The sequence below is a fragment of the Oncorhynchus gorbuscha genome, linkage group LG11 (assembly GCF_021184085.1).
Source record: "Oncorhynchus gorbuscha isolate QuinsamMale2020 ecotype Even-year linkage group LG11, OgorEven_v1.0, whole genome shotgun sequence".
NCBI lineage: Eukaryota > Metazoa > Chordata > Actinopteri > Salmoniformes > Salmonidae > Oncorhynchus > Oncorhynchus gorbuscha.
In genome coordinates, this window is record NC_060183.1 from 38328117 (window position 1) to 38400205 (window position 72089).

The 72089-nt window shown below is 45.1% G+C and overlaps 2 protein-coding genes and 1 pseudogene across 3 annotated transcripts; 1 reads left to right on the forward strand and 2 right to left on the reverse strand.

Annotated features, from left to right (window-relative positions):
* Window positions 1–16217: 16217 nt before the first annotated feature.
* Window positions 16218–25305, reverse strand: LOC124048595 (annotated as a pseudogene).
* A 921-nt stretch (window positions 25306–26226) lies between these two features.
* On the forward strand, window positions 26227–28724 carry LOC124047773 (PR domain zinc finger protein 8-like). Its single transcript, XM_046368082.1, has 4 exons — window positions 26227–26360; window positions 26498–26695; window positions 26866–27091; window positions 27307–28724. Exons 1-4 carry the CDS (start codon window positions 26358–26360, stop codon window positions 28497–28499), a joined length of 1620 nt encoding a protein of 539 aa, XP_046224038.1. The 5' UTR covers window positions 26227–26357; the 3' UTR covers window positions 28500–28724.
* A 159-nt stretch (window positions 28725–28883) lies between these two features.
* Window positions 28884–38991, reverse strand: LOC124048596 (ras-GEF domain-containing family member 1B-B-like). 2 transcript variants are annotated; one of them, XM_046369544.1, is made up of 12 exons: window positions 38657–38991; window positions 35570–35767; window positions 34989–35111; window positions 34111–34248; window positions 32761–32976; window positions 32465–32539; window positions 31292–31384; window positions 31008–31110; window positions 30602–30873; window positions 30235–30358; window positions 29837–29909; window positions 28884–29683 (listed from the first exon to the last, which is right to left on the reverse strand). In XM_046369544.1, exons 1-12 carry the CDS (start codon window positions 38666–38668, stop codon window positions 29653–29655), a joined length of 1458 nt encoding a protein of 485 aa, XP_046225500.1. In that variant the 5' UTR covers window positions 38669–38991; the 3' UTR covers window positions 28884–29652. The 2 variants fall into 2 exon arrangements, with proteins under 2 accessions (XP_046225500.1, XP_046225501.1); XM_046369545.1 differs by lacking the exon at window positions 38657–38991 and adding an exon at window positions 37535–37716.
* Window positions 38992–72089: the final 33098 nt, after the last annotated feature.

A 72089-nucleotide genomic window follows, 5' to 3' on the forward strand; every position in this document is an offset into this window, starting at 1 on the left:
ACACCAGTGGTGAGAGCGCGTGGTGAGGAGACAGATTCTCGCCACGCCACCTGGTAGGAGCGACCTGTCAGGTAGGACGCAATCCAAGCGTGGGCCGCGCCGGAGATGCCCAACTCGGAGAGGGTGGAGAGGAGGATCTGATGGTTCACAGTATCGAAGGCAGCCGATAGATCTAGAAGGATGAGAGCAGAGGAGAGAGAGTTAGCTTTAGCAGTGCGGAGCGCCTCCGTGATACAGAGGAGAGCAGTCTCAGTTGAATGACTAGTCTTGAAACCTGACTGATTTGGATCAAGAAGGTCATTCAGAGAGAGATAGCGGGAGAGCTGGCCAAGGACGGCACGTTCAAGAGTTTTGGAGAGAAAAGAAAGAAGGGATACTGGTCTGTAATTGTTGACATCGGAGGGATCGAGTGTAGGTTTTTTCAGAAGGGGTGCAACTCTCGCTCTCTTGAAGACGGAAGGGACGTAGCCAACGGTCAGGGATGAGTTGATGAGCGAGGTGAGGTAAGGGAGAAGGTCTCCGGAAATGGTCTGGAGAAGAGAGGAGGGGATAGGGTCAAGCGGGCAGGTTGTTGGGCGGCCGGCCGTCACAAGACGCGAGATTTCATCTGGAGAGAGAGGGGAGAAAGAGGTCAGAGCACAGGGTAGGGCAGTGTGAGCAGAACCAGCGGTGTCGTTTGACTTAGCAAATGAGGATCGGATGTCGTCGACCTTCTTTTCAAAATGGTTGACGAAGTCATCTGCAGAGAGGGAGGAGGGGGGGAGGGGGCGGAGGATTCAGGAGGGAGGAGAAGGTGGCAAAGAGCTTCCTAGGGTTAGAGGCAGATGCTTGGAATTTAGCGTGGTAGAAAGTGGCTTTAGCAGCAGAGACAGAGGAGGAAAATGTAGAGAGGAGGGAGTGAAAGGATGCCAGGTCCGCAGGGAGGCGAGTTTTCCTCCATTTCCGCTCGGCTGCCCGGAGCCCTGTTCTGTGAGCTCGCAATGAGTCATCGAGCCACGGAGCGGGAGGGGAGGACCGAGCCGGCCTGGAGGATAGGGGACATAGAGAGTCAAGGGATGCAGAGAGGGAGGAGAGGAGGGTTGAGGAGGCAGAATCAGGAGATAGGTGGGAGAAGGTTTGAGCGGAGGGAAGAGATGATAGGATGGAAGAGGAGAGAGTAGCGGGGGAGAGAGAGCGAAGGTTGGGACGGCGCGATACCATCCGAGTAGGGGCAGTGTGGGAGGTGTTGGATGAGAGCGAGAGGGAAAAGGATACAAGGCAGTGGTCGGAGACTTGGAGGGGAGTTGCAGTGAGGTTAGTGGAAGAACAGCATCTAGTAAAGATGAGGTCGAGCGTATTGCCTGCCTTGTGAGTAGGGGGGAAGGTGAGAGGGTGAGGTCAAAAGAGGAGAGGAGTGGAAAGAAGGAGGCAGAGAGGAAAGAGTCAAAGGTAGACGTGGGGAGGTTAAAGTCGCCCAGAACTGTGAGAGGTGAGCCGTCCTCAGGAAAGGAGCTTATCAAGGCATCAAGCTCATTGATGAACTCTCCGAGGGAACCTGGAGGGCGATAAATGATAAGGATGTTAAGCTTGAAAGGGCTAGTAACTGTGACAGCATGGAATTCAAAGGAGGCGATAGACAGATGGGTAAGGGGAGAAAGAGAGAATGACCACTTGGGAGAGATGAGGATCCCGGTGCCACCACCCCGCTGACCAGACGCTCTCGGGGTGTGCGAGAACACGTGGGCGGACGAAGAGAGAGCAGTAGGAGTAGCAGTGTTGTCTGTGGTGATCCATGTTTCCGTCAGTGCCAAGAAGTCGAGGGACTGGAGGGAGGCATAGGCTGAGATGAACTCTGCCTTGTTGACCGCAGATTGGCAGTTCCAGAGGCTACCGGAGACCTGGAACTCCACGTGGGTCGTGCGCGCTGGGACCACCAGAGTAGGGTGGCCGCGGCCACGCGGTGTGGAGCGTTTGTATGGTCTGTGCAGAGAGGAGAGAACAGGGATAAACAGACACATAGTTGACAGGCTACAGAAGAGGCTACGCTAATGCAAAGGAGATTGGAATGACAAGTGGACTACACGTCTCGAATGTTCAGAAAGTTAAGCTACGTAGCAAGAATCTTATTGACTAAAATGATTAAAATGATACAGTACTGCTGAAGTAGGCCAGCTGGCAGTGGGTGCGTTGTTGACACTACACTAATCAAGTCGTTCCGTTGAGTGTAATAGTTTCTGCAGTGTTGCTATTCGGGGGCTAGCAGGCTAGCTAGCAGTGTTGTTTACGTTACGTTGCGTTAAAAGAACGACAATAGATGGCTAGCGAACCTAGAAAATCGCTCTAGACTACCCAATTATCTTTGATACAAAGACGGCTAAGTAGCTAGCTACGATCAAACAAATCAAACCGTTGTACTGTAATGAAATGAAGTGAAAAAGTGATACAACCTGTGAATGCGACCGGGTAGTTGAGTTCTATACAGAAGACGTTGGCTAGCGTTGGCTAGCTGTTGGCTAGCTGTTGGCTAGCTAGCAGAGTTGGCTTTACAATAGTGCATCTAAATCTTTTAAGGGGGGGGGGTGAGAAGGATTACTTTATCCTATCCTAGGTATTCCTTAAAGAGGTGGGGTTTCAGGTGTCTCCGGAAGGTGGTGATTGACTCCGCTGTCCTGGCGTCGTGAGGGAGTTTGTTCCACCATTGGGGGGCCAGAACAGCAAACAGTTTTGACTGGGCTGAGCGGGAACTGTATTTCCTCAGTGGTAGGAGGCGAGCAGGCCAGAGGTGGATGAACGCAGTGCCCTTGTTTGGGTGTAGGGCCTGATCAGAGCCTGGAGGTACTGAGGTGCCGTTCCATTTACATTACATTACTGTGAGCGTACCAAGTAATTAGGCGTCACTCTAAAGTGGGAAGGTGGAATAAACGAGTCAGGAGTAGGTTTTTCTGATTGAACACGGTTCTCTATTGAGGGTATTTTGTCAACAAAAACATTAACATAATCAATGAAAAATCTTCCAAGGAAAAATCACATCTTCTTCTCCAGATGAAACAAGAACACAATAGGATAATCTTTAAACTACAACAAACATAAATCACGGGTTTGTCACCGTCTTCGTGGTTCTTTCAGCACAGCTTCTCTCTCTCGGTGGCCATCTTCCAGAGATAGTTTTCTCCTTTCTCTGCTGGTTCCATTCTCTCTTTTATAGGGGAAGGAGAGTATCTCATTAGTACCGTCAGCTGTGCTTAATTGACTCTGGTTACCTTGTCTCCCATGCTTTGTTGGGCTACTATCCATGAGCCCAGCCTGCCCTCTAGTGGTCCTTCCACATACCTTCCCCCCCTGGACCGAACCGGAGGGTCGGGCGCCAGACGCACCGTCTTGGTCGCGTCGGGACAGCGCGTCTGCATTCCCGTTCCTCGATCCGGCCCTGTGGATGACATGGAAAGAGAACGGTTGTAAAGACAAAAACCATCTGGCTATTCTGTTGTTATTGTTTCTCTTACCAGCCATCCACGTGAGGGGCGCATGGTCAGTAACTAATGCAAACCTCCGACCCAGTAGGTAGTACCGGAGATAATCGAGGGCCCACTTGATGGCTAAGGCCTCTTTCTCTACGGTCGCATACCTCTGGTCCCGATCGCTGAGTTTCCTACTAATGAAGAGAATCGGCTTCTCTGCTTCACCTTCACCCTGAGCTAGTACGGCCCCGAGCCCTGTATCCGAGGTGTCGACCTGCACAATGAACTCTTGTGAGAAGTCCGGAGCCTGTAGAACGGGATCAGAACACAGGCCATCTTTTAACAATTGAAAGGCCTCTTCCGCCTCGTCTTTCCACTCTACCTGGTTTGGCAGGTTTTTCCTGATGAGGTTTGTGAGGGGGTTGGCAATGGTTGCATATCCCGGGATAAAACGGTGATAATATCCTGTTATCCCTAAGAAGGCCCGAACGTCTCGCTTGGTCCGGGGTCGAGGCCAGTTACGAATTGCCCTGGTCTTCTCTGCCTGCGGGCGTATTTTCCCATTCCCTACGGTATACCCCAGGTATTCCACTTCGGACAGGCCCAGGCAGCATTTACTTGGATTGGCTGTCAACCCTGTGGCTTCCAAACTCACGAGCACTGCCCGTAATCGCAGGAGGTGACTATCCCAGTCCTCGCTGTGGATGACCACATCGTCTATGTACGCCGCTGCATACTCTTGATGGGGCCGTAGAATGGCATCCATGAGGCGTTGGAAGGTTGCAGCGGCTCCGTGCAGTCCGAAGGGCATCCTCACATACTGGAAAAGCCCCTCTGGGGTGGCGAAGGCAGTCTTTGGGCGATCCTCCGGAGCCACCGGCACTTGCCAATATCCCTTCGTCAAATCCAGGGTAGTGATGAACTTGGCCTTTCCTAAGCGCTCCAAGAGTTCATCCACGCGGGGCATGGGGTACGCATCGAATGTAGAGATGGCATTCACGCCCCTAAAGTCGTTGCAGAGTCTCATACTACCATCGGCTTTGGGGACCAGGACTATGGGACTGGACCACTCGCTCGTCGAGGGCTCGATCACGCCCATCCTCAACATCCTCACCTCTTTCTTAGCGATGACTCGGCGAGCCTCAGGAATCCTGTAAGGGCAGATATGCACTTTCTTGCCGGGTTCAGTGTGGATGTGGTGGAACAGGACATCTGTTTGTCCTGGGAATGGAGAGAATATTCGACCAAAGTTCATAATCAGCTTGTCTAGCTGTCTTGACTGCTCCGGTAGGAGAGTTTGGCCACGGCGCACCTGTGGTAGAGCCTCTTTTTTTTCTTTGCCCTCCAGGGCCATCAAAGCAACCTCCTCCTCTCGTCCATGGTACGTCTTCAGCAGGTTTATGTGATAGAGTTGGACCTTCTTCCTCCTGTCAGGTTGCTTGATGAGGTAATTGACCGGTGAGACCCTTTTCATTACCTCGTAGGGCCCCCTCCACTGCGCCAGCAAGCGATGTTCGGCCGTGGGCACAAGCACCATCACTTTCTCTCCCACGGTGAACTCACAGGGGGTCGCAGATTTATCATAGGCCCGGCCTTGGGTCCTTTGGGCCTTCTCCATATGCTCCTTGACTATGGGCCACACTGCTGACAGGCGGTCTCTCATCAGGGTAACGTGTTCTATTGTGGATCGAAAGGGGCATGGTTGGGTCTCCCAGGTCTCCTTGGCTAAGTCGAGGATTCCTCGACAGGGTCTGCCATAGAGCAATTCAAATGGAGAGAATCCAGTGGATGCCTGAGGTACTTCTCGCAGTGCAAACATTAAGTGTGGGAGAAGCATGTCCCAGTTTTTCCCGTCTCGGGACACCACTCTTCTCAACATGCTTTTAATTGTTTTGTTCAAGCGTTCACACAACCCATCTGTTTGAGGGTGGAATATGCTTGTACGTATCTGTTGAACCTGATATAACCGACACAAGTCCTTCATCAACCGGGACATGAACGGGGTTCCTTGATCGGTTAAGATCGTCTTGGGAAGGCCCACATGAGAGAACATCAGGAATAACTCCTTGGCAATTCCCTTTGACGACATGTTACGCAGGGGTATGGCCTCCGGGAACTTGGTAGCATAATCTATAACCACTAGGATGTACTCGTGTCCTCTGGCGGATTTTGGGAGGGGTCCTACGAGGTCCATAGCTATGCGTTCAAAGGGAGTCTCTATGATGGGGAGAGGAATCAAAGGTTTACGTAGGTGTGGCCGTGGGGCTGTACGTTGACATTGATCACACGTCTTACAATACCTGGCCACATCTCGGGTGACACGGGGCCAATAGAATCTCTGCATGATTCTGTCAATAGTCTTGTCTCGTGCCAGGTTTCCTCCTAGGACGTGGGAATGGGCTAACTGTAGAACTGTATCCCTGTATGGTCTAGGCACCATTAGTAATTCCTGGTTTTCCCCCCTTCGTCGTACGACCCAGTATAAGAGACCCCGCCTGATTGCATAGTAAGGAAGAGGGGCTCACCTGATCCGTCGACGTTCCTCCCGTCGATCACCTTCACCTTCCTCATGGCCTCCCTTAGGTCTGGGTCTCTATGCTGCGAGGTGCCGAACTGTCCCTTTAATTCCTGGGGCAGGTCAACCTCAGTAGAGGGATGTGGAGGTTGTTCCACATCCCCATCAGGGGAGACCGAGGAGAATCCCTTCCATGTTCCCTCCTCGGATGGAGCTTCAAATATATCCCTTAGTGCCTGGTTGCTCCTTCCTTCCTGCGTTGTGTATAACCCTTCACAGGTGTCTTCATCGGTGGTTTCCTGGAATATCTGTCGTAAACGTTGGGTCGCTATTTCTTCCTCTGCAGTAGAGGACGAGGACGCGGCTACGTCTCCTTGTAGTACTACTACCTCGGGCTTGGAGATTCTCTTCTTTCCTGTCCCCCTTCTTCCCGTGCATAACGTCATCTGCCGAAGCTCCTTATATAGGGGACAGTCTCTCCCGATCAATAATGGCACCTTCAGCTGGGGCACTTTCCCTGCCCTGACTGTACACCTTCCTTTTGGAGTGAGAATAGGCAGATTCACAGTGGGGTAATAGTGGGTGTCTCCATGGATACAGGATACGGCTACTTTGTCTGGTAGCAGTGTTGCGGAGGTCACCATCCGCTCCTCTACTAACGTAACCATACTTCCCGAGTCGAGAATAGCTACCACATCTTGTCCTTCAACTCGCACCGGAATCTCTGAGGCTGGGGCTATCTCTGCTAACCAACAGTGTTGATCCTGCCCCCTCAAAACGGGATGTGTGGGGGTAGGCAGTGACGACTCCGTGACCATGGGCTCATCCTTGCTAGGACATTGTGGGGCATAATGGTTGGGAGACTGACACTTATAACACCGACCCGGCTGTGTGGTGGCTGACTTCTCCCACCTCCGGGGGGGGCTTGGACGTTTCGGTGGCGGGCGCGCCGGGGTGAGTCGTGGTAGGGGATTGGAAGACTCCTTCCGTTCCTCCTTGTCACTTTTTAACAGCTCCCCTGTAGACCGATATGTTTCCACCGCCTGGGCTATGTCGTCGGCTGACAACGGGTTGGCTTGCCCCACAACCCTTTTAAGTCACTGGGTAATTCTCTCAATATCTTGTCCACTACGAGAGTCTCTATCACATGTCCTACTCCTTTTCCAGGTTCTAGCCACTGTTTCGTCAGTCGTATTAAGGCGAAGATCTGGGCACGGACGGGTTGATCAGCTGTATAGGTCCATTGATGGAACTTTACAGCCCTATCTCTGGCAGTCAGCTGGTACCGGGACAGGATCTCGGTTTTTAGTCGCCCATAGTCCGCAGCTTCGCGGGAATCCAGGTCAAAATAGGCTTCCTGAGCCACCCCGGTCAAAAGAGGAGCTAATGCGCTAGCCCATTCTGTGGGCGGCCACTCTTCCAAGGTGGCCGTCCTTTCGTAGGTCATGAGGAAGGCCTCAATATCATCCTCCTTGGAGAGACGAGGTAAAATGGCGTGAGCAGCCGCTCTTGGCCTAACTCTAGGTTCTTCTCGTCGACTCAGCTGTTGTTGCAGGAGTTCTATGGTTGTCTGCTGTGCCGTGATCAATTGTTGTAGTAGGGCGTTATCCATCGTTCTTGAATGGTTCCTCCGGGTCTTCTGGAAGAATATTAATTTACTCACTTATCCTTGTATCACTCGTCCACCTAATGCCCGCATCCTCCACCAATGTGAGCGTACCAAGTAATTAGGCGTCACTCTAAAGTGGGAAGGTGGAATAAACGAGTCAGGAGTAGGTTTTTCTGATTGAACACGGTTCTCTATTGAGGGTATTTTGTCAACAAAAACATTAACATAATCAATGAAAAATCTTCCAAGGAAAAATCACATCTTCTTCTCCAGATGAAACAAGAACACAATAGGATCATCTTTAAACTACAACAAACATAAATCACGGGTTTGTCACCGTCTTCGTGGTTCTTTCAGCACAGCTTCTCTCTCTCGGTGGCCATCTTCCAGAGATAGTTTCCTCCTTTCTCTGCTGGTTCCATTCTCTCTTTTATAGGGGAAGGAGAGTATCTCATTAGTACCGTCAGCTGTGCTTAATTGACTCTGGTTACCTTGTCTCCCATGCTTTGTTGGGCTACTATCCATGAGCCCAGCCTGCCCTCTAGTGGTCCTTCCACATTACATTTAAGTCATTTAGCAGACGCTCTTATCCAGAGCGACTTACAAATTGGTGCATTCACCTTATGACATCCAGTGGAACAGTCACTTTACAATAGTGCATCTAAATCTTAAAGGGGGGGGTGAGAAGGATTACTTATCCTATCCTAGGTATTCCTTAAAGAGGTGGGGTTTCAGGTGTCTCCAGAAGGTGGTGATTGACTCCGCTGTCCTGGCGTCGTGAGGGAGTTTGTTCCACCATTGGGGGGCCAGAGCAGCGAACAGTTTTGACTGGGCTGAGCGGGAACTGTACTTCCTCAGTGGTAGGGAGGCGAGCAGGCCAGAGGTGGATGAACGCAGTGCCCTTGTTTGGGTGTAGGGCCTGATCAGAGCCTGGAGGTACTGGGGTGCCGTTCCCCTCACAGCTCCGTAGGCAAGCACCATGGTCTTGTAGCGGATGCGAGCTTCAACTGGAAGCCAGTGGAGAGAGCGGAGGAGCGGGGTGACGTGAGAGAACTTGGGAAGGTTGAACACCAGACGGGCTGCGGCGTTCTGGATGAGTTGTAGGGGTTTAATGGCACAGGCAGGGAGCCCAGCCAACAGCGAGTTGCAGTAATCCAGACGGGAGATGACAAGTGCCTGGATTAGGACCTGCGCCGCTTCCTGTGTGAGGCAGGGTCGTACTCTGCGTATGTTGTAGAGCATGAACCTACAGGAACGGGCCACCGCCTTGATGTTAGTTGAGAACGACAGGGTGTTGTCCAGGATCACGCCAAGGTTCTTAGCGCTCTGGGAGGAGGACACAATGGAGTTGTCAACCGTGATGGCGAGATCATGGAACGGGCAGTCCTTCCCTGGGAGGAAGAGCAGCTCCGTCTTGCCGAGGTTCAGCTTGAGGTGGTGATCCGTCATCCACACTGATATGTCTGCCAGACATGCAGAGATGCGATTCGCCACCTGGTCATCAGAAGGGGGAAAGGAGAAGATTAATTGTGTGTCGTCTGCATAGCAATGATAGGAGAGACTATGTGAGGTTATGACAGAGCCAAGTGACTTGGTGTATAGCGAGAATAGGAGAGGGCCTAGAACAGAGCCCCGGGGGACACCAGTGGTGAGAGCGCGTGGTGAGGAGACAGATTCTCGCCACGCCACCTGGTAGGAGCGACCTGTCAGGTAGGACGCAATCCAAGCGTGGGCCGCGCCGGAGATGCCCAACTCGGAGAGGGTGGAGAGGAGGATCTGATGGTTCACAGTATCGAAGGCAGCCGATAGGTCTAGGAGGATGAGAGCAGAGGAGAGAGAGTTAGCTTTAGCGGTGCGGAGCGCCTCCGTGATACAGAGAAGAGCAGTCTCAGTTGAATGACTAGTCTTGAAACCTGACTGATTTGGATCAAGAAGGTCATTCTGAGAGAGATAGCGGGAGAGCTGGCCAAGGACGGCACGTTCAAGAGTTTTGGAGAGAAAAGAAAGAAGGGATACTGGTCTGTAGTTGTTGACATCGGAGGGATCGAGTGTAGGTTTTTTCAGAAGGGGTGCAACTCTCGCTCTCTTGAAGACAGAAGGGACTTAGCCAGCGGTCAGGGATGAGTTGATGAGCGAGGTGAGGTAAGGGAGAAGGTCTCCGGAAATGGTCTGGTGTCCCTGGTGTCCCCCAGGGCTCTGTTCTTGGCCCTCTCCTATTCTCGCTATACACCAAGTCACTTGGCTCTGTCATAACCTCACATGGTCTCTCTTATCATTGCTATGCAGACGACACACAATTAATCTTCTCCTTTCCCCCTTCTGATGACCAGGTGGCGAATCGCATCTCTGCATGTCTGGCAGACATATCAGTGTGGATGACGGATCACCACCTCAAGCTGAACCTCGGCAAGACGGAGCTGCTCTTCCTCCCGGGGAAGGACTGCCCGTTCCATGATCTCGCCATCACGGTTGACAACTCCATTGTGTCCTCCTCCCAGAGCGCCAAGAACCTTGGCGTGATCCTGGACAACACCCTGTCGTTCTCAACCAACATCAAGGCGGTGGCCCGTTCCTGTAGGTTCATGCTCTACAACATCTGCAGAGTACGACCCTGCCTCACACAGGAAGCGGCGCAGGTCCTAATCCAGGCACTTGTCATCTCCCGTCTGGATTACTGCAACTCGCTGTTGGCTGGGCTCCCTGCCTGTGCCATTAAACCCCTTCAACTCATCCAGAACGCCGCAGCCCGTCTGGTGTTCAACCTTCCCAAGTTCTCTCACGTCACCCCGCTCCTCCGTTCTCTCCACTGGCTTCCAGTTGAAGCTCGCATCCGCTACAAGACCATGGTGCTTGCCTACGGAGCTGTGAGGGGAACGGCACCTCAGTACCTCCAGGCTCTGATCAGGCCCTACACCCAAACAAGGGCACTGCGTTCATCCACCTCTGGCCTGCTCGCCTCCCTACCACTGAGGAAGTACAGCTCCCGCTCAGCCCAGTCAAAACTGTTCGCTGCCCTGGCCCCCAATGGTGGAACAAACTCCCTCACGACGCCAGGACAGCGGAGTCAATCACCACCTTCCGGAGACACCTGAAACCCCACCTCTTTAAGGAATACCTAGGATAGGATAAGTAATCCCTCTCACCCCCCTAAGTTTTAGATGCACTATTGTTAAGTGACTGTCCCACTGGATGTCATAAGGTGAATGCACCAATTTGTAAGTCGCTCTGGATAAGAGCGTCTGCTAAATGACTTAAATGTAAATGTAGGAGGGGATAGGGTCAAGCGGGCAGGTTGTTGGGCGGCCGGCCGTCACAAGACGCGAGATTTCATCTGGAGAGAGAGGGGAGAAAGAGGTCAGAGCACAGGGTAGGGCAGTGTGAGCAGAACCAGCGGTGTCGTTTGACTTAGCAAACGAGGATCGGATGTCGTCGACCTTCTTTTCAAAATGGTTGACGAAGTCATCTGCAGAGAGGGAGGAGGGGGGGGGGGAGGATTCAGGAGGGAGGAGAAGGTGGCAAAGAGCTTCCTAGGGTTAGAGGCAGATGCTTGGAATTTAGAGTGGTAGAAAGTGGCTTTAGCAGCAGAGACAGAGGAGGAAAATGTAGAGAGGAGGGAGTGAAAGGATGCCAGGTCAGCAGGGAGGCGAGTTTTCCTCCATTTCCGCTCGGCTGCCCGGAGCCCTGTTCTGTGAGCTCGCAATGAGTCGTCGATGCAGAAAGGGAGGAGAGGAGGGTTGAGGAGGCAGAATCAGGAGATAGGTTGGAGAAGGTTTGAGCAGAGGGAAGAGATGATAGGATGGAAGAGGAGAGAGTAGCGGCGGAGAGAGAGCGAAGGTTGGGACGGCGCGATACCATCCGAGTAGGGGCAGTGTGGGAAGTGTTGGATGAGAGCGAGAGGGAAAAGGATACAAGGTGGTGGTCTGAGACTTGGAGGGGAGTTGCAATGAGGTTAGTGGAAGAACAGCATCTAGTAAAGATGAGGTCGAGCGTATTGCCTGCCTTGTGAGTAGGGGGGGAAGGTGAGAGGGTGAGGTCAAAAGAGGAGAGGAGTGGAAAGAAGGAGGCAGAGAGGAATGAGTCAAAGGTAGACGTGGGGAGGTTAAAGTCGCCCAGAACTGTGAGAGGTGAGCCGTCCTCAGGAAAGGAGCTTATCAAGGCATCAAGCTCATTGATGAACTCTCCGAGGGAACCTGGAGGGCGATAAATGATAAGGATGTTAAGCTTGAAATGGCTGGTAACTGTGACAGCATGGAATTCAAAGGAGGCGATAGACAGATGGGTAAGGGGAGAAAGAGAGAATGACCACTTGGGAGAGATGAGGATCCCGGTGCCACCACCCCGCTGACCAGAAGCTCTCGGGGTGTGCGAGAACACGTGGGCGGACGAAGAGAGAGCAGTGGGAGTAGCAGTGTTATCTGTGGTGATCCATGTTTCCGTCAGTGCCAAGAAGTCGAGGGACTGGAGGGAGGCATAGGCTGAGATGAACTCTGCCTTGTTGGCCGCAGATCGGCAGTTGAACTACATGTTGTTCACTACTTCCCAACACTGAATCTAATGCCCAGAATATAGGTTTTATTCTAGGTCATCAAGCTATTCCAGATAGCAATGATAGTGTGATACACACAAAATGCTTTTACTGAAATGTCACGTGAGGCACTTATACTACAGTTGGCCAATAGGGGGCAGTGAGACATGTTTGCTTCGCACTGGGATTATATGCGATTCTGCACCTGTGTGTTATAATTGAGAGAACCTTTGAAAGGGAAGTAACGTTCTCCTGTTTCATTACTTCTCCTGTGTTACAGGGCAGTAAAAGTGCAAAAATACACTGAATACCACAATATTGTTTTGTGACTTGCCTGTTGAAGTGAATGTAATGGTTTTGAACAATATAGTAATTGTATAACTTGGTACTAGACAGAAAACGCATGTCTAATGTAAAATGAAATGATGGCGGTGCATCCCTTTGTTCTAGACAACAACGAACTCCTGAACATTTTTTAAAGTCACTCCTGATAATGTATTAAGGGTTTAGAGAATTTAATGTTGTAACTGTAATGTTTAAGAACTTTAATTGTTGTACTGTAAATGTTAGAAAAGCGGTTAGCATTTGGCTAGCTGCGGTTAGCGTTTGCTAGCTCAGGTCAGATGGTTGCTAGCTTCGGTTAGCGCTATGCTAGCTTGTTCAAACATTTTGCAATAATTAGCATTCATGTCAGTTGAAATAGTCTTGTCTTTCTATTAGCCCTTACACTGGGTGAATGTTTTTTTTAGCATGGGTATAAAGTAAACTTCTATTGAGTTATACCAGTATTTAAAGGCTTTCATGTTTTGGAGTCTCCTATGGGGCTATAGTGGGGAACAGTCAACTAACGTAAACTCGTAAATCGCCTTGGTCCTACAATTGCCCTTATTTTAGCGCCCCCGAAACCTAATACTTCCAGATCAACTTTAATGTCAATACCATTGTAAAGCACAATTTCTCCCCGTTCCAACCAAAGCAATTACATGACCTAAACGCTGCCCGTTTCTGCATAATTCAAGCAGGCAATGAGCCCCGTCAGGTCTTTTAAAAAATGGCGGGTGGGGAAGCGAAACTAATGCGTGATAGTGAGAAGGAGAGATGCCGTGTGGGAAAATTGCTTTTTTTTCATTCGATCTGTCCAACTTATCACCTCTAAAATGTAAATAAAACACTATAAAGCATTTATATAATGTGTCGTTTACATACCTATTTGAAGGTTTGTGCCGGATTTGAATCGGGTTTTTAGGGCGGTGCTAAAGTGATCTTAGAAGTAAACAGCGGCTTTGAGAATGATGATCGCATGCAATGACGACGAAAAAAATGACTAGGTATCCCCCTGTCACTGTCCGTTTCTTGATGATAGAAGTGCTACAACTGGTGGAGAGAGATTGTAAGACAGAAATAGTTGCTTCATGCGTGCTGTACGTTATGACATAACACGTCAAGATGTAACGGAGGGTCGGTTTTTTCAACTTTTCTCCAATATTATAGAGCCAATTACCATGTCGATCAACGCTTGAATAGAAACCAAGTTCACACCCCCGATGTTGACGTCAACACAGTCGCTACAATCCCATTAGTTTTCTTTGTAGCCTCGTTTGAATGTTGCGGTTGCTCACATTTGTATGGAATGGGGTGAGTTTACGTTACATAATTATAACCTAAATAGGTGAATTAAAGTTGAGCAAATGTGTTTTGGGTATAAATGTAAAGAATTTGAGGATTTAGAATGTAATATTTTTGATGTGTAAATTTATGTATGTTTGATGTCATAAGGTGAATGGACCAATTTGTAAGTCGCTCTGGATAAGAGCGTCTGCTAAATGACTTAAATGTAAATGTAAATGTAATGATATGTTAGTGAACTAATATGTCAGGGATTTATGAGACATTTTTAAATACACTTTGAAGAAAACATTGAAATACGATGAAAAGACAGTTTTCACCTGAGAGAATGTTGAATAAAATACTTGAGAACCTTTGAAAGAGAAGCCATGTACTCCTGTTTCATAATTTATCCTGTTACATGAACTATTTTCTGCTGCACCAGTCCCAAAACTGGGAACTGTAACAATAGCAAAGACTAACAAGAGGATCTGAAACTATGACTAATACAATTAGCAAGTCAACATGCTTTGTGTAATAGATAGTTTATTGGATAAAATCAGATCTAAGTGATTGATCAAAACATATGCATTCCTCTCATAACACGAAATCGAACTTTAGCCGGGCATGCTAGCTGCCGATAGCTTTCATGCTAGAATGCAGAATGAATCATGCAGAGATAAAATGTCCTTTTGTTGCATGCTACGAGGTGTCATCAACAGTACATAGTCCTTACTTTGTGATCTAGCAAGCTTTTTGTTTATAATATAAATTAATGACACTACTACACTGCTCAGCTAGCTAGTCCATTAACAAAACAAAAAATGCTCGGCCTCTTCTTGAAATGTTTTATTGGCAGACTACATCCAAAAAGGTGTATTGCCGCCACCTACTGGGTAGGGTAAAACTGAGAATTTAACAAAAAAATATAATTTAATAATTAAAATGAAACAAAAGTCAATGTACTCCTTCACTTGGTCAAATGTACTCAGATCCTTACACAGGCTCTGGGGCCTGAGAGGGGAAGCATCTTCAGACAGTATTCTACAAAGTTTCTGCTGTGAAATCCAGGAGAACCCAGAACCTTTTAGCCGCTTTCACAATTTCCAATTTCTTAGATGTTTTGTTCGTTTGTCCTGTAAAATTAATCACTTGCCCAATAAACAAAACAAAATCAACCTTCACAATTAGTATTTCAGGATCTCTCAACTGACTGACATCCACAGACTGTTGGACATCATCCACTGCCATAGCTTCATCATCTGCTCGCTGCTTTGACAATTTTCACAGCTTCTGCATAGGACACCTCAACAGCCCTGATCGTTCCTACTTTGACCTCCTCCATCCTAACAGGGCACTACAGGAACAATTGCAACACTGCATCCTCACTGATTCAAACATGGCCAAACATTTTACATTTATGACATTGAAGTGGCTTTTGTACATAATCCCGCACTACATATCTCATATATCCTAGCTTTATACAGGTCAGGAACATCTTCATTAAACATCAATAACAAGTCTTTCCCCCTTTTCCATTCACAGTGCGGGTTAAGCGACATAAATCAACTATTCTTGACATGTTCATCTTAAACTATGAAGCCTCCATTTCCATATGAAACCGGTACCCTACTCCGAAAATCATAACATTCCACTTCCGCAAACGTGTTTCCCAAAATAACATCCTTTCTCATGAATCACACTCCAACAAGGAATGGTGCATTATCATTCATTTACAACTGTAGCCCTTTTACAATAGCTCCATTTTTATGTTCCAGTATTCCACTATCTTCACTCGGGCCAACAGAATCAAGCATTACTTCTGCCATTGCTCTCCCACCTCCCTGGCGGATTTCCGTGCACTATCAAAAACACCGGTCTGAAATGACCACCAAGCTATAGGAAATTACAATTAGCCCTGAGACACGTGCCCAAAGAACTCCTCTGCACTTCAGAAACTGCCTGAATAAACTAGGAGTTCATGAACAGCAGTTAAAGACTGCTTGGTCCAAAGATCTGCTGAAAAACTTTTTTTGTGGCCCATATGAAAATGATAAATTATAGAAATGACCCAGATAGGCAAATGAATCATAGCATAGACTGTAATGATGGCGAAAATGTCGATACAAAGTAGCTGATGAAAATGTACTGTACTGTTTAATTGTTTAATATTAAAATGTGCAAATGTAGCTACATGTAAAATAAATTATTTTTGTTTTGGCATAGGATTTTGTCCATAGATGTCTTGAGATCAATTTATGATATTCAAATAAACAATGTATCAAATTATAATGGTCTTATTTAGTCTTTCCCCCTAAAAATCTCTAGAAAATACAATTCTGATCTGACATTCTCTCTTGAATTTTAAAAATATTTTTCTATGTATAATAACCATTAGATCAAGGGAGTAGATAAACAATGTAATATAATCACATTGTTTAACATAAATTAGATTAGCCTGTAGTTTTGGAATAATATTAACCCATTGTAGTTTTAGTTGAAAGTGAAACCCTCACACTTTCCACAGAATTTTGAAAAAGTATTTATTTACAACACCACATTTGGAACAACAGAGCTTAAATAAAAAAGACAAGCAAAATACACTTGATAAGAAAAGACACAAGAAGGCACTCAATAACACAGTTATCCTCTTACCACATGTTCTTTGATCTATGGCTACACATAAATGACATTAAATGAAACCGTGAAATGAGGATTGTATAGCAAGTAAGCAAGCTAACATTATTGAATGCTGCCAAACACGTTTGTTTTATCCAAAGACAAACCTGGATAAATAAATCTGACATAAAAACAAACAATAAGTCCAAAGAGTGGCACATTGATGTTCAGGCATGTGGTCCATAGCCCTGTTCTCTCCATAGCCTCATAGTCCAAAGATTACTGTTTGACCTAATGACTGGGAACTCGGGTGAAATTCATACAGCGCCCCTGAACAAAACAAAAGGCAGTTCCTGTATTATTTACTTATTCCATTTAAACCTTTTACTTTAAGAGGTAAGTTATTGAGAACACATTCTTGTACAAATAGCGACCAGTTAGACTTAAATGTATCTACCTTATTCTAGATTTATCTGAAAATATACAGGATAGACCTTCCCTAACATATACTGTATTTCATTACAGTTGTAACACCTCCCTACCTCCATATCAGCCTAATTCTCATGAACAATGGTACATGGTATTAAATTGTTCATGCCTCACAGCTTGCCTCTTCCGTAGACGGTGCAGACTGCTCAGACCTGCTCTCCACTGGTATGAAGATTAGAACAAGCAACTATGTCAAACCAGCTCTCCTCAATTTTATGCTGGTAGTGTATGTACCCATTAGTCTCCACCATATATGGATTTATGTATCTCAGATAAATGAGGTACATCAGTTACAAAATGAGCTCATAAATGGAGTCACTATATGTGTGACATAGCATGGAAATTGTTTTGACAACACTGCATAGAGTTGACATTTACAATAATTGATCATAATTGAACTCAATTGAGGCAGCCGGCTTTGACTGTAATGGGTAAGGAGGAGATGGCGAATGGGCCGGCGAGTTGTCACGACATCATTATTAGCCAATCAAACTAATCAAGCGTAAGAGCATTACTGGCTGAACAGACAGCCACTCCCATTCTGTCAAGAAGGGAGCCACCATCATGAACCCAGTCAGATAAGAGCAGGTACCAGCCCCCCTAAAACCATCCACCAGAAATCACAGCTAATATATCATCAAATACGTTTTAGGGAGTGTTTGCTTAAAACAGCAGACAATTGTGTACCTATGCCTTGATTCATAGGCTATATTGACAATTTATCCAAGAAATAGAACATTTATCAAATTCAGTACAGCAATTTACAACAGTAAATTCACATTAACACCAATTACAGAGGGTACCCACCCCCACCTTTCTTAGTAAAAAGATAATCGCCAGCGTCCCCCACCTCTGTTAATGAGAGGGCAATGTACACCCAGTCCAGCGTCTTAATGAACGTGTAGTGCAGTACACCAACACAGTGTGACAGAGTACACAAACACAGTGTGACAGACAGGGAGGTTAAGAGGACAGAGGTCATACGCTGTCCCTCGTTTGTGCCATCCCTCCGTCCCCCCATCCTCGTTTACATCCAGCCCTGCTCTGCTCGTTATCTTGTAGTGAGCTGTGACATGCCAGAGGCCTCACAGAGAATAATGGTGCTAATAGGCATTAGGGGGTCAGAGTCTCACAAACATAGACATCCATCCCTACTCTCTTCATCACTCATCTATAGGATCTCTCCATCCCCCATCCCATATCGGTATGGGGGGGGACAGTTAATGGCTAAAGTACCATCACTCATCTATAAGATCCCTCCATCCCATATGGGTATGGGGGGGGACAGTTAATGGCTAAAGTACCATCACTTATCTATAAGATCCCTCCATCCCATATGGGTATGGGGGGGGGACAGTTAATGGCTAAAGTACCATCACTCATCTATAAGATCCCTCCATCCCATATGGGTATGGGGAGACAGTTGATGGCTAAAGCTGTCATCTCCTCTCAGTGGACAGAGTGGTAACTGACCTGTCATGTCCTGCCTCTCCCTTACTGCCCCTCATCCCTTCTCCACTGATGAGCCTGTCTGCTTGGGCCACTAATGAGCTAGACAAAGTTACTAACGTGTGAACTGGGCAACATTGACTAAGCAGAAGAGAGATCGTTAAGTATGTCTCTTTCTCACTTTCTTTCTTTGTTTGTGAGTTTGTTGCAATCGGGGTTAGGGTCAATTCCATTTTCACTCAATTTACGAAAACAATTCAGAAAGTAAACGGGAAGTAAACTGATTGAGTACATTATACAAGGGGGTGCCTTACCCTGTCCTGTGCTGTTGGTCTCAGGACAGCAACTCGATCATACTGTCGTCTGAGTAACGCCACCAGTGCATCAAAACGCCCCTAACAACAAAACAAGTGATGATAAGAGTCAACCTGTTGGATTAATATACAAAACCAGTTACTGACAGCCCTTGTCAATGTGGCTCTGAAAGCATGGTGACTTACCTTGATGGGTGTGTACCATTTGGACTGTTCTGGGATGTGATAAGTAGGGGGTGGTCTCTGAGGCATTGGTTTTCTAATGATAGGTTCTTCCACCTCCTCCTCCACCATTGTGACCACCGCATTCTTGGCTTTCTCGAGCCGTGCACCTTCCTCTGTGGAACCTTTCTCACCCCAACGAACCTAAGACACAGTTTACAGCAGGTTATTTCACATTTTATATTTGTTTAGCACACAATAACCATTCAGAACTTTAGAGTAACTAACACCACTCAAAATAAAGTGACGCAGTTTGCTGTCAAGATATAGTACAGCCCAAATAGAAAATTAATAATAGTTAAATGGGGTAATACTCATTCAGACATACACTGTATCACAATTCCAGTGGGTCTGAAGTTTACGTACACTAAGCTGACTGACTTTAAACAGCTTGGAAAAGTCCAGAAAATAATGTCATGGCTTTAGAAGCTTCTGATTTAAATAGGCTAATTTAAATAATTTGAGTCAATTGGAGGTGTACCTGTGGCTGTATTTCAAGGCCTACCTTCAAACTCTGTGCCTCTTTGCTTGACATCATGGGAAAATCTAAACAAATTAGCCAAGACCTTAGGAAAAAAATGTAGACCTCCACAAGTCTGGTTCATCCTTCAGAGCAATTTCCAAACACCTGAAGGTACCACGTTCATCTGTACAAACCATAGTACGCAAGTATAATCGTTGTTTGGAGGAAAAGGGAGGTTTGCAAGCCAAAGAACACCATCCCAACCTTGAAGCACGGGGATGGCAGCATCATGTTGTGGGGGTGCTTTGCTGCAGGAGGTACTGGTGCACTTCACAAAATAGATGGCATCATGAGGGGGGGAAATTATGTGGATATATTGAAGCAACATCTCAAGACATCAGTTAAAGCTTGGTCGCAAATGGGTCTTCCAAATAGACAATTACTCCAAGCATACTTCCAAAGTTGTGGCAAAATGTCTTTAAGGACAACAAAGTCAAGGAATTGGAGTGGCCATCACAAAGCCCTGGCCTCAATCCTATAAAAAATTTGTGGGCAGAACTGAAAAAGCGTGTGTGAGCAAGGAGGCCAACAAAAATGACTAAGTTACAACAGCTCTGTCAGGAGGAATGGGCCAAAATTAACCCAAATTTTTGTGGGAAGCTTGTTGAAGGCTACCCAAAACGTTCGACCCAAGTTAAACAATTTAAAGGCAATGCTACCAAATACTAATTGCGTGTATGTAAACTTCTGACCCACTGGGAATGTGATGAAAGAAATAATAGTTGAAATAAATCATTCTCTACTATTATTCTGACATTTCACATTCTTAAAATAAAGTGGTGATTCTAACTGACCTAAAACATAATTTTTACTAGGGTTAAATGTCAGGAATTGTGGAAAAACTGAGTTTAAATGTATGTTGCTATGGTGTATGTAAACTTCCAACTTCAACTGTACCTCCATGCGTTTCATTCCTCCGATACCTCTTCCCCCATAGTATGATGCATCCACCATGGGCCACTTCCTCTTGGGTAGAGGGTCCACCTCTGGTTCCTGTAGTGGAGGAGGGAGTTTGGGGCGTTAAAGTTACTCTACAATGGTGTGACGAACACTTGGTACTTCTAAGAACACTTCCATAGAATCTAAGCACTCACAGGTACTGGAGGAGGCGGGAGAGGAGGAGGGGGGGCGACGGGGAGGGGGGGTCCTTGATCACCTGTAGCATGTACAGTAGAAAACAGTCAGCAGTTATACAACAATGAATTACTATGTACTGACATCTCAATCTACAACTGTATTAACTCATACTCTCTCCCTGCCTTACTACCGGAAAATACAGTCGGTCCTGGAGGACTCACAATAGTGCAGCAGAGCGCCCAGAACCACCACAGCAGAGCCAGAGCCAGCAGCAGGAGTAGAACTAAGATCAGGACCAGCACCACTGTCCCATCAGACTGTAACAGGAGACAATGTAAGACAAAGTCTGTTTCGTGGCCTGCTTTATCAAATGATGTGCGACTTCATATCTAACGCTATATCACAGACTTCCTCAGACTAGACTTTGGTGGACTCTATGTAAGTAGAATGAGGCCGTTTTGTTCTGAGTGTTGGTGTGACCTGTGACACCGATACTCACACAAGTTGTAGCGTAGATAGTGAACGGGCTTGAGATGTAGGACTGTCCGTTGTTCAAGCTGATCAGCACATCAATCGATCTATCGTGAGGGGAAAGAAAATCCAGCACAATTCTATATTATTGCTTCGCGCATGTGCGTGTATGTGTGTGTGTATGTGAGAGACAGAAAGAGGGAGGGCGAGAGAGAGAGAGATACTAACAAAGTAGGTCAAACTTCATTTAAGTATCGGTCTGGCAGAACAACTCTTGAAATGCCAAGGCACTGTGTCACAGCAAATAGGCATGCTGGTGGACAGGGTAAAAACTAACACAGGGTCACAAAGTCTAACATATCATATCTTCCTCTAAGCCGTTTTAATGATAGTGTGCCAAACCATTTTGGTGTGTCTCACCACTACACATCAGTTCAGCCTATTCGGTCACATTTTATGAAGAAACCAGGCAGTCCCGTAATGGATTAGGGATGAACAGCTGCCATTCTCCAGTCACCCCCAGGCTTTCATTATATTTTTATATCATTTGAAGTTGTTTTCTTTGCTTTTATAAAGCGATGAACACCTGTTACCCGTCGAACCCACTACCCATCCTGAATGGAAGTGTATGTAGTCGCTGACTGTGGAGAGTCTGGGTTGCTGTGTGGTTCAGCTCTCACGGCAACCAACCAACAGCATGACATTCCTTTGATCTGACCAACTGCGTGCGCTCAGTAGCTCACTGGCCATTTATGGATAGAGGAAGTTTGAAGAGGAGAGAACTGAGTGCAGCACTTACTGTCCGACTTCATGCAGCACTGGTGCTGGACACAACAAATAGCCATCCTGCACCACATTGGGCCTCTCATCTGGGGGGGAGGGGAGAGAGAGAGAGCGCACTGGGTCAGCTCAATGCCCTCTCAGTGAAGAGACTTTGTGTGTTGTGTTCTATATTAAGCAATAAGACAGATACCAGCTCCATGTACTCAGCTAGCTGCCTAATGTTCCCTGACCCTACTAAATAAGACACTGTTCTGTTCTCTCTGAAACACAACATTCACTCCACGCCCTCAGTACTTCATTAGCGTGGTTACTTCATGGGGACATTTAGTAGACTAGCATTCTGAGCAACAGGATTGAAGTGCACTGTCGGGTGTACAGCTACAAAACAACGGTGGCATCTGGTAAACAGGAATGAATATAGTATGAACACGTGCTTGGGGGGGGGGGGGGGGGTTATTGTCAATCTGCATTCTTACAGTAGGTAGGTGTGTCAATATTGGAATGCAGAATGTGATGCATTATGGAGCTTGGGGTATACTAACTGTATGTCTTCTGGTTGACAGTGAGAACGCAGATCACTCCATCCTGGCTCCTGCCACGGGTAAAGTCATACCCTCTCAGGACGATGTTGAAAGATTCTACAATTTTATAGAGGGGCACAATGTCAGGATGATTTTCAGGCACAAACAAATAACAGTGTTACCCAATAATAGTATTGGTATCGGTATATCAACAAACTCAAGCTTTGCAACGTACCATTTATGCAAACACTAGTGGGCTCTATGCTGAATATTTCTGTGCAGGACTGCTTCAAAATCTGTGAAAAATATAAATAATGATAACGTTAATGACAAGGTATGTGTCTTAATGTTTTATTTTGACATATTGTTGTATGTAATTATTCTGACCGAATTCACAATGCTTTTGAGTGCACGAAATCCAGCCAGCACTGGGAATACTTGGTCTTTGCTGTCTGCAATGTCAACAAGCTGTGGGTACAAGAGGAAAGCATATGATATCACTCAACATCGGAAAGATTGTCTTCCCACATCTACGTACAACATAGCACTCTCTCTCCCACATTGTCTGAACACTACTCTCTCCCTCTGTTTTCTGTACATCTACAAGACAGCATTTTTCTCCCCTCTGTTGATCTTTCCCCGGTCTGGTTTCAAAGGCTGATCTAATGTAATGAAACCATAAGAGGAAGCAGGCTGGCACGATCCAATTAGATGATTAGAGTACAACTAAACTTCCTCTCCAGACTGCTAACGCTCTCTAAGACAGGCAGACGATCAAGTCATAAAACAAGTACGCTCATTTTTCTTCCAATTTTATGGTACCCATTAGTAGCTCCAGTATGGATTCACTTTGGCAGTGTTCAGAGATTTCAATGTAAACACAATAGTGTATTGCAGTGTGTGTATTTCATGTGTGTGTATTTCATGTGTGCTTTATGCAGCCTTCAATTGATAGAAAGGCGAGAGCACTGCATGAAACAGATCCCTAAAAACACTCACCTGGCTCTCATCAAAGTCTTTCACACCAACACAGTACACCCGAGCACCAAATTCCCTGGCGGTGTTTGCCTTCAACAAAGAGAGAGGAAAATAGTTGTGTACCAGTCAGAGGTCAAAGCACTTCCAGCAAGTACTATTTTGTTACTCATCACTGTTTAGTATAATGGTATTACCTCCTTTACGGTCAGTTCATAAGGATAGACTTCCAGTTTCCCATCAGTCAGAGCTATGATAATACTGGATGACCGTGTGACCTGGGCCTTCATCTGCTCTGAGGCCTACATAGGGGAAGCAATGTTTTAATGTAGAACAAAAACAGTCCAACAACAACTAAAATAAAGAATAGATTCAAATAGAAAATGCTTACCGACTTCATGCCTTCGTGCATGTATGTTTCACCAGCCGGTCTGATTTTGCTTAACTTTTTCAAGCCTTCATCTATTTCATATCTACAAAGAGATTCTATCTGAGAAATGATGTTAATTGCCTGATGTGTGTGTGTGTGTGTGTGTGTGTGTGTGTGTGTGTGTGTGTGTGTGTGTGTGTGTGTGTGTGTGTGTGTGTGTGTGTGTGTGTGTGTGTGTGTGTGTGTGTGTGTGTGTGTGTGTGTGTGTGTGTGTGTGTGTGAGAGAGAGAGCAAGAGAAAGAGAGGAGAGAGAGGATAGAAAGTAAGAGCGAGAGAGAGAGAGGAGAGGGAAAGAGAGAGAGATGCTTAGTACTGTGACAAGTGAGAGAGTGTGTGTGTCTGTACCTGTCTCCAGTTAGTGGTAGAATCACCTCTGCTCTAGATGAGAAAACGATGTAGGAAACTCTCATCCTAGGACTAAAACAAACCGAAAAACACCAAGGAATGGGATCAAACATCAAAAAGTTACTGGTCATTTTGGATTTAAAAGACTTCACTTACAGTAGGCCAACTTATCCCTCCCTACACCCCTTGGAGCTAAACCCTTTTCTCTCCTAAATTACAATTATGCACAGTTGTTACCACAACCAGCTGTTTCAGACAACTGTTCTGGAGTTAAATTTAGTACCCCACTATTAAGTTTTAAAATAATCCCACAAACTGTATCCAAGTGTTCGGTGGAGCTACATTTGATCAAATGCCTATTGGCTACTGCTTGAAAAGGATTTGCCCCACTTTCACATGAGTGTGTTAACTGTGTTAACTACTAACTTGATTCCTCACTGTGTAAATATCCTATGTCCTTGGTAAATCATTATTTGACTTAAAAGGGGCCCATTCTTCTGTTTCATGATTCAGATTGTAAAGTTAGCCATAGTATTGATGGACAGTGATGTATAGTGTTCAAGACAAGTTGCTCATTTCACCTTGTACACAGAGCTTGGAACCTGAGAGTATGACTTTATTCACTTACCTCACAAAGCGGTTGGTGAGCTGCTCCACAAACTCATAGATCTCTCCCCAGTTATCATGCACACTCCCAGACCTGTAAAGCAGTCAGAAACACTCCCTGAACCAGAACCAAACAACCCCTTACAAGGGCTAGACAGACTGAAATAGAACTCGAGTCATTTAAATACTATTTACAGGAGTATTTTACATACAAATGTGATAAGAAAACGCTTGACTAGTGCAATTTGACACCTGATAGATTCTCTAGAATCGTTTTGATTCAAGTCACTTTACCTTATCAATTACATCTTGCATTTAGTCTGTAGGCTATAACGTTACTTACCTGTCTAAAACGAAATAAATATCAAAAGCTCCATGGCAAGATGCCTCTTCGGTATTACAAAATAATGTGTTTAGGCCTATAAGAAAGGTAAGCAGGAGTGCAGTCCACTGTCCGTTGATGATCATTGCCTTGATAAAAATAATATTTCCTCATTGAGTTTGCACATCGTACTGTACCACTGACTAGAGTAGACTATCTCACATGCGCTTTCTTCGTCTGGATGAAACAGGACTCGAGACTGATTCCTGATTTTCCAACGATAAAATTGAAAATAAACTAACATGACATTTACGCGACATGTTACTGTGTGTCTTTGTAAATACTATGTATCGTCCTTGCCACTTGTGGGTAACCTATTTAATTTTCTGAATTGAGAGAATAAAATGATTTGGGGCGTGTCTCCTAGAGAATTGCCGCTGATACTGTGACAGTACCGTTTCATCTGAAGTGAGCATGCGCAAGAGAGTCGAACAAATGCACAAGCGCCTTTGAACCCTATTTGTGCGCCTTTGAACCCTATTGCACCCTAGTCTCACAGAGTTTCCCAAACTCTTCCCTCCTGCGCGCACGTTTTGGTTTTTAGCTCTAGCGTTACACAATTGATTCAAATAACCAACTCATCGTCAAGCTTTGATGATTGAATCAGCTGTGCAGTGCTTGAGCAAACCAAAATGAATCCCTGTAACTACACCACCAGCACAGTGGGCGGGGAGACAGCAGGTGACACAATATTTTGTTAAATATGAATATTTATACTATTTCAGTTCGACAACCAAACTTTATTGACATACAATTAATTATAGCCAAAACCATAGACAAACGTGGATTTTACTTTTAATTAAGCAGACTGAAAAAAAAAGAAGAAAAAAACATTTTAATAACTTAAATTCGACATTCGACATTCTGGTGTCCTTGTCATTGTGGACGTGACAAAAAATGTGGGATTTGCTCAATAGGCTACTGTGTGGAGTGAATTCCAGCACTGTAAACCCATCAATGAGCCAAGGTTTATCTGTCGCCCGAGGAGGATACAGAAAAGTGCTTCACTCCATTTACTCGACACACACTCGCGTTCATCGTGTGGCCGCGGGGCATGCTTGCACACCAGAACATGACCCGCCGTCACCTAAATCCACTATATTTTGTCCCTATTTACCAAATGTCATGAATTCAATATCCAATTGAAATAGGCTTCTACTGTACATGCACTGTCTGGCCCCTGATACCCATGACCTCTTTAGACTGTCCATCCTTGCACCGACACTTTCTGATTGTCCGAGATCATTAATGTCACCCATCTAACAAGAGGATAAAGGAGGGGCGGAGAATTGTCAAATCTCATTGTGCAGATTAGATTAGACTATAAAACCAGCTCCTACAGTCGACCAGTCCCATGGCATGTAGTGGTGGGCATCTTCAAGGCACAATACACTGTATAATACAAGCAGGGATAGTGCAAATAAGAGAAGCGCAGATCTTACCAACAGTCAGCTGTTTCAATGGTAAGTATAATGTAAATGTATTGTTTTGGATTCAGAGCGTTTTTACGCACGTTTTTGGGTGTCATTATTCAAACAAATGATTTATTCTTAATTGTCAGCCTAATGATATATGAATTCTGATGTTATCTGGTTCTCAGGAGATCCTGGAGGCGAGAGCGGCGCAAATTGCGCAACGATGGATAACTGACATTTTTACGCGCGTTCACACCACCTGCGACGTTCCCGAAAACGCAGTTTTTGGACCATGTGAGCTGAATCACACCTCTGTTTATGACAGCATCGCCTTCATCGCTCTCAAGTCTATGGACAGAAGATCGGCACCATACATTTTAAGGGTGAGAACATGCACGTAAATCCATGCGCCCTAAACGAATGCGTTCCAAACGTTTGGCTGGGGGCAGTTTCTCATGCCCGAATAAATGTCTAAAATGCATCGAAACTATCAGTTGGCAAAATGCTGTGCTTGACATGTTTTTGTAAGACCGGTTTCTATTTGGCTACACAGGTGGACACCTCAGCCCACAAAATGCCCACTGACGGCCCGATGTGGCTGCGGCTCGTCCAGTCAGCCCGGAGCAGCGAGGAACAGAACCTAGAGGCCTATGTGAAGAACGGACAACTGTTCTTTAGAGCCCTCAGGACGATCCAGATGGATGAGGAGCTTTTGGTGTGGTATGGGAAAGACCTTGCCAAGCTTCTTCTACTGAACCCACTGCAGATGCAAAGCAAAGGTATACATACTCTATGAATGTGTATTACAATATATAGATATATATTATTCATAGCCATTTTTATGATTTAACTGTTGACTCCAATTGAATATTAAACATTTAAAACTAGATTTCCTCAATATGTTTGTATAATTCAAAGAGTATTGGCAAAGGTTTATGTCATGCAATATTGGCAGAATAATGTGATATTAATCCATATTCATCTTTATAACCAGGTGCTGGTCCATACACATGTACAAACTGCAACCAGGGCTTTGAGTCTGAGTTCCCCTTCCTGGCACATTGGAGATTCCTTTGCACACAAAGACAACCAAACAGCCACACCACCAAACCTGGTCAAGACAACGCCAACCATGTGAAACCTGACTCCCTTCCCGTTCCTGCCTTCAAACTGAGCCATGCAGAGACAAGTCCACAGGATGGAAAACCTGCAACAGACTTCCACAATCTAGCCAGGGATATGGAGAATAACAATAATAAGACAGGCTTGTCTGGTACCAGGTGGGCAGGGAGCGCCCTCAAAAGGAAACACACGGAGGAGAGTTGGAATGGCCCACAGCCTCTAGTCATAAAGCAGGAACCACTGGAGAGAGGTTACTGTACTTTGAACTTGAACCAACAACCTAGCCCGGTCACCTGTCACCTGCCCACCAATATAATAAGGAGCACCTTTGCTAAAGACAGAACCGCTCAATTAAAACCACAACTGAAGACCTCAGGGCCAGAAGACATTAGATCCAACCCACAGAACCAGAGCATTCAGCCCGGAAGTGGCCCAGCAGTGGAGCAGAGTGACTCAAAGAAGAAGACTCTGAAAGACACTCTGTCTCGATCTCCATCCCGCTCTGAGGAAAACTCCACTGACTCTCCTCCTGTCACCTCTGCCTTCAACCAAGTCTCTGTCTCGGAGAACAGGAGAAGTGCCTTCTCCCAGCCCCCACGCTCTGTTCCACTTCCCCAGACTACCCCCCTGCCTGAGAGGGCTAAAATCTCCATTACTACTCCCTCTACTGCCCTCCACAGACCTGTGCTGGTCCAGGGTGTTTTGAAACAGAGGCACCCTCTCTATAGCCCAGCAGCTCTCTGGCCCTGGACCCCAGGGAGACCCCTGCAGGTTCCGATCCCCCCCTCCCCGGTGCTCCTGTCCCCTTCCGTCTCACGACTCTCGCCCCTCTGCCTGCCGGCTCAGAACTGGTGTGCCAAATGCAACATTTCTTTCCGCCTGACTTCAGACCTGGTGCAGCATATGAGGTCTCACCACAAGAGGGCGCTTGATGCCACAGGATCTGCGTGTGGGGTGAAACAACAGCATTACAGGGAGAGGGAAGAGAGGCTCAAGTGTTCCATCTGCAGCGAGGTCTTCAGACAACGTCATCACCTTGCACGTCACTTGACCTCTCATACATGAGTTCAGATCATTAGTAAGGTATAATATTCATATTGATGAAGATACTTAATGGGGAACTAATTCAACACATTAAATAACTATTATGTAATTATTATAATGTACATTAACAATGCAATGACATTTTATTTGAAACATGAATGAGTCTGCTTACATGTAAAGCATCATTTTTCCCCCTTAGAAATAGTTTAGATTTTCCTCTCAATTCAGTCAAATGTGACATTTTTAGTATGCTATGTATTTTCTTATTCTTTTACAATAAATTATTATTATTATTTTTTACAATATTACAATATTTTCGGTGTGGATGTGACTTGATTGTAAGCTTAGTTGTGAACACTAGATGGCACTAGAGAGAAATTTAGAGGGACAGAACAAACAAAAAAACACCTTTAAATGTTCTTTATTTTCTTTTAAAATAAAAAATATACCTCTTATTTCACATAAGAACTTAACGTAGAGTACCCTGATAAGTAGCACATTGGGATGGGCAAACAATAAACACATATACACGATAAAAAAAGAAATAGTAAAAAAAGAATAGAATACATTAACATAAAACATTTATAAAAAGTAATAGCTGTAAGGTAAACCAACGCATGACAAAATGTACAAAAAAAAATAGTTAACTATGCACCGCTGGGTATTCAGTCATATTCATATTCCTTTCACCAAAGATGAGATGAGTTTTGAGGTTTTGTTTTTTGTATCTTTAAAGATTCATCACATATATGTAAGTAATTCATTCCTAACATATGCAAAACACACTATTTATTAAGAACAATAACAGAAAAGAAATAGCTTACATTCTAAGAAGACGGAGCAAGCCAACCAGCAACAAGCTCATTTACACTATAGAAAGACTACTTCAGAAGAGCATAGAAAATGATCGGTAACCATTACGACCCATTGGTATAAAATAAGAACTGTAAATACTGTGTGGGTAGACACGTTACAAATGAATCATCTGTCAATGTACGGTGCGAGAGGCAAGATCTTCAGTTCTTCAGTCATAGAGGGAGGCATCCTTTCTCTGAGTGCTTTGAACAGTTCTTTCTCCCATCTTCCTCTGCTCTTTCGAGTGCCCGTCGACCATGAGCCTCTTTAGCTGGGTTATAATAATCACCCAGACCAGTGTCCCACTCATGACCGTCACTCACCGATGCTCTCTATGCAGAAGGGATGACCTGCAACATAGGACACATAATACAATGTTTTGAAATACAAACAGTGCACCATGTATGAGCGCAAAATCCACACCAGGAATCGACTTGCCTAGTTAAAAAAAGGTTCAGAATCCAAGTGTAAAGTTAGGTAAAGAATAAAGTCAAGTTACACACCTGAGAGACCTGCGACTGTCCTTCTCCATGTGGTTCTCAGGACCTTCACTCTCATAGGAGGCCAAATGCAGCTCTGCAGAAGAGACCAAAAAAACATGACTCCCCGAAGCCAATGCTATAAGATACAGTACTGATTATAGTAGGTTTTGCACTTTCATAGGAGAGTGGACTTTCATCATCCATTCATATTCTGCATCCTTTACTTAGACAGTACAGAATTTGAAAGGCAGGACATACAGCAGGAACTGTGGACAACAAACCTTGGTATCTGTGGGGAGTACACACGTGCAAACAGCCAGGGTCACGTGTGGGTACCATTAGACCACAGGCGCTGCACATTTCGTACTGTTCTAAATAATTGACACGTTAAACGTAATGTATCTGTGGACAACACTCACCATCCTCGGTGAAGACTGGCGTGGTGACGAGGTACTGGAGAATCTTCCTGTCTCTCTCGAAGGGACACGTCACCTGGCGCCACACCAGGAACTCACTGACCTGCTTCGCCAAATCCCACAGTTTCTATAGAGAAACAGGAAATGAAAATTCATTGAAATTAAAAATAAATCGACAACCATGTGTTTTTCACCTGCTACTTAAACACTAAAGGCCAATTTCTTCGACCCAGTTTGTTCTAGTCTAAAAAGCTATTTCAATGGAGATTCACCACTGAACATGCTTCTTGGTCGAGGGAAACCAGTTCATACAGTAATAGTCTTGTCATGATTAGCAATAATGCATGTACTGTACATTACTCAGACTCACTTCAAAGTTGACATGACCGTTGGATAGCCGGCTGGCACATCCTTCATTGAGGAAGTAGATGTCCTTGATGAGAAGGCTGAAGAATGGAATGACTATCTTCTCCTGGTTGCTGTGTGCTGTGATGGATCTCTGGGTGGCTCCTCGCAGGGCAGTACGGTAGTTGCTGAAGTTACTGGAGGGGTCCATTTGGTGCTCCAGTATGTCAAATTTGTCTGTGTTGACTTTGCTCCAGGTCTTCTTCAGCCGAGACACAGGACTCATGTTCATCCCGGCTGTGGAGAGAGGAGAGCAGGGGTTAGGGATCAATTTCATTTCAAACGAACTGAAATTCCAATTCTAAGCATTCTATTGTAGAATTGAAAAATAAGATTTAAAAAACATTCTAGAGCCCTGTATTGTAACTTACTGATGATGGCCATGAGTGAGTTGAAGTTGCCGATGTTGAAGCATTCTCTGGCCACGTCTATGAAGAACTCCAAGGCCCGAGCTCTATGCTTCTTCTTTACTGGCTGGAAGGAAGAAAGAAAAACACAAAACCATTGGAACTGTGTGAGAAGGAAAGGATAACAGAAACAAGGGAGAGAGGGAAATAAGGTCGAAGGAGAGAGAATTACAGTAGACGGGGGGAGAGAGACAGAGGCAGAGAGAGAAAGCGGGAGACAGAAAGTGAGAAAGAAGGAGAGCACTCACCATACAGATTTCAGTGGCCACCAGGTAGCTGAGTCTGTTGAACCAAGCTACATAGGCCTCCAGGTTAGTGGTCTTGCGTTTTCTAAAGAAACTCTGAGGGGAAAGACAGGTCAGGGTTACTTTAATAAAAATTTAAAAAATGATTGTCTAGTATGATATCCATGATGGATATGTTGGTGGAGCATTTCAATTAGTTCTGTTTCTTTTCTTGTAAACTATATCTGGGCTAGAGTTGTTTCTCCCAGTCTGTTCATGACTAGTTGTTGTGATGTACTCTGTTGATAATTCTTAATGGACTTACACAATGAAGTCAGCCACAACCCATTCAGTAGCCTCACCATAATTACTGACAGATGGTATCTTATGTAACCAGTGGAAGGTAGAGGACAATGTTATGTGGAAGGTGGTGGACAATGTTATGAGGAAGGTAGTGGACAATGTTATGTGGACGGTAGTGGACAATGTTATATGGAAGGTAGTGGACAATGTTATGTGGAAGGTAGCGGACAATGTTATATGGAAGGTAGTGGACAATGTTATTTGGAAGGTAGTGGACGATGTTATGTGGTAGTTAGTGGACAATGTTATGTGGAAGGTAGTGGACAATGTTATATGGAAGGTAGTGGACAATGTTATGTGGAAGGTAGTGGACAATGTTATGTGGAAGGTAGTGGACAATGTTATATGGAAGGTATTGGACAATGTTATGTGGAAGGTAGAGGACGATGTTATGTGGAAGGTCTTTGACAATATTGTGTGAAATGTAGTGGACAATGTTATGTGGACGGTAGTGGACAATGTTATGTGGCAGGTAGTGGACAATGTTATGTGGAAGGTAGAGGACAATGTTATGTAGAAGGTAGAGGACAATGTTATGTGGACGGTAGTGGACAATGTTATGTGGCAGGTAGAGGACAATGTTATGTGGAAGGTAGAGGACAATGTTATGTGGCAGGTAGAGGACAATGTTATGTGGAAGGTAGTGGACAATGTTATGTGGACGGTAGTGGACAATGTTATGTGGCAGGTAGAGGACAATGTTATGTGGAAGGTAGAGGACAATATTATGTGGAAGGTAGAGGACAATGTTATGTGGAAGGTAGTGGACAATGTCATGTGGAAGGTAGTGGACAATGTTATGCGGAAGGTAGTGGACAATGTTATGTTGCCTACCTTATGGTTGTCCAGGGGATCTTTCACACCAAAGGCTTGGATGAACTCTTCTGGTCCGATAAAACTCAATCTGTCCTAGAATTGGAAACGTAAGAATTCTATTAAGCAAATATTTCTAAAGCAATACTGTATTTCTAACAGTACGGTACTTTAATTGATCGATCACGGGTACTTCTAAATCAACACTAAATTCTAATGAATTTAGTGTTGAACCGGCCATTCAGTCTGAACTTCTCTGAACACCACATATTATGAATATAGTATACAGTACGGTCTACAGTATGTGCTCTCCTCACCAGTTCAATGTGCGTGAGCTGCTGGGCGAGAATAAAAGCATCGTCACTGATGCTCAGTACGTCACTCCTTTGTCCGTTGTGCTGTTTGGTCTTCAGAGCAGTGGGTCTCTCGGCTGAGGAGGCATTGAGTGTGGCGATAGCCTCCTCATACTGACCCAGGGCCGCCAACCTTCGGATTAACCTCTGAGTCATCTGCTGCATGGCCCTCCACGAGTACTGATGTAAAACAACATCGAGCGAGAGATCAATCTATGCATTGTATACAAGTGAATAGTTTATTTCCAAAATGCTATATCCACACATTTTTCACTGTTTTTTTTTCTCCATCAGAAATGATTGCTTATGGGTACCTTCATGTGTGTGTAAAATATAACTATTTATAGATTTTAGATGTGTATGAAAATGTTTTTTTTTGTGTGCAAAATGCTATATATCCATTGTTTAGCTGGAACGGGATGTTCATGTCCTGTATATTTGACTGTGATCTGTGGTTGTCTCACCTAGCGATCTTAAGATGGATGCACTAACTGTAAGTCGCTCTGCCAAACAGCATCTGCTAAATGACTAAAATGGCACCTTTCACCTACAAAATCTCATACTACTAATTTTAAATATTGATGTCACAAATGTATCATTTGAAAATGGAGTTATTTGATACATTTGATGTAGTTATTTGATACTTGTTACTTATTTCTCTGCGAGTGAGGGGGATATATAGCATTTAGCAAAAAACATGATTATTTGTCTATCTGAATGAATGAATGAAACCATCAAGCGATAGATTTGAAACAAATACATTTATGTCATTGAACCCATGCCATGATTGGATAATGAAAAAACACACCAATCACTTACATAATTTATTTTAAACAATAAAAGCTCATTTACCCACCTTTCTGAAAATGGATATATAGCGTTTTGGAAACAATCTTTTTAACTACTGATATTAGAAAACATCAAGAGACAGAGAGAAACCCATATCAAGGTATATTTGTGTCTGTGCTGATATAACGAGGAGGGCGCTGAGTTCATTATCGAAGTCTGCAACTTGTGAACTTGTTGTGGGTGTGTATTCTCACCTCCTACGCCATCCACGGCGATATAAAACATATGAGCCATCTAACAGGCAACACATATTATGACGTAACGACAAGTGAACATAATAACACACCTAATGAAAAGACTAACAGCACAAGGCAACATGAACTCAGCGCCCTGTAGCTCAATATGTGATAAATAAAGGTGTCTGATGTCAAACACAACCATAGCTGGTCAAATGAAATGTCTGGTGCCATGTCGACTGTCATCTCTAATGAGTCAGTTAGTCAGAGGTTATATAAGGGTACTGACTTCATCTCCTCTGGCCAGATGATGGCTCATCTCTTTCAGGCAGCGCATCATCCTCTCATCTCTGAAGTCATAGGGAAATGTCTCCGTCCACTCTGTCAACAGCTGCACGATCTTCGGAGCGACGTCTCGTATTCTGATCTAAAGACAGCAAGGAGAAAGATATGCCAGTGTTAGACAGACTGTAAAGAGGGGGTGTCCACTCCTGGTTGTTTCGAACTAGTGTGTGGGTGAGTGCATCTCTATGTGTGTGTGTGTGTGTGTGTGTGGGTGCATCTCTGTTTGTGTGTGTGTGTGTGTGTGTGTGTGGGTGGGTGCATCTGTGTGTGTGTGTGTGGGTGCATCTCTGTGTGTGTGTGTGTGTGTGTGTGTGTGTGTGTGTGTGTGTGTGTGTGTGTGTGTGTGTGTGTGTGTGTGTGTGTGTGTGTGTGTGTGTGTGTGTGTGTGTGTGTGTGGATGGGTGGGAGGGTGGGTGCATCTCTGTTTGTGTGTGTGTGTGGGTGCATCTCTGTTTGTGTGTGTGTGTGTGTGTGTGTGTGTGTGTGTGTGTGTGTGTGTGTGTGTGTGTGTGTGTGTGTGTGTGTGTGTGTGTGTGTGTGTGTGTGTGTGTGTGGGTGGGAGGGTGGGTGCATCTCTGTTTGTGTGTGTGCGTGTGTGTGTGGATGGTTGGGAGGGTGTGTGTGTGTGTGTGTGTGTGTGTGTGTGTGTGTGTGTGTGTGTGTGTGTGTGTGTGTGTGTGGATGGGTGGGTGCATCTCTGTGTGTGTGTGTGTGTGTGTGTGTGTGTGTGTGTGTGTGTGTGTGTGTGTGTGTGTGTGTGTGTGTGTGTGTGTGTGTGTGTGTGTGTGTGTGTGTGTGTGTGTGTGTGTGTGTGTTAGCTACCTTATCAAGCAGCAGGTCTCCAGATCTATGCTGCTCCACACACAGGTGACACACCCGAGACATGAGCTCATACGGGTTGAGGAAGAGGCGGGAACTCAGCAGGAAGGTGAAGACGTACGACCTCTGATGGAGAACAAGAAAAAAGATAGTTAACATCAACTCATGTTGTCGTCAACCAAACACCAACCCAGCACAATATGGCACATTTCCCGCTGTTCAATGGTCATTTCAGTTAATGATATGTACATCCTGAGTGAGTCTACCCATTTGTTCTTCAAGAATATAACGCATGGACAAAGTACACAACCCGGAATATAACCGTAGCCTATTTGGCATAACAGCTTGTATTACTCCCTTGTTTACGTTTTTGTTGTTGTCATTAGTCCCCCTGAGAAAGCATGTTGGACCAGAGATAACAACAGACATCAGAGTAGTAGTCCACTGTACCGTATACACATTTGTTCTTGAAGAATATAACAGTTAAGCCTTATGAGCTTAATTGTTTTCCCCTTTCATAACCCCCAAAATGTTTGTATGATTCCATTGTTTATGTTTTTGTTGGACTTAGAGATAAGACTCACGTCAGGGTAGTAGTCTACTGTGGGAACTAAGTGTTGTATTAGGGCCTCCAGGGAGCCTGAAACAAGACTGTTGTCATGATAGCACATGTCCCCGTAGCTCGCTTCCATGGGCTGGTGGTATTTGTGGAGATTGTGGTTGTTGTTGTAAGGGCTGGGGTTGAACTTGCCAGCGTATGGTGTCGTGGGAGGCATATTGACCTGTCAAAGAGATTTCAAATATAAAAACAATGTCAAATCTTTGTTCTTCCCTTAAACTCACAACTAAATACTTTATTTTTCATGGTTTCAACTGAAGGTTATTTTCCCCAAGAAAGAGAGAGAGTGTGTGTGTATGTGTGTGCGCGCGCATGTGCACACTTGTGTTTATGTGTGTGTAACAGGGAGAAAATATGTTTTTTTTAAATGGAATAATTTATGTAATAACTACTGGCAGTGTGTGATAAGTTACCCTAATAAGTTACCCTCACTACTGCTGATTCTAACTCTACACCATGCTGGTATAAGCCTGACTATGCCACTGTCTCATGTCCTTACTACTGCTGATTCTACTTCATTCTGGTATAAGCCTGACTATGCCACTGTCTCATTTACCCGCCATCCTGGCACATCCCTTTCCTCTCCCTGCTGGCTTCCTTAAAACTGTTAAGAGATTAAAGGTACTTTATTCTTTAGTCTGGACAGACAGAGAGGCCGCATTAATGATGGTGACCTGCTACAACAGGAGCTGATGATCTACCCCGCGATAGACGTTTTCAAGCAATCACCGACCAGCATTACTACAACATGTACCCCCCCCCACACACACACACACAGAGTAAAGCTTGGGCCTACTAAAGCCTTCTACATTTGAATGAAAGTGACATTCTCTGACTGACCAACAGGCTGACACTACACCACAGCCTGGCGGGGGGATGAAAATGGATCATAAAGGGTTAAGTGGAAACAGATAAGAACCTCATCTATCTGATAGAGAAGCAACTATACCAGAGTTGTGAAATAAAACAGCTATACTATGCTGTATCCATCTTGGATATATAAGGGTGGATGCTGTTTATAAGAGGAAGGAATAATAAACCTCATGTCCCACCCTGTTTGGTCTGTTCCCTAGCCTAGAAAAAAAGAACTGAACATCTGATAGAGAAGCAAATACGGTCATAAAATAAGATGGGTGTTGTTTCTAAGAAATCTCATTCCCACACATATCCCACCCTGTTTGTCTGTTCCCCAGTCTACTGTAACCATCTAACTGTAGCCCAGGCAGGGTAAACACAGCCCAACCCACACCCCCTGGCACAGTTTATTACTCTTGACTCATGCACTCTTATTATGAGAATAGAACTCTGCTGGGTTGAACCACACTCAGTCATAACACTGGTGAGTAATGAAGGCTAATGCATGCCAGACAAGTAGTTATATAGGCCATGCTGCAGACTAGAGCAAAAACAATAACACAGTTAAAGTCTATTTAAAGTTTCACATCACATGAAATTATATCCGACATGAGTGTCTGGGATTGCTAAAGGTGATTATGGAAATATGTTGTTGTTGGTAAAAGTTCAGATTTGCTATCATTTAAGTAAAGGTTAAGATCTGCCATCATTAAATTGTTTTTGCCTTCAGTCAAAGCGCAACCCTCAAAGCACTGTCATTTTTAGGTCAAATGCATTACATAACACTTTTGTTTTGAAAGTTTCACATTCCCAGAATGTTTCCTTGTTACAAATAATCAGGCTCACAGTGAACATACAGATTTTAACATACAGTTCGCTACAGTAGGGAAATAATAAATGTGAATTATTATGTGGATTATAATTCATGAACATTTTTACAATTTTCGTTAGGGCATTTTAAAGTGGAAAATACAAACTTTAGAAGCCGTTATAAACCATGAATACACTACAAATTCACAGAAACAAAAAATAGTGATCAAATTAACATCCTACATCTGTATTGTGATCAACTTACCCCAACTGGGAAGAAAATTCGAATTGTAACAGTATAAACACTATTTGTATCTAATAAAAAGATTCCACGTTTTTGGAAAATAAAAGCAGATGAAAGACAATAATCCTTCAAAAAATTATCCTTGGAAATAAGTGCAAAATGCACACAAATAATAACGATCAGTGTTTTCGGAACATGAAATTCCTATTCGTAAAGTCCATCCATTGTGTCTGCACGATCCTTTGAATGAGAAGTCATTAGAAACCGCGACCACGACCAGCCGTATTCAAATGACTTGTAGAAAGCCGCGAAACACAGCCTATAAGAGGCTTAGAGGCGGATACTTCTTCATGGAAGTAAGCCAATCACAGGGAAGGACCTGAAAAATCAAAATGTTAGAGCACTCTCATTGGTCAGTTTTCCATCCATCGATTGTCTTTGAATGACATTGGATCATACTGTTCCATGATAATATTTTGTGAAGAGGGAAAAGGAAAATCTAATTTGCTGGAGAAAGTGTGGAAAGGCATATGGCCAGGATGCTTGCACTCCAACGGCGGTGGTACAACAGACTGTGTGAAACGTATGTCTAAATTAGGAGAAAACATTGCATACGTTGCAGCTTTTATATTTCAAAATACATAAAAGTAAGAATTTTTAAAACTGTAGTCATATGCAATTAAAACACATGTTGGGACCAAGCGACAATCTCACAATTTCGACAAGTGTAACTGATTATTAGTAACAATTTATAACAAAAGTATAAACTCTATATAAACTATTAATGAACCATTTCTAAACTACTTTGAGACCCTATTAATTTTACTAAAGTATCAATAATAAAAAATAAAAAAGGTAGAGCAATTGGACATAAATCAATTAAAATGCCAAATGAGCAATATGTACCATGGCCAATGAAAGTTCATGAATGAAACTTCAGAAACAAACATGCATTCATGTTTCCTGATAGCTACAGGTGTTTTAGTACCGGTGATGCACGAACAGTGGGTGTTCTCTTATGTAACAGTCATATTACATAAACAGTATGTGATGATATACAGAGAATAGAGAGTGGGCCGCCCAGGTTGTGGGTGGTATTCATTTACAGCAGTACATACTCCTCTCAATCATAGTCTTACTCACATCATTGTCCATGCAGGAATATCCAACGCCTGCGACGCCTATAGGCTACATTCTCTCATTATACTGCACCCACACCCACGCCAGCCACCTGACAGTGCTGCTTGCTGGGGATGGCTTCCAGCTAGGCTTGAGCTTGGGCGAGGGCCCTGGTGGAGTCCTTTAGATTGGATTCCTCCCACGGTGCTAGGGCACAGGGGCCCACTGCTTTCCTCACAGAGTGGCAGCGCAAGCGGACTGACACACAAACACAAACAGACACACACACGCATGTACACAGGCACACACTGCCCAACACACACACACACACACACACACTGACAGCATAAGCTAGCGGACCGACTTCCTGCCTGCCATAAACACTTAGCTTGAACTTCCACCCACACACCCCTCTCTAACCACTCAGCTGAAACCCAGGCAGGACTCATGGCGCTCCAGAATGGACCTTTGTTCTATTCCTGATGACGCTTGATGTTGAGTTATGTGATAATGAAGAGGACGGGAGAGGGAGACGTTGTTCACTGTGTTGAGTTAGTTTAAACGAAAACCCGAGTGGTTGTTTACTTTGTTTAGCACACAAGACGGTGGTGTTTTGTTGTTTTATAAGTCTAATCTCATTCGATGTTACACTCATATCAGTAGCACCATCTAATGCATTACTATTTACCTCTGTAAACCTAACGCCATGGCACGGCGGTATCAATATAACACCAACTCTCATCGCGTTGTTCATTTTTACGACATTGTGTTATTAACCTTATGGCCTGATAACATGTGTACAACATTCTTATTGGGTGGAATTGTGAGGGGGGTCATGAGCTCACCAAACATATGGGTAGGGTGGCGTTGGTGTGTTATTGTCTAAGTGAGATTACAGACGGACCGCTGTGTGAGATCAGAGGAGAGACTGGCTGAGGGAGAGGAGGGTAAAGAGGGGAGAGAGGGTGGGGACAGGGCAATATGGGGAGGGGTGACTATCTGACTCACAGACCTTCCAGTAAATCCTATAGTCTCCCGTTATGAGTCAGCAGCTGCCATGATGGCTCCCCTTTGACTCGACTGGGTCCAACATCGGGACTTTCTCTGTTAGACAACTTAGACTTAACGACCCCGCAAAGTATTCTGTCTGCAGCCACTGTCGGAGGGCAACACTATGGATTACAGTCCCATACACACACGCACGCACACAGCACTATGGAAGGTCACAGAGCTCTTTGTGTCTCAGAGTGATGCCGGACAGTTACTAGCTGGATCGCAGCCAGGAGTTAGACACTCTTTTGGTGGAGTCTGGAGTTGTTTATATGCCCCCACACCGCACCCCTTCCTCCACCCTCTGTTTTCCTCCTCAGTCTGTTTTCAATGAGGACTTCTGGTAAAATGGAAAAGTGCCAGTGGAGGTCACCGTTTACTGATCAGGAAATGGGGGAAATCATGCACCCCCACTTCCATGTTCCATGTCCGTTGGAGAATATTATGATACATAAACAAGAGGATAGCTGTGTTTCATTGGAAATGTGTGTGAGCCTAACCCGCAAGCCATGTCTCTGTTTGGAGATGGCCCAATGGGAACATCTGTGCTTGATGAGGTATGCAATTCAAAGGCCATTTGAAGGTGATTTACTGTACTGTGATTTACTACAATTTACTGAAAACTATGCATATGTTGCAGATGGGTTTCTACTAGTTTTAGTGATCTTGGCACCCAGTGTTATGCTGGTGAATGAGGACCCAAAAGCGACTTAACGAAAACAGAGTCTTTATTCCAGTATATGACAAAAGTAATAATCCTGGATATATCAAGGAGAAAACAAAACAGGAAAAACTGAAATCCACTCGTAGTTGCGAGGACTGACTGGAGACTCGACCATAGACTGCAGGTTGCTTCGGGAAGGCACCGACCGTAGCAGACTAAGACACCTGCTCATACGCAGCATCTGAAGAAGATAAAACACGACAGGGCGAGACAAGGACACAGAACAGCGAACATCATACAAGGATCCGACAAGGACAGAAGCGGAAAACAGAGGGAGAAATAGTGGCTCTAATCAGAGGGCAAATTAGGGGACAGGTGTGAAAAGAGTAAATGAGGAACAGCTGGGAGCAGGAATGGAACGATAAGGAGAGAGAGCGAGAGAGGGAGAGAGGGAGGGGAAGAGAGGGATAGAAAGAGGGAAAGAACCTAATAAGACCAGCAGAGGGAAACGAATAGAAGGGAAGCACAGAGACAAGACATGATAACCAATGACAAAACATGACAGTACCCCCCCCACTCACCGAGCGCCTCCTGGCGCACTCGAGGAGGAACCCTGGCGGCAACGGAGGAAATCATCAATCAGCGAACGGTCCAGCACGTCCCGAGATGGAACCCAACTCCTCTCCTCAGGACCGTAACCCTCCCAATCCACTAAGTACTGGTGACCACGTCCCCGAGCACGCATGTCCATGATCTTTCGTACCTTGTAAATAGGTGCGCCCTCGACAAGGACGGGGGGGGGGGGAGACGAACGGGGGCGCGAAGAAAGGGCTTGACACAGAAGACATGGAAGACAGGGTGGACGCGACGAAGATGTCGCGGAAGAAGCAGTCGCACAGCGACAGGATTGACGACCTGGGAGACACGGAACGGACCAATGAACCGCGGAGTCAACTTGCAAGAAGCTGTCATAAGGGGAAGGTTACGAGTGGAAAGCCACACTCTCTGGCCGCGACAATACCTAGGACTCTTAATCCTACGTTTATTGGCGGCTCTCACAGTCTGCGCCCTGTAACGGCAAAGTGCAGACCTCACCCTCCTCCAGGTGCGCTCACAACGTTGGACAAACGCCTGAGCGGAGGGAACGCTGGACTCGGCGAGCTGGGACGAGAACAGAGGAGGCTGGTACCCCAGACTACTCTGAAACGGAGATAGCCCGGTAGCAGACGAAGGAAGCGAGTTGTGAGCGTATTCTGCCCAGGGGAGCTGTTCTGCCCAAGACGCAGGGTTTCTAAAAGAAAGGCTGCGTAATATGCGACCAATCGTCTGATTGGCCCTTTCTGCTTGACCGTTAGACTGGGGATGAAAACCGGAAGAGAGACTGGCGGAAGCACCAATCAAACGACAGAATTCCCTCCAAAACTGTGACGTGAATTGCAGACCTCTGTCTGAAACGGCGTCTAACGGGAGGCCATGAATTCTGAACACATTCTCAATGATGATTTGTGCCGTCTCCTTAGCGGAAGGAAGCTTAGCGAGGGGAATGAAATGTGCCGCCTTAGAGAACCTATCGACAACCGTAAGAATCACAGTCTTCCCCGCAGACGAAGGCAGACCGGTAATGAAGTCTAAGGCGATGTGAGACCATGGTCGAGAAGGAATGGGAAGCGGTCTGAGACGACCGGCAGGAGGAGAGTTACCTGACTTAGTCTGCGCGCAGTCCGAACAAGCAGCCACGAAACGGCGCGTGTCACGCTCCTGAGTAGGCCACCAAAACCGCTGGCGAATAGAAGCAAGTGTACCCCGAACGCCGGGGTGGCCAGCTAACTTGGCAGAGTGAGCCCACTGAAGAACAGCCAGACGAGTAGAAACAGGAACGAAAAGAAGGTTACTAGGACAAGCGCGTGGCGACGCAGTGTGAGTGAGTGCTTGCTTAACCTGTCTCTCAATTCCCCAGACAGTCAACCCGACAACACGCCCATCAGGAAGAATCCCCTCGGGATCGGTAGAAGCCACAGAAGAACTAAAGAGACGGGATAAGGCATCAGGCTTGGTGTTCTTATTACCCGGGCGATAAGAAATCACGAACTCGAAACGAGCGAAGAACAACAACGCCCAACGAGCTTGACGTGCATTAAGTCGTTTGGCAGAACGGATGTACTCAAGGTTCTTATGGTCAGTCCAAACGACAAAAGGAACGGTCGCCCCCTCCAACCACTGTCGCCATTCGCCTAGGGCTAAGCGGATGGCGAGCAGTTCGCGGTTACCCACATCATAGTTGCGTTCCGATGGCGACAGGCGATGAGAAAAATAAGTGCAAGGATGGACCTTATCGTCAGACTGGAAGCGCTGGGATAGAATGGCTCCCACGCCCACCTCTGAAGCGTCAACCTCGACAATGAATTGTTTAGTGACGTCAGGAGTAACAAGGATAGGAGCGGACGTAAAACGCTTCTTGAGGAGATCAAAAGCTCCCTGGGCGGAACCGGACCACTTAAAGCACGTCTTGACAGAAGTAAGAGCTGTGAGAGGGGCAGCAACTTGACCGAAATTACGAATGAAACGGCGATAGAAATTAGCGAAACCTAGAAAGTGCTGCAACTCGACACGTGACCTTGGAACGGGCCAATCACTGACAGCCTGGACTTTAGCGGGATCCATCTGAATGCCTTCAGCGGAAATAACAGAACCGAGAAATGTGACAGAGGAGACATGAAAGGCGCACTTCTCAGCCTTCACGTAGAGACAATTCTCTAAAAGGCGTTGGAGTACACGTCGAACGTGCTGAACATGAATCTCGAGTGACGGTGAAAAAATCAGGATATCGTCAGTATATATGATATATGAGTCAGGTAGACAAAAACAAAGATGTTCAGCATGTCTCTCAGTACATCATTAACTAATGCCTGAAAAACAGCTGGAGCATTAGCGAGACCGAACGGCAGAACCCGGTATTCAAAATGCCCTAACGGAGTGTTAAACGCTGTTTTCCACTCGTCCCCCTCTCTGATGCGCACGAGATGGTAAGCGTTACGAAGGTCCAACTTAGTAAAGAACCTGGCTCCCTGCAGAATCTCGAAGGCTGACGACATAAGGGGAAGCGGATAACGATTCTTAACCGTTATGTCATTCAGCCCTCGATAATCCACGCAGGGGCGCAGAGTACCGTCCTTCTTCTTAACAAAAAAAACCCCGCTCCGGCGGGAGAGGAAGAAGGCACTACGGTGCCGGCGTCGAGAGAAACAGACAAATAATCCTCGAGAGCCTTACGTTCGGGAGCCGACAGAGAGTATAGTCTACCCCGAGGGGGAGTGGTCCCCGGAAGGAGATTCAATACTACAATCATACGACCGTGTTGGCTGCAGCCACTGTGAGGAGGAAGGGAGTTGGCTCTGGACCGACTGAAGACCGTGCGCAGATCATGATATTCCTCCGGCACTCCTGTCAAATCACCAGGTTCCTCCTGAGAAGAGGGGACAGAAGAAACAGGAGGGATAGCAGACATTAAACACTTCACATGACAAGAAACGTTCCAGGATAGGATAGAATTACTAGACCAATTAATAGAAGGATTATGACATACTAGCCAGGGATGACCCAAAACAACAGGTGTAAAAGGTGAACGAAAAATCAAAAAGGAAATGGTCTCACTGTGGTTACCAGATACTGTGAGGGTTAAAGGTAGTGTCTCATATCTGATACTGGGGAGAAGACTACCATCTAAGGCGAACATGGGCGTGGGCTTCCCTAACTGTCTGAGAGGAATGTCATGTTTCCGAGTCCATGCTTCGTCCATAAAACAACCCTCAGCCCCAGAGTCTATCAAGGCACTGCATGAAGCAGCCGAACCGGTCCAGCGTAGATGGACCGAGGAGTACCACCCAATGGTTGTGCATTTTTATCATCAATCCATGCTGATAAGAAGTTTTAGAAGCTCTCAGGTCCCATCAGCCTTCAGATAGCTTTGAACAGGCAGTGGTTTGGTTAAAATCTTTATGGCCTTCCTGGTAGTACAGGATCTTGATGGAGAGACCTGAGTAGTAGCGCTCACCAGTAGCCCTCCGCTTACTGATGAGCTCTGGCTTTTACTGGACATGAATTGACAAAATGTCCAGCAGAACCGCAATAGAGGCAAATGCGGTTGGTGATCCTCCGTTCCCTCTCCTTAGTTGAGATGCGAATACCTCCCAGCTGCATGGGCTCAGTCTCTGAGCCGGACGGAGGAGATGGTTGCGATGCGGAGAGGGGGAACACCGTTAACGCGAGCTCTCTTCCACGAGCTCGGTGACGAAGATCTACCCGTCGTTCTATGCGGATGGCGAGTGCAATCAAAGAGTCCACACTGGAAGGAACCTCCCGGGAGAGAATCTCATCCTTAACCTCAGCGTGGAGTCCCTCCAGAAAACGAGCGAGCAACGCCGGCTCGTTCCAGTCACTAGAGGCAGCAAGAGTGCGAAACTCTATAGAGTAATCCGTTATGGATCGATCACCTTGACATAGGGAAGCCAGGGCCCTAGAAGCCTCCCTACCAAAAACTGAACAATCAAAAACCCGTATCATCTCCTCTTTAAAGTTCAGGTAATTGTTAGAACACTCAGCCCTTGCCTCCCAGATAGCTGTGCCCCACTCTCGAGCCCGACCAGTAAGGAGTGAAATGACGTAAGCAATCCGAGCTCTCTCTCTTGAGTATGTGTTGGGTTGGAGAGAGAACACAATATCACACTGGGTGAGAAAGGAGCGGCACTCAGTGGGCTGCCCAGAGTAACATGGTGGGTTATTAACCCTAGGTTCCGGAGACTCGGAAGACCAGGAAGTAGCTGGTGGCACGAGACGAAGACTCTGAAACTGTCCTGAGAGGTCGGAAACCTGAGCGGCCAGGGTCTCAACGGCATGACGAGCAGCAGACAATTCCTGCTCGTGTCTGCCGAGCATTGCTCCCTGGATCTCGACGGCAGTGTTACGAGAATCTGTAGTCGCTGGGTCCATTCTTGGTCGGATCCTTCTGTTATGCTGGTGAATGAGGACCCAAAAGCGACTTAACGAAAACAGAGTCTTTATTCCAGTATATGACAAAAGTAATAATCCTGGATATATCAAGGAGAAAACAAAACAGGAAAAACTGAAATCCACTCGTAGTTGCGAGGACTGACTGGAGACTCGACCATAGACTGCAGGTTGCTTCAGGAAGGCACCGACCGTAGCAGACTAAGACACCTGCTCATACGCAGCATCTGAAGAAGATAAAACACGACAGGGCGAGACAAGGACACAGAACAGCGAACATCATACAAGGATCCGACAAGGACAGAAGCGGAAAACAGAGGGAGAAATAGTGGCTCTAATCAGAGGGCAAAATAGGGGACAGGTGTGAAAAGAGTAAATGAGGAACAGCTGGGAGCAGGAACGGAACGATAAGGAGAGAGAGCGAGAGAGGGAGAGAGGGAGGGGAAGAGAGGGATAGAAAGAGGGAAAGAACCTAATAAGACCAGCAGAGGGAAACGAATAGAAGGGAAGCACAGAGACAAGACATGATAACCAATGACAAAACATGACACCCAGAACCAAAGCTTGTGTGCACGTTGTGCAGCTCCTTAAGAGACCATCGTTTAGGTGGAAAATGCCTTGTATTTTATATCCATCCCCAACAAACTATCATTGTGTTCTTTTATTAAACCAGGGCCAGTCTGTAGGCGTTGTACAATGGGGTTTTGTTGAAGTATGTTTACTCCAGTGGCAAGGCGTGTTTGTGCACCATGCTATTGTTTCACAACATGTGCTGTTTTCTTTTCTCTGTGTGCTGGGGAGAAAGTAATTGGGCTAAAAGTGTTTTTCAGACAGGGCCAGTGCCTTGATGCAGGTGCATGGTTAGACCCGGAGGAGGGGGAGGCATTTGAACGGGACACAAACAGGAAACGGTGTGTTCTCTGCAGGCTTGTTGTGGGACACTCTGGACTCACTGCCTGTGTCTGAAATTGGACCTTAAATGGTACCATTTCAGATATACTCATGGCCCTCACTATAGTTAATCCTCAGTCGGAGAACTCACCAGTGTCACTTTGATTTCTCAGTATAATCTCTTCCAAACACTTATGATAAAGTTCAGTGAGCCAGTCCGCCAAGTTAACCATTCTGTTTACTGAAGTGTGTGTGTGTGTGTGCGCGAGCACGTGTGTGATGATTTGGATTCATTCTATTATTCTAGTGTCATGCATCGTCAAGGATGCACAGCACACATGGGCTTATTATAAGGTCACAAGGCGAGACCCAAATGAAGACACAGGAGGCAGATGGTTGAGTTCCGATATTTATTATACCAAAAAGGGGTAGGCAAAAAGGCAGGTCAGGGACAGGCGAGAGTTCATAAACCAGGCCTGAGTCCAAACAGTACCAGGGGATTGGCAGGCTCGAGGTCAGGACAGGCAGAGTGGTCAGGCAGGCGGATTCGGCGTATGGGCAGGCAAGGGTCAAAACCAGGAGGGCTAAGAAAAAACAGAGACTGGGAAAAATAGGAGCTAGGAGAAAACGCTGGTTGACTTGGCAAAACAAGACGCACTGGCACAGGGAGACAGGAAACACAGGGATAAATATGCCAGGGACTAATGGGGATAACAGGAGACACCTGGAGGTGGGTGGTGACAATCACAAAGACAGGTGAAACATATCATGGAGTGACACTTATAATAATAACGTTCTATTATATGTATTTTCTGTAGCAAAACAAACCAGTGGGTGTATGCACACATTCACTTCCATAAATACAATCATGCAAAACTTTTTTTTTTTAACATTGAAAAACAAAACGAGAACCTGCAATTTCAGCTATATAACTTATCTTGTCAAACTTCCAAGTTCTAGAAATAAAGAACACTTATTTTCTGAAAAGCCATTCAAGTTTCTCTTTGCCGCTTATCCAGAATAATCCTGGTGTCTGCTGTTGCATTTGATCAAACAAAGCTACTCATCATGAAAAGAACAGTAAAATAAAAACAGCAATTTATTCTCGACCTCCTCCAAATCAAAGACTGGACATAGCCGCTCCTCTTCATCTATGGCATTCAACCTCCTCAGAGGCAGTATCCCGTTCTCAACTGGGCACACAAGGACTTCTGGTTTCTGGTTAGGTGAGAGGTGACATACAGTTAAAGTCGGAAGTTTACATACACCTTAGCCAAATACATTTAAACTCAATTTCACAATTTCTGACATTTAATCCTAGTAAATATTCTCTGTCTTAGGTCAGTTAGGATCACCACTTTATTTTAAGAATGTGAAAGGTCAGTACAATAGCAGATATAATTATTTATTTCAACTTGTATTTATTTAATCACATTCCCAGTGGGTCAGAAGTTTACATACACTCAATTAGTATTTGGTAGCATTGCCTTTAAATAGTTTAACTTGGGTCTGTCACGCCTTGGTCATTGTATCTTGTGTTTTTGTTATATGTTTGGGTAGGCCAGGGTGTGACATGGGTTTATATGTTGTATTTCGTATTGGGGTTTGTATTAATTGGGAGTGTGTATTAGTAGGGGTGTGTCTAGTTAGGCTTGGCTGCCTGAGGCGATTCCTATTGGAGTCAGCTGATTCTAGTTGTCTTGGATTGGGAACCGTATTTAGGTAGCTTGAGTGCGCGTTGTATTTCGTGGGCGATTGTACCTGTCTCTGTGTTAGTCACCTGATAGGCTGTATTAGTTTCACTTGTTTGTTGTTTTCGTATTTTCAGTTATTTCATGTACCGCTATTTTCTTCATTAAATGTCATGAGTAACCTACACGCTGCATTTCGGTCTGACTCACTTCAAACAACAGACAAACTACATTACAGGGTCAAACGTTTTGGGTAGCCTTCCACAAGCTTCCCACAATAAGTTGGTGGAATTTTGGCTCATTCCTCCTAACAGAGCTGGTGTAACTGAGTCAGGTTTGTAGGCCTCCTTGCTCGCACACGCTTTTTCAGTTCTGCCCACAAACTTTGTATGGGATTGAGGTCAGGGTTTTGTGATGGCCACTCCAATACCTTGACTGTTGTCCTTAAGCCATTTTGGAGGTATGCATTGTCCATTTGGAAGACCCATTTGCGACCAAGCTTTAACTTCCTGATTGACGTGGCTTCAATATATCCACATAATTTTCCTCCCTCCATGATGCCATCTATTTTGAGAAGCGCACCAGTCCCTCCTGCAGCAAAGCACCCCCACAACATGATGCTGCCACCCTCGTGCTTCACGGTTGGGATGGTGTTCTTCAGCTTGAAAACCTCCCCCTTTTCCTCCAAACATAATGATGGTCATTATGACCAGAGGAAATTTCTCCAAAAAGTACGATCTTTGTCCCCATGTGCAGTTGCAAACCATAGTCTTGTTTTTTTATGGCGGTCTTACTGAGCGGCCTTACAGGTTATGTCAATATAGGACTCGTTTTACTGTGGACATAGATACTTTGTACCTGTTTCTTCCAGCATCTTCACAATGTCCTTTGCTGTTGTTCTGGGATTGATTGCACTTTTCGCACCAAAGTACGTTCATCTCTAGGTGCCCGAACACACCTCCATCCTGAGCGGTATGACACCTGCGTGGTCCCATGGTGTTTATATTTGCGTCCTATTGTTTGTACAGATGAACATGGTACCTCCAGGCGTTTAGCAATTGCTCCCAAGGATGAACCAGATTTGTGGAGGTCTACATTTTTTTCTGAGGTCTTGGCTGATTTCTTTTGATTTTTTCCATGATGTGAAGCAAAGAGGCACCGAGTTTGAAGGTAGGCCTTGAAATACATCCACAGGTACACCTCCAATTGACTCAAATTATGTCAATTAGCCTATCAGAAGCTTCTAAAGCCATGACATAATTGTCTGGAATATTCCAAGCTGTTTAAAGGCACAGTCAACTTAGTGTATGCCATCTTCTGACCCACTGGAATTGTGATACAGTGAATTATAAGTGAAATAATCTGTCTGTAAACAATTGTTGGAAAAATGACTTGTGTCATGCACAAAGTAGATGTCCTAACGGACTTGCCAAAACTATAGTTTGTTAACAAGAAATTTGTGGAGTGGTTGAAAAACAAGTTTTAATGACTCCAACATAAGTATATGTAAACTTCCGACTTCAACTGTATATGGTTCTGGATCATAACTGTTTTTGATCAGGTTATATGTACAGTGGGAGAACAAGTATTTGATACCCTGCTGATGTTGCAGGTTTTCCTACTTACAAAGCATGTAGAGGTCTGTATTTTTTTATCATAGGCACACTTCAACCGTGAGTGACAGAATCTAAAACAAAACTCCAGAAAAACACATTGTATGATTTTTAAGTAATTTTATTGCATGACATAAGTATTTGATACATCAGAAAAGCAGAACTTAATATTTGGTACAGAAACCTTTTGTTTTCAATTACAGAGATCACATGTTTCCTGTAGTTCTTGACCAGGTTTGCACACAATGCAGCAGGGATTTTGGCCCACTCCTACATACAGACCTTCTCCAGATCCTTCAGGTTTCGGGGCTGTCGCTGGGCAGTACGGACTTTCAGCTCCCTCCAAAGATTTTATATTGGGTTCAGGTCTGGAGACTGGCTAGGCCACTCCAGGACCTTGAGGTGCTTCTTACGGAGCCACTCCTTAGTTGCCCTGGCTGTGTGTTTCGGGTCGTTGTCAGGCTGGAAGACCCAGCCACGACCCATCATCAATGCTCTGAGGGAAGGAGGTTGTTGGCCAAGATCTCGCGATACATGGCCCCATCCATCCTCCCCTCAATACAGTGCAGTCGTCCTGTCTCCTTTGCAGAAAACATCCCCAAAGAATGATGTTTCCACCTCCATGCTTCTCGGTTGGGATGGTGTTCTTGGGGTTGTACTCATCCTTCTTCTTCCTCCAAACACGGCAAGTGGAGTTTAGACAAAAAAGCTCTATTTTTGTCTCATCAGACCACATGACCTTCTCCCATTCCTCCTCTGGATTACCCAGATGGTCATTGGCAAACGTCAGACAAGCCTGGACATGCGCTGGCTTGAGCAGGGGGACCTTGCGTGCGCTGCAGGATTTTAATCCATAACGGCGTAATGTGTTACTAATGATTTTCTTTGAGACTGTGGTCCCAGCTCTCTTCAGGTCATTGACCAGGTCCTGCCGTGTAGTTCTGGGCTGATCCCTCACCTTCCTCATGATCATTGATGCCCCACGAGGTGAGATCTTGCATGGAGCCCCAGACCGAGGGTGATTGACCGTCATCTTGAACTTCTTCCATTTTCTAATAATTGCGCCAACAGTTGTTGCCTTCTCACCAAGCTGCTTGCCTATTGTCCGGTAGCCCATCCCAGCCTTGTGCAGCTCTACAATTTAACCCTGATGTCCTTACACAGCTCTCTGGTCTTGGCCGTTGTGGAGAGGTTGGAGTCTGTTTGATTGAGTGTGTGGAGGTGCAGTTAATACAGGTGATGAGTGGAGAACAGGAGGGCCTCTTAAAGAAAAACTAACAGGTCTGTGAGAGCCGGAATTCTTACTGGTTGGTAGGTGATCAAATACTTATGTCATGCAATAAAATGCTAATTAATTACTTAAAAATCATACAATGTGATTTTCTGGATTTTTGTTTTAGATTCTGTCTCTATCAGTTGAAGTGTACCTATGATAAAAATAACAGACCTCTACATGCTTTGTAAGTAGGAAAACATGCAAAATCGGCAGTGTATCAAATACTTGTTCTCCCCACTGTATATATGTGTGTGTGGGTCTCATGTATTAGTCTGGTGACTTGTCCTGATTTGGACATAAATGGGGTGGGAACAGAGCGTACAGCTGAACGGGAAAGAGAAGGGGGGATGGGGAGGAGGAGGGAGGGAGTGTTCAGGAAGAAGAGGAAACTGGAAGAGAACACCCTAGACAGAACTGTTCCCACAGACTCCCTCCTCCTTCGTCCATCCCCAACAAGAGAGGCGGTTTGGACTGGTCTGGTTCAACAATGAGTGCATCACAGCACGTCACAACAAATAATGCATCTTGCCTTGCCACAGCAAACATTGCCTGTGGGACAAGAATGTTTTTAGGACAGTTTGTTTTTGGAGGGGACTTGGCCACTTTTGCATATATAGTCCAATTTCTGTCTACTTACTAAACAGTTGAGTTCCTAAATGACCCTAATTGCGGTTTTAATGATGCCACTGTACTTTGCCTTTAGATTATAAATAGCCTTATCCCAGTTTTGTTTATACTTTTGCCAACTCCATTGCCATCATTGTCAAGACAAACATTTGGCATGACGAGTTACAAAGATTGGGCATGACGGCTCAAACAGACTGGCATTTCGGCTATCTGCCTCCTGGTTTCAGACAGAATGATTGCTATCAAGCATTAGTTACCATGTCTTTATTTACCCTACGAATCAATATTATTGTCATCCTCTAACCCTGTTAGGACTGCCTGTGTGTGTTGGGCAATGGACAGTTATTTCTCTTAGTGCTTTAGGCAGTTGTCAAGGTACACGGTACCCTATGCTAATTCAGTTAAATCAGCAACTCAGTGAGAAATCATTCAATATGGCTTGAATGGGTACTTACTGTTCTGGAGGAGAGGAGAGCGTCATGCACTCGCTTACATAAGAGCTCCTGTTCATACTGTAGCCTTCCGCCCCGAAGGGAACATGAAACCCAGATTTTACTGGACACTCATCATACCCTCAGTCCCTGATTCACTACTCACCAGGCGTATGGTGTGTCGGCCTTAACAAGCCCCAGTGCAACCTGACATACTGAGAGAGACAGACACAATGAATGACCTAATGGAATAGAGTTGACGGAGAATCTAATGTGATTCCATAAGGAGTTCTATGAACTTGTTTTCGTGTTTGGTAGGGATTCTGCCCAAAGGGAACATGAAATCCAGATCTCACAAGACACTCATCATACCTTCAGACCCTGACTCACCAGGCTGTGGCATTGTGTAGGCCGCAATAAGCACCAGTGTCGACTAGCTGAGGTATACAGAGATAGACAGGCCACAGTAAATTCGTGAGCGCAATACTTGTTACCCTGTACTTACACAAGTAATTACACAGTAATAAAGGCATTGTAATGTAAAGTGTTATCCACCTTACTGTATGGCGCTAAATAATTGTGCAATAACATAGTAATAACTATGATAATTACTAGTATAGTATCCGGTAACAAGAAAAACAATGACCTGGTTATTACCATGTTGTTACCCAATTATTCAGAGCCATGAATAAGTGCTACCAAAATATCTAACGGAATAGAGTTGATGGATAATCAAATACAATTTTTTTTTTTAACAAATCTTTGGAAGGAGTTCTTATAACTTTGACAGCGTTCTGGTGTGTTCTGTGCTTAAAAATGAAACACGTTCAACTAGGCTGACCCAAGCAGCACATTGTTTGTGCCCTGTCTGAAATGCTTTCCAATAGCCATAATTGGTTTCTCATTGTTTGGGTTGAGGTATGTGGAGGAGGAATGTTATGAATAGTGGAGTGAGGGGTTGAAGGCAGTGCCTCCTCTGGGACTGTTTTCCTTTTAGGTCTTTAACAATGTATCCAACCTAAGAAAGTGGAAATGGGGCCAAATGGTTGGAACATTAGTAAGCGCAGCCGCTGTTGTCAGCCATTGTGCTTAGTGGCCCTGTCAGATGCATCAAAGTGACGCTTGAGAACGTGAGCAATGCACTCTTCAAGTCACGACATAAACAGATCACTTCAGCGCTGTTAACGTTGAAAGCGGAGTTTGAAAACAGAGTGTTCAAGTGGACATCTCTTGTCCACTTTGGCAATACTTTTTTTTAACACCCCACTCTTCCCCCATCCTTCCTTCCTCATCTTTCCTTCCCCTGTCCCTCCATGTCACTCTTCAGCTGAAGTGCTGATCTTAGGGAAATGGAATCAATCTGTCTATATGGGTGTGCACCATGTGTAAGTGTTCTGGACAACGTAAAAGCAGTTGCGTTTGTAGGGGCCAGGGGAACATTTTGATGTGAGAAAAACCACACACAGTGAAGGGTTTGAATAAATATTGTAGTTGGAGAAGTCCCAATTAGAGAGTTATAGTAGGCTGGGTATCCACTCTGTTGGCTCCACCCTTCAGTTGCTACGTCCCGCCATTTGGGGGGGACACAGTGTTTGCTCAATAAGCCACAAAGGGCAGGGCCCCCCTCCCTCCTACCCTCATCTGCCACCCTCTCTGGTTACGCCACATACGTACCACACTGCCACAGTGCACTATGAACATCAGTGGGATTAGATGAATCCACCACAGACTCCCTCCAGTCCCGTCTGAGGGACTAGTGAAGCACCTCTCTGCCGGAGACATGCATGGAAACAGACAGAATGGGGCCTCCGGGGCTTTGATTACTAATCCCTCCTGATCAGAGGTCCACACTCACTCAACACACTAACTTAACCTGCTCCAGAGCTGCAGGCAGGCAGGCAGGCAGGCAGTTAGGCAGACTGGCAGAAAGAGCAGAAAGGCAGGCAGTCAGAGAGAGCATTGCTGAGAGAACAGGCAGGCAGGCAGTCAGAGAGAGCATTGCTGAGAGAACAGGCAGGCAGGCAGTCAGAGAGAGCATTGCTGAGAGAACAGGCAGGCAGGCAGTCAGAGAGAGCATTGCTGAGAGAACAGGCAGGCATGCAGTCAGAGAGAGCATTGCTGAGAGAACAGGCAGGCAGGCAGTCAGAGCAGGGTGGGCAAGCAGGCAGGCAGTCAGAGCAGGGCGGGCAAGCAGGGATTTATAGAGCGCCATGCATTTGTGTGATCTGGTCTAGTGAGAGACAACACACAGCCGGGAGAGAATCAGCTCGGCTCATCGGCTCACGCCAGATGAAGCACCAAGCAGCCCCCTCTCTCCACCCACCTTCCATCTCCTAACTCTCTTTATTCTAGCGTAAGACAAAGCAGTTGTGACTCAGACCCATTGCAAACAAAGTTTAAGTTAGTTAGACTAGAGAGATCTAATAACTAGAGACGTCCTCTATAAAGGGTGCCAGCTGGTCTCAGCATCACATAGCGTGAAGGGAGGAGGGGAGACGAAAGGGGAGATCAAATGTCAAAAGAATTCCAATGAGCACCCGGAATCTTCGAGTAGGGCTTCTCGGCTCGCTGTTCCCATTGAGAGATTTCCAGATCTCTACGGGAAGCTCTTACATTACAACAACTCAAGCACTGCATAAAGTACAGACCCCCAAAAATGGGTCATTTGAAACTATTTCAACAGAAGAGTACAAGAACTCAAATATAGCATTGCAACAAAGTGCAGGCCAGACGGTCTTCTGTAAAGACAGAAAGATTGCTGATCTTAAACAACTTTCAGCTGCGTTTAAATGTCTTCGTTTTTTCCTCTGCTCCTCCAGAGTTGCGTAATCACAGTTCTTTAAAGGCCTCTCATCCACCACACATTCTTTGTGGTATAAAATGCTGCCTGCAGGCTGGAAAACCCCCAGACTGAGTGATTCTGTGGCACTGTAGCACTTAGCTCTGGCCTCAGCTCAGTGCAACAGTCAGGGGTGTCTTATGCAATCGCTTAGCCTACGCGAACGGCCACAAATAGTGTCTGCTATGCACTCACAGCAGTATGATTTCCCCACATTTACATAGACATTTGCATTTCATCGATCTGGAGAGGCTTTAGTTTCAGTTGATAGATTATGAACTTTCATTCATCCACACACACCCATGAATAGAGCTCTTACTGTATCAGAGGTTGAATGTAGGTCATTGTGTAGGATAACTTTCCTTTTTCATAAAGCCACTTGGCTACATCCGTTCCAATACAATACATCTTAATTCATTTGAATGTAAAGTCTTTATGTTGCGCTGCCACAGTACAGTACCCAACCTGACAGTTGGCTCTCACCCAGCCAAATTACATTAGCTTAATGGCTAACTGCATCCATGTTGATGTTCAACTTCACCAACATTCCTCTCTCTCCTGACACAACTAAAGGACTAATACGGTGTTGACTGCGGAGGGAACACTTGGTCTATAACGGACACACTATCACAGGATACAGCTGAGGCCTGCCTTACTTGTTGTGTTAAGTTTCAATAAGTCAACGGTCGTGCTGGTCTTAACCTCCTGTGCAGTGCAGTGGCCTGTTTATGCTGTTCTCTCCCACGCTCTCGTTTTGAAATGTACCAGGCTACTTTGAGTCAACACAAAATAAAAATGCCCCTCTGTTACAAAACACAAACATGTTTAAAACTAGATCATGGGATTAAAATATATTTTCTCTCCAAATCTACTGTTGTTTTGTATGTCCCTAAATTGTATAATACCTCAAAACATCAAATACCTGTTATATTTTTCAAATATAAAGTGTTTCACCTGCTGTCGAAGACTTAATATTGTATATTACAGTATATCCAGTTGTCTTGTACAGTGTAACATACGTGAATGACCATGGAGTTAATGATTGAACAGCACTCTCTGATGGCCATATGTGGAATTGTCAGAGCAATATGAATTTCTTGAACTACACAGATGTCGGATCTTAATTTAAACTCTCTCGTCGAAGGAGGAAAATAATCCTGCAGCAAGATGATTTGAATATCGAAACATATTTTTTAAATCTCTGCCAGGGGCCAGCTGGAAGCGGCGTTTGTAGGCTACATTCAGGCTACAGGGCATCTTGTGTGAATTCATATTTGCAGCTGGTAGATGTATTTTTGGGCACAGGCACTATGGCGTTAGGGCGGTATTGTGCTGTTAGTGCTGTACTATTAGTCTTAGTCCTGTATTTGATGCGTTGCCTGTTTGATTTTATTTGATTTTATTAGTATCTCTTTTCGTCCCCATTTGGACTAATCTTCCAAGAGTCCTTAACATTAAAATACCATTTATAATACAAACCCACTTTCACATATAACACACTATTACAAACATACATAATACACTAGCATAATTTTTGATGGTTCGTCAGAGGGCATAGTGGGATTTCTTACTCTGGACCCTGATCTCTCTTTTGAAGAACATATCAAGACCATTTCGAGGACAGCTTTTTTCCATCTACGTAACATTGCAAAAATCAGAAACTTTCTGTCCAAAAATGATGCAGAAAAATTAATCCATGCTTTTGTCACTTCTAGGTTAGACTACTGCAATGCTCTATTTTCCGGCTACCCGGATAAAGCACTAAATAAACTTCAGTTAGTGCTAAATACGGCTGCTAGAATCCTGACTAGAACCAAAAAATTTGATCATATTACTCCAGTGCTAGCCTCTCTACACTGGCTTCCTGTCAAAGCAAGGGCTGATTTCAAGGTTTTACTGCTAACCTACAAAGCATTACATGGGCTTGCTCCTACCTACCTCTCTGATTTGGTCCTGCCGTACATACCTACACGTACGCTACGGTCACAAGACGCAGGCCTCCTAATTGTCCCTAGAATTTCTAAGCAAACAGCTGGAGGCAGGGCTTTCTCCTATAGAGCTCCATTTTTATGGAACGGTCTGCCTACCCATGTCAGAGACGCAAACTCGGTCTCAACCTTTAAGTCTTTACTGAAGACTCATCTCTTCAGTGGGTCATATGATTGAGTGTAGTCTGGCCCAGGAGTGGGAAGGTGAACGGAAAGGCTCTGGAGCAACGAACCGCCCTTGCTGTCTCTGCCTGGCCGGTTCCCCTTTTTCCACTGGGATTCTCTGCCTCTAACCCTGTTACGGGGGCTGAGTCACTGGCTTGCTGGGGCTCTCTCGTGCCGTCCCTGGGGGTGCATCACCTGGGTGGGTTGATTCACTGTTGTGGTCGGCCTGTCTGGGTTTCCTCCCCCCTTGGGTTGTACCGTGTCGGAGATCTTTGTGGGCTATACTCGGCCTTGTCTCAGGATGGTAAGTTGGTGGTTGAAGATTTCCCTCTAGTGGTGTGGGGGCTGTGCTTTGGCAAAGTGGGTGGGGTTATATCCTTCCTGTTTGGCCCTGTCCGGGGTGTCCTCGGATGGGGCCACAGTGTCTCCTGACCCCTCCTGTCTCAGCCTCCAGTATTTATGCTGCAGTAGTTTATGTGTCGGGGCTAGGGTCAGTTTGTTTATCTGGAGTACTTCTCCTGTCCTATTCGGTGTCCTGTGTAAATCTAAGTGTGCGTTCTCTAATTCTCTCCTTCTCTCTTTCTTTCTCTCTCTCGGAGGACCTGAGCCCTAGGACCATGCCCCAGGACTACCTGACATGATGACTCCTTGCTGTCCCCAGTCCACCTGGCCATGCTGCTGCTCCAGTTTCAACTGGCCTGGGCCCTAGGACCATGTCCCAGGACTACCTGACATGAGGACTCCTTGCTGTCCCCAGTCCACCTGGCCATGCTCCTGCTCCAGTTTCAACTGTTCTGCCTTACTATTATTCAACCATGCTGGTCATTTATGAACATTTGAACATCTTGGCCACGTTCTGTTATAATCTCCACCCGGCACAGCCAGAAGAGGACTGGCCACCCCACATATGCTCTCTCTAATTCTCTCTTTCTTTCTCTCTCTCGGAGGACCTGAGCCCTAGGACCGTGCCCCAGGACTACCTGACATGATGGCTCCTTGCTGTCCCCAGTCCACCTGACTGTGCTGCTGCTCCAGTTTCAACTGTTCTGCCTTATTATTATTTGACCATGCTGGTCATTTATGAACATTTGAACATCTTGGTCATGTTCTGTTATAATCTCTACCCGGCACAGCCAGAAGAGGACTGGCCACCCCACATAGCCCGGTTCCTCTCTAGGTTTCTTCCTAGGTTTTGGCCTTTCTAGGGAGTTTTTCCTAGCCACCGTGCTTTTACACCTGCATTGTTTGCTGTTTGGGGTTTTAGGCTGGGTTTCTGTACAGCACTTTGAGATATCAGCTGATGTACGAAGGGCTATATAAATAAATTTGATTTGATTTGATTTGATTTCTTATAAGCTTCCGGGTTAGAGTCCCGCTCCTTCAAAGCAGCAGCTCTAGCTTTTAGCTCAGTAGGGATGCTGCCTGTAATGCATGGCTTCTGGTTAGGGTATGTACGTACGGTCACGGTGGGGACGACGTCATTGATGTACTTATTGATGAAGCCGATGACAGATGTGGTGTACTCCTCAATGCCATTAGAATCCCAGAACATATTCCAGTCTGTGCTAGCAAAACAGTCCTGTAGCTTAGCATCTGCTTCATCTGACCACTTTTTTATTGATCTAGTCACGGGTGCTTCCTGATTTACTTTTTGCTTGTAAGCAGGAATCAGGAGGATGGCATTATGGGCAGATTTGCCAAATGGAGGGCGAGGGAGAGCTTTGTATGCATCTCTGTGTGAGGAGTATAGGTGGTCCAGAGTTCTTTTCCCTCTGGTTGCAAATTAAACATGCTGATAGAAATTTGGTAAAACTGCATTACAGTCCCTGGCTACTAGGAGCACCGCCTCTGGGTGAGTGCTTTCTTGTTTGCTTATGGTGGAATACAGCTCATTCAATGCTATCTTGGTGCCAGCCTCTAACTGTGATGGTATGTAAACAGCTACAAAGAGTATAGATGAAAACTCTCTCGGTAGGTAATGTGGTCTACAGCTTATCATGAGAAATTCTACCTCAGGCGAGCAATAGCTCGAGACTTCCTTAGATATTGTGCACCAGCTGCATGTTGATATTGTCGTCGTTCAGCCACGACTCTGTGAAGCATAAGCTGTTACAGTTTTTAATGTCTCGTTGGTAGTTTAATCTTCCCAATAACTCATCCATTTTATTGTCCAAAGATTGCATGTTTGCTAGCAGAATTGAGGGGAGTGGGGGTTTATTCAATTGCCTCAGACTCCTCAGAAGGCAGCCTGCTCTCCGGTCTCTCTTTCTCCGCCTCCTTTTCACACAGTTCACTGGGGGTCGGGGCCTGTTCCCGAGGGAGCCGTATATCCTCCGCCTCGTCAGAGTTGTGAAAGAAGAAAAAGGATTATGGTAGTCCGTGGTGAGTAATCGCAGTCCTGATGTCTAGAAGTTATTTTCGGTCATAAGAGACGGTAGCGGCAACATTATGTACAAAAATAAGATACAAACAACGCAGATAAATGAACACAATCGGTTTGGGGGAATGTAAAACGACAGCCTTCTGCTTCGGTGCCATCTTACTATTAATGATGACGGTTGTTGATGCCTATCTACTGTACATAAAATGACGGTTGTTGATGTGTATGGCTGCATTTCAGATACATTTTTGTACATTTGAATGTTGCAGTAATAGGACCTAGGCCTAGCTTTTGAGCAAGTGAGCGAGAGAAAATTATTTTGATTGCAAGCCATTATCCCTACTACTCGAATGCCCCCGCTTGGAGAGAAAAAGAACTGTTAATTTTCAGGGACCTTCCTAATTTTATTGATCAAGCTATTTATTATCAAGCTTTTTATTCTGTTTCTCTCCAGCGGATAAGTCCGCGAAGGTAAAGTGCAGAAAACTTGTGTGTTTTTTTTTGCCTTATCAAAACGTTATTGTAATGAACTTTGTCTGTTGTTTGTAGAGAGTCAGACCGAAATGCAGCGTGTAGGTTACTCATGACTTTTAATGAAGAAAATGATGTACATGAAATAACTGAAAATACAAAAACAACAAACGAGTGAAACTAATTACAGCCTATCTGGTGACTAACACAGAGACAGGTACAATCGCCCACGAAATACAACACGCACTCAGGCTGCCTAAATACGGTTCCCAATCCGAGACAACGAGAATCAGCTGACTCCAATTAGGAATCGCCTCAGGCAGCCAAGCCTAACTAGACACACCCCTACTAATACACACTCCTAATTAATACAAACCCCAATACGAAATACAACATATAAACCCATGTCACACCCTGGCCTACCCAAACATATAACAAAAACACAAGATACAATGACCAAGGCATGACAGTTATCTTGAATTTTCCGTGACTATTATTATGGTATGATAATGTGATTTGAATCTATCTATTTCATTGTTGACTCACTTGTATGTTGCAATGTAGGCCAACTGTAGAAGCAATGTAATCTTTGTTTGCATGCGATAGCTTGCATTTAGGAATGTTTAGATCAAACCACATTCATTTGTTAGATTGTAATAATACATTGCATGATCCGTTATTGTTATGCTGCCGTTATAACAGTAGGAGAATATGCTTATAATTCAAGTCAATATGGGGCAGTGTTAAAGTAGACAGATTAGAACTTCTTAGGGATCAGGCCCCTTTTTTCTCAAAGTAAACTGCCTGTTGCTCAGGCCCTGAAGCCAGCATATGCATATAATAATTGGTACCATTGGAAAGAAAACACGTAGAAGTTTGTAGAAATGTTAAAATAATGTAGGAGAATATAACACAATAAATATGGTAGGAGAAAATCCTAAGAAAAACCAACTGGAATTGTCTTTTTCTGAGAGACCATCCTCTTAGAAATGCAAGAGAATGCTTGCATTTTGTAAAATATGGTGCAATTCCTATGGCTTCCACTGGGTGTCAGCAGTCTATGTTCAAGGATTCAGGCTTGTATCTTCAAAAACGAATAAGAAATAACAGTTTGTGTGAGGACACCGTCTTGGAAAGCCGTTTCATGGCGTGCCAAGATGAAGTTTCCTATTGAACATACTTCTTTCCGAAATAAATATTCTAGTTTGATTAATTTTTAGGGTGTCTGAGGAGTAGATACAAACGTATTTTGACTTGTTGAAACAAAGTTTAGGGGTAGATTTTCGGATTTCTTTCTTTGCAATTTGAATGAGTGGATTACTCAAATCGATGGTGCCAACTAAACTGACTTTTTGGGATATAAAACATTATTTTATCTAACAAAACGACACTACATGTCATTGCTGGGACCCTCTGGATGACAAATCAGAGGAAGATGTGAATGTATAAAAATTGCGCCGGTGGAAAAATATTTTGATGTGGGGCGCAGTCCTCAAACAATCGCATGACATGTTTTCTTCTCTCGCTGTGATAGCTACTGTAAATCGGACAGTGCAGTTAGATTAACAAGAATTTAAGCTTTCAGCCGATATAAGACTGGATTTAGGTGCCTATAAGTATGTGTTCCTAAATGTTTAACCGCTATAATAACTATTCGAATTGATTTGAATTATGTGCCCTCCAGTTTCAACAGATGTTGTCCCGCTATCGGGACACCGATCCTTATATGAATCCAATTAATTAGGATCTATAGACAAGGTAGGAGGACAACTCTGACACCGGCCCTGTCAAGAGCATGGCATATTATTTCTGTATGCATAAGTCTCCATTCTCTAAAAACATTATATGAATTTGATGCCCCAAACTGGACAGATGGTAACTAATAATAAACTGTTTATAAACTAATGTAAAGTGTTATCCTTGTAACGCTCTGCTGTTTCCATAATAACATATAGTGTCAGTGAGTTGCAACTGTCTGATAGTGTTTCCCCAAATAGACCTAGAATAGTCAATAAAAATGGGTGCTTTTTTTGTGATGCTAATGTGATGCCAATGACTAACTCATGAAAAACATGCAGTTCTGACTTAGACTACATGTTTTAGGTCAGCGTTTGCAAAGTTGTACTGTCTGACCTTATTAAATGGCACATTTCCACTATTCAGTGTGCAATCATCAAATACCAGTTGTCACCATTAGTCTGGCCTTACCTGACCCTTTTACTCCATGGGGACTGGGTGGGGAGCATACTGTAGGTCGTCCACAAATGTTCTCTACACACTTTCACGTTCCTACCAGGGAGCCTCTCCGGCCTCTAGGTCACCAGGCTGCTCGTTATGGAGCACACCTGTCACCATCGTAACCCGCACCTGCGTGTCATTAGAATCACCTGGACCATCACTTCCCTGATTACCTTCCCTATATATGTCACTCCCTTTGGTTCAATCCCCAGGTGTTATTGTTTATGTCTCAGTTTCCTGTCTGTGCGTTGTTCATGTTTCTTGTTTTGTTCATTTGTTTATTAAATGATACACTCCTTGAACTTGCTTCCTGACTCCCAGCTCACTAGTTACACTTAAATTCTTCCATCCATTGGCCTACTGCTCCAGATATTCAGAATCTGAATGATGTCTGGTCAGCACAAGATGTCAAGTTTTCCAGTTAGGCCCCAGTTAGAATAACACTCAGGGCACGAGAGCTTACATTCATTTAATTCAGATACAGGCGACAAAGGTCACATGCACAACAGTAGCGAGCACTTAGTCCTTCTAGCAAAGAGATCAATACTGTTAAATGCAACCTGGTATCAGAGCATTTCGTATCATTCTGTACGTAAACCAAGACACTCCATTTAGTGTGGTACGTGTAGGCCGTCATTGGAAATAAGAATTTGTTCATATCTGACTTGCCTAGTTAAATAAAGGTTAAATAAAAACATGTTACGTTTCATATTAATTTGTCCATCATCCATTTCATATGAAATGTTACGAATTACAATTCATATATGTTACCAATTGCAATTTATAAAATTTGTTACTAATTTGAGAAATGTACAATATGTTACGAATTTGCAAACGTAGCCTGTGATATGTTACAAATTCCAATTTGCTGTTGCTAACGTTAGCTAGGTGGATAATGTTAACGTTAGCTAGCTTTAGGGGTTAGTTCCTTAAAAAGTACATAAAAAGTAGTAAGTAGTTGCAAAGTTGCTAAAAACCTAGTTGTCAACAAGATTCAAACATTCAACCTTTGGGTTGCTAAATGTCATATGCCGACCCATCCACCCCACCCTTCTTTCGTTATTGCCTCATGTAACCATACCAAACTAATTTGAGTGTCCAGGATTTACATTTACTATGTTTTTTTATTTAACAAGGCAAGTCATTTAAGAACAAATTCTTATTTACAATGACAGCCTAGGAACAGTGGGTTAACTGCCTTGCTCAGGGGCAGAATGGCAGATTTTTACTTTGTCAGCTCGAGGATTCAATCTAACCTTTTGGTTACTGTCCCAACACTCTAACCACTAGGCTACCTGCCGCCCATGTTGGCTCTAGTCTATGAGACCAGGCTGTTAAATGGGATGCTGCAGAAGAGCATACCTAATTTTGCTGGCTGCAGTAAGCTAAATGTTTGTTGTTAGCATTCACATGTGCTTTAAAAATAAACGTGGACTAAATTGCTACACTTGCATAGAGTGTTTTATGCAAGTTAACTAATTATGAATATCTAGATATGATTTTTTACCCCTTTTTCTCCCCAATTGGTAGTTACAGTCCTGTCCCATTGCTGCAACTCTTGTACAGACATGCATCCTCTGAAACACAACCCAGCCAAGCCACACTTTGTCTTGACACAGTGCCTGCTTAACCTGGAAGCCAGCTACACCAATGTGTCAGCAGAAACACTATGTCATCATGCATTGCACCTGGCCTACCACAGGCGTCACAATGGGACAGCAACATCCCTGCTGGCCAAACCCTCCCCTAACCCAGATGATGCTGGGCCATTTTTGTGCTGCCTCATGGGTCTCCCGGTCACAGCTGGCTATAACAGAGCCTGGACTCACACCAGGTTCTACTAGTGGCACAGCTAGCACTGCGATACAGTGCCATGGACCACTGCGCCATTTGGGAGGCCCCCAGGCTGGAATATCTTCTGAATGGTTATTATGGACAGGTCTATTTTTCAAATGGTTATATTAATTATATTAGACCTTTTTTTAGTGCGGACCAATCACACCTTTAATTCGTTTGAATTCATGTGTTTACGGACCAGCCAAACTTCTGGAAGAGCACGACGGTCCCCTTTTGATGATCTTTTTAAAATGGTACCACCAAAATGGTGGCACAGTGGTCTAAGACACTGCAGCTCGGTGGTTGAGTCTTCACTACAGACACCCTGGTTTGAACCCAGGCTGTACACAACCCGGTTGTGATTAGGTGTCCCATAAGCGGCGCACAATTGGCCCAGTGTCGTCTGGGTTTGGCCGGTGTAGGCCGTCATTGAAAATAAGAACTGACTTGCCAAATAAAATATTTTAAAATGATCTTCAAAGGACAAATAATGAAATCAACATAGGCCGTAGTGCAGATGAACCATAGTTCACTTGAAGAATGGTCCGTGGCAATCGTTCAGAGTTCTAGGGGAGTCGCGTCAAGGCTACCCACAACATCCGCATAAGAAGAGACAGAGAAAACAGGTGACAGTAGGATGTCTGAATCATGAATAGCTTTGTCTGTCAGTCTATGTTAAAATTGTGGTATTTGTCGGTAGGTCTACTTAGGCTCAAAAAGTCCAGGGCCACTATTTTTAGGGGTAACAACACTGAAATGGGCCTTCCGTCACTTGGGTTTAGAGCAGTTTGCAGTTATCAGTACAGAGCTTCAGGCCATGTTTCCAGAGTCTGTCAAACACCTCCTCGCACTGCTGCAAGTGAGAGTCAATATCTAGGGAGTACACAATTATATCGTCATGGTAAACCAGTAGAGACTGCAATTTATCCACTCAGGAAATGTTGCATTAACCCAATCCTTCTCAAATAGTGGGGCGCGCCCCCCTGGGGGACTACTCTGAAAAGTGTTTTCATGTAACTCTTTATATTCTGTTATTCAAATGCACATCTTGTCATGCAACGTTATATTTGCAATTCAATAGGAAATGAAATTCCAATTGATTTCATTTAAATGGCAGTAAATTCAGGTGGATCCGGACCAGAGTCACGGCATTTTCCTCCTGGACAAACGCCAACGGCATCACAGAGGTCCATGACATCAGGGTTTCTGTGGATATCATCCCGCTCCATGTCTTTAGAGTGACCCTGGAGGAAGGGTCATCAGAGGCCCTGACCAAGGAGGTCATACAGGTCAACAACAGACACTTATCTCAGCTTGAAGGTCATCTACTGTAAATTCTTATCTTCTTCAGGAGGATATGATTGATGTAGAACCTGTTCTACCAGTAGGGTTTTGAGAGTAGTGTCTCCACTGGGCAGATAGATTTCCTAACTTCTGGGTCATTTCTGTGGTTTCAGGTGGATTCAGGACATATTTATTATGTCCATGATGGAAGTGATACACTGGCAGATAACTTCAACATCATGGCCAAGGACACCGACATCCGGGAGCACAGCTTGCCCTACACGATGTTTGTCCATGTGACGCCTGTCAACAATGAGGCCCCAGTCATAACAGCAAACGGGATATTAAGGTTGAGTGTTTTAGTGTGTTTAAAACACATATGTGTAATAACAGAGATGGAAGAACTGAAATACGCATTAGAAGGAACTTGAGAAACTGTCCCAAAACAGAGTGGAGAATGTATTACCTAAAAGTTGCTTTAGTCTCATGGTTTTTGTGGATGCGATTTATGAGGAAAATGTGCCATTGGATTCTATCTTTAGGTGAGTTGAGGAAACTGTGTCACCGGGTACTTAGCAACATCTTTTACTTTTCTTCTGTCATGGAAAACCATTGTGTAAGTGCAGAGTGTTAGAGTTTAAAGTTTGCCCTAATTGATCAAATACTTCACATTCTCATAGCTACCCAACACCTCTTTAGAGTAGCTTTAGAGTATGATAATAAGAAAATGAATGACCTATGGAGTATAGCGATCTGGGAAAGGAGATAATCCTAGATTTTTTGTTCACATTTCTGAGCCATCATCCAACAGTTCAATCTGTGTTAATGAAGTGCCCAAAATGTCCACCAGGAGGCGCACATGAGCAGCATTTATTTCCACCTACAGATCATTCAAGGGCATGATAGCACTCTACCCACACAGATATAATTGTGTCACCATTACTTCCAGGTGTGTGTTATGTTATGCCATGTTTTGTCAGGGTTTGGGTAATGCTTTAACCCTCTGTCCTTTACTGTATCTTTCCACCATACAGGTGTGGGTGAACTCAGTCACAGAGATCTGCGTAGATAACCTGAGTGTTGAGGACAGTGACTCTCCTCATGAGGACCTAGAGCTCATCGTAACCCCGCCTAGCAACATACATTGGGCACTGAAGAGCTCCCCCTCCAGACACATCCTGAACTTCACCCAGAAACTCATCCTTTGGGGACAGCTGGTGTTTGCGCACAGTGGTGAGAATGCTACAGTAGATACATAACATTTAACATTTAAGTCATTTAGCAGACGCTCTTATCCAGAGCGACTTACAAATTGGTGCATTCACCTTATGACATCCAGTGGAACAGTCACTTTATGATAGTGCATCTAAATCTTAAAGGGGGGGGGAGGGAATACTTATCCTATCCTAGGTATTCCTTAAAGAGGTGGGGTTTCAGGTGTCTCCGGAAGGTGGTGATTGACTCCGCTGTCCTGGCGTCGTGAGGGGGTTTGTTCCACCATTGGGGGGGCCAGAGCAGCGAACAGTTTTGACTGGGCTGAGCGGGAGCTGTACTTCCTCAGTGGTAGGGAGGCGAGCAGGCCAGAGGTGGATGAACGCAGTGCCCTTGTTTGGGTGTAGGGCCTGATCAGAGCCTGGAGGTACTGAGGTGCCGTTCCCCTCACAGCTCCGTAGGCAAGCACCATGGTCTTGTAGCGGATGCGAGCTTCAACTGGAAGCCAGTGGAGAGAACGGAGGAGCGGGGTGACGTGAGAGAACTTGGGAAGGTTGAACACCAGACGGGCTGCGGCGTTCTAGATGAGTTGAAGGGGTTTAATGGCACAGGCAGGGAGCCCAGCCAAGAGCGAGTTGCAGTAATCCAGACGGGAGATGACAAGTGCCTGGATTAGGACCTGCGCCGCTTCCTGTGTGAGGCAGGGTCGTACTCTGCGGATGTTGTAGAGCATGAACCTACAGGAACGGGCCACCGCCTTGATGTTGGTTGAGAACGACAGGGTGTTGTCCAGGATCACACCAAGGTTCTTAGCGCTCTGGGAGGAGGACACAATGGAGTTGTCAACCGTGATGGCGAGATCATGGAACGGGCAGTCCTTCCCGGGAGGAAGAGCAGCTCCGTCTTGCCGAGGTTCAGCTTGAGGTGGTGATCCGTCATCCACACTGATATGTCTGCCAGACATGCAGAGATGCGATTCGCCACCTGGTCATCAGAAGGGGAAAGGAGAAGATTAGTTGTGTGTCGTCTGCATAGCAATGATAGGAGAGACCATGTGAGGTTATGACAGAGCCAAGTGACTTGGTGTATAGCGAGAATAGGAGAGGGCCTAGAACAGAGCCCTGGGGGACACCAGTGGTGAGAGCGCGTGGTGAGGAGACAGATTCTCGCCACACCACCTGGTAGGAGCGACCTGTCAGGTAGGACGCAATCCAAGCGTGGGCCGCGCCGGAGATGCCCAACTCGGAGAGGGTGGAGAGGAGGATCTGATGGTTCACAGTATCGAAGGCAGCCGATAGATCTAGAAGGATGAGAGCAGAGGAGAGAGAGTTAGCTTTAGCAGTGCGGAGCGCCTCCGTGATACAGAGGAGAGCAGTCTCAGTTGAATGACTAGTCTTGAAACCTGACTGATTTGGATCAAGAAGGTCATTCAGAGAGAGATAGCGGGAGAGCTGGCCAAGGACGGCACGTTCAAGAGTTTTGGAGAGAAAAGAAAGAAGGGATACTGGTCTGTAATTGTTGACATCGGAGGGATCGAGTGTAGGTTTTGTCAGAAGGGGTGCAACTCTCGCTCTCTTGAAGACGGAAGGGACGTAGCCAGCGGTCAGTGATGAGTTGATGAGCGAGGTGAGGTAAGGGAGAAGGTCTCTGGAAATGGTCTGGAGAAGAGGGGAGGGGATAGGGTCAAGCGGGCAGGTTGTTGGGTGGCCGGCCGTCACAAGACGCGAGATTTCATCTGGAGAGAGAGGGGAGAAAGAGGTCAGAGCACAGGGTAGGGCAGTGTGAGCAGAACCAGCGGTGTCGTTTGACTTAGCAAACGAGGATCGGATGTCGTCGACCTTCTTTTCAAAATGGTTGACGAAGTCGTCTGCAGAGAGGGAGGAGGGGGAGGGGGAGGAGGATTCAGGAGGGAGGAGAAGGTGGCAAAGAGCTTCCTAGGGTTAGAGGCAGATGCTTGGAATTTAGCGTGGTAGAAAGTGGCTTTAGCAGCAGAGACAGAGGAGGAAAATGTAGAGAGGAGGGAGTGAAATGATGCCAGGTCCGCAGGGAGGCGAGTTTTCCTCCATTTCCGCTCGGCTGCCCGGAGCCCTGTTCTGTGAGCTCGCAATGAGTCATCGAGCCACGGAGCGGGAGGGGAGGACCGAGCCGGCCTGGAGGATAGGGGACATAGAGAGTCAAAGGATGCAGAGAGGGAGGAGAGGAGGGTTGAGGAGGCAGAATCAGGAGATAGGTTGGAGAAGGTTTGAGCGGAGGGAAGAGATGATAGGATGGAAGAGGAGAGAGTAGCGGGGGAGAGAGCGAAGGTTGGGACGGCGCGATACCATCCGAGTAGGGGCAGTGTGGGAGGTGTTAGATGAGAGCGAGAGGGAAAAGGATACAGGGTAGTGGTCGGAGACTTGGAGGGGAGTTGCAGTGAGGTTAGTGGAAGAACAGCATCTAGTAAAGATGAGGTCGAGCGTATTGCCTGCCTTGTGAGTAGGGGGGGAAGGTGAGAGGGTGAGGTCAAAAGAGGAGAGGAGTGGAAAGAAGGAGGCAGAGAGGAATGAGTCAAAGGTAGACGTGGGGAGGTTAAAGTCGCCCAGAACTGTGAGAGGTGAGCCGTCCTCAGGAAAGGAGCTTATCAAGGCATCAAGCTCATTGATGAACTCTCCGAGGGAACCTGGAGGGCGATAAATGATAAGGATGTTAAGCTTGAAAGGGCTGGTAACTGTGACAGCATGGAATTCAAAGGAGGCGATAGACAGATGGGTAAGGGGAGAAAGAGAGAATGACCACTTGGGAGAGATGAGGATCCCGGTGCCACCACCCCGCTGACCAGAAGCTCTCGGGGTGTGCGATAAACACGTGGGCGGACGAAGAGAGAGCAGTAAGGAGTAGCAGTGTTGTCTGTGGTGATCCATGTTTCCATTAGTGCCAAGAAGTCGAGGGACTGGAGGGAGGCATAGGCTGAGATGAACTCTGCCTTGTTGACCGCAGATCGGCAATTCCAGAGGCTACCGGAGACCTGGAACTCCACGTGGGTCGTGCGCGCTGGGACCACCAGATTAGGGTGGCCGCGGCCACGCGGTGTGGAGCGTTTGTATGGTCTGTGCAGAGAGGAGAGAACAGGGATAAACAGACACATAGTTAACAGGCTACAGAAGAGGCTACGCTAATGCAAAGGAGATTGGAATGACAAGTGGACTACACGTCTCGAATGTTCAGAAAGTTAAGCTTACGTAGCAAGAATCTTATTGACTAAAATGATTAAAATGATACAGTACTGCTGAAGTAGGCTAGCTGGCAGTGGGTGCGTTGTTGACACTACACTAATCAAGTCGTTCCGTTGAGTGTAATAGTTTCTACAGTGCTGCTATTCGGGGGCTAGCTGGCTAGCTAGTAGTGTTGTTTACGTTACGTTGCGTTAAAAGAACGACAATAGCTGGCTAGCTAACCTAGAAAATCGCTCTAGACTACACAATTATCTTTGATACAAAGACGGCTATGTAGCTAGCTATGTAGCTAGCTACGATCAAACAAATCAAACCGTTGTACTGTAATGAAATGAAATGAAAATGTGATACTACCTGTGAATGCGACCGGGTTGTTGAGTTCTATTCAGAAGACGTTGGCTAGCGTTGGCTAGCTGTTGGCTAGCTAGCAGAGTCTCCTACGTTAAGGACGACAAATAGCTGGCTAGCTAACCTCGGTAAATTAAGATAATCACTCTAAGACTACACACTCTAAACCTAAACAACACAATTATCTTGGAACGAAGATACGAAGACAGCAAAGACAGCTATGTAGCTAGCTAACACTACACTGATCAAGTCGTTCAGATGAGTGTAATAGTTTGCCCAGTGCAGCTAATCAATGGACGTTAGCTAGCTGGCTAGTGAAGACTACGTTAGGACGGCGAAATACGATAATTACGCAATTATCTTTGATACAAAGACGGCTATGTAGCTAGCTGAGAAGAAATTGCTAAGATTAGACAAATCAAACCGTTGTGCAATAATGAAATATAATGAAATGTAAAAAGTTATACTACCTGCGGGAGCGACGCGCCGATGCGACCACTCGCTCATTAAGGGTGTAGCTTTGCCCTGAGACATGCCTGTATGGCATGGTATTCTCGGGGTGATGAGAGGTATTGGGTTTGCGCCAGACATAGCATTTTCCTTGATGGCCTAAAAGCTACATTTGAATCTCATCTGACCAGAGTACCTTCTTCCATATGTTTGGGGAGTTGCCCACATGCTTTTTTCTGGACACTCTTCTGTAAAGCCTAGCTCTGTGGAGTACAGCTTAAAGTGGTCCTATGGACAGATACTCCAGTCTCCGATGTGGAGCTTTGCAGCCCCTTCAGGGTTATCTTTTGTCTTTTTGTTGCCTATCTGATTAATTCCCTCCTTGCCTGGTCCATGAGATTTGGTGGGCAGCCCTCTCTGGCAGGTTTGTTGTGGTGACATATTCTTTCCATTTTTTAATAATAGATTTAATGGTGCTCCGTGGGATGTTCAAAGTTTAGGATTTTTTTTATAACCCAACCCTGATCTGTACTTCTCCACAACTTTGTCCGTGAACCTGTTTGGAGAGCTCCTTGGTCTTCATGGTGTTGTTTGCTTGGTGGTGCCCCTTGCTTAGTGGTGTTGCAGATTCTGGGGCCTTTCAGAGCATGTGTAAATGTACTGAGATCATGTGACAGATCATGTGATACTTAGATTGCTCACAGCTGGACTTTATTTAACTAATTATGTGACTACTGAAGTTAATTGGTTGCACCAGATCTTATTTTGGGGCTTCATAGCATGCACCACTTTTCAGTTTTTTATTTTAGATAATATTTTGAAACAAGTTATTTTTTTTCATTTCATTTCACTAATTTGGTCTATTTTGTGTATGTCCATTACATGAAACCCAAAGAAAAATCCATTCAAATTACATAGGAAAAACGCCAAGGGGGATGAATACTTTGCAGGGCACTGTATGTTTGATAGTGAAATATATCACACCTGAGAAGACTTACAATGGTTTGGGCTTGTTTCACCATAAATGAATAAAGATAGATTATTAATGCAGGTCCCCTGTCAGGAGGATTCCACTTCCAGGTCAATGATAGGGTGAACTTTACCCGAGTCAGATCTTCAGTGGTTCTCAGCCTGGAGAGTAACCACGCCCTCACGGTGTTCCCAGGTAACACAACAGGAAATGGATAAATAGACCTTGAACCAGACACTTACAGTATTCCCAGGTAACATAATAGGAAATAGAACTAAAGCCTCATTCTCTAGCCTGGTCCCAGATCTGTTTGTGCTGTCTTGTCAACTCGCGTGACAGTGACCATAGGTGTTGGCAAGACAGCACGTACAGATCTGGGACCAGGTTAGTAAAGCCTTAGTCTTTCTGCTGCATAATAGAGTCATTCTCAGCCTGTACTGAGGCAAATGATCATAGTGCGAGCGGCCAGCCTGTAATGTGGTAGACTACTAAGTAACTTAATCATAATCATACTTAATGTTTCAGTAACTACGGCTACTGGTCAGAGTCCTAGTTTATTAAGGTTGGACGATAAAGAAGGGGCCATAGTCCGACATTATACAGTAAAGCAGTCCAATCACCCTTGAAACCATTCTAATAGTGACACAGTATGTGATGCTTCCTGTTATCTATGCATACTTCAACAACAAAGCTTATCACATGATATTCTCAGTTTGTCTGCCTCCTGTTTATGTTTTCAATAGTGTAATCTTCCTAGATATCCTGCCTAGCAGATGAGGCTTGTGGGAGGAGCGATACAGTGAGGGAAAAAAGTATT

What these genes read in the sequence shown, in the direction of transcription:
- LOC124047773 (XM_046368082.1), top strand. An exon ending in CGGCACCATACATTTTAAGG is followed by an intron (nt 26,696 to 26,865) that starts GTGAGAACATGC and finishes TTGGCTACACAG; the next exon opens with GTGGACACCTCAGCCCACAA. An exon ending in ACTGCAGATGCAAAGCAAAG is followed by an intron (nt 27,092 to 27,306) that starts GTATACATACTC and finishes CTTTATAACCAG; the next exon opens with GTGCTGGTCCATACACATGT.
- LOC124048596 (XM_046369544.1), bottom strand. An exon ending in AGCTCACGCACATTGAACTG is followed by an intron (nt 32,540 to 32,760) that starts GTGAGGAGAGCA and finishes TTCCAATTCTAG; the next exon opens with GACAGATTGAGTTTTATCGG. An exon ending in ATCCCCTGGACAACCATAAG is followed by an intron (nt 31,385 to 32,464) that starts GTAGGCAACATA and finishes CTTTCCCCTCAG; the next exon opens with AGTTTCTTTAGAAAACGCAA.